This window comes from Hydra vulgaris, chromosome 01, assembly GCF_038396675.1.
Source record: "Hydra vulgaris chromosome 01, alternate assembly HydraT2T_AEP".
NCBI lineage: Eukaryota > Metazoa > Cnidaria > Hydrozoa > Anthoathecata > Hydridae > Hydra > Hydra vulgaris.
Genome location: NC_088920.1, coordinates 58,735,001 through 58,794,661, shown reverse-complemented (window position 1 = coordinate 58,794,661; position 59,661 = coordinate 58,735,001). Strand labels below are relative to the sequence as shown.

Below are 59,661 nucleotides of genomic sequence, written 5' to 3'. Positions count from 1 at the left end.
CTGGATGCTTCTGAATGTTTCTGGATATTTCTGGATGCTTCCAGATGCTTCCAGATGCTTCTCTTATGGAAACTTCTGGAAGCTTCTGCATGCTTCTGGAAACTTCTGGATACTTCCTTTAATTATTAAAAAACTTCCGTGACGTTGACACGGACCAGACTCAAGAAAATGAAACAAACCAAAAAAGTTGCACTTGTTTTGTCCGCTGCAAAATGGCACTTGTCAACGAAATTCTGCCTGTGTGCTGTCACCTGTCAGCTGATTGCTCATGTCATTCCTGAACTGTTTGCTGTGGTTGTATAGTTCGTTTCGTTTTTAAGACATGTAAAATTAGGAACACTTTTTAGCATTGTTCGATGTTGGTTGCAAATGTTTTGTCCAATACTGTATATATAAATCGCATTATAATTAAAAATAGTTAGAAATTCGGACTAAACTTTCTTATGGTTCGTGATAAACTTTCTTATGGTTCGTGATAAACTTTCTTATGGTTCGTGATAAACTTTCTTATGGTTCGGATAGTCATGAAAATGGATAAATTTGCAGAAGACTAAAGGTCTTATCATCAAGAAACCGCTTTTTCGTACCATATGATATTTTTTTGTACAATTTCTTTGTAATATCTTTATATTTATAAGCCACGTCATGTCCACAGTCTGTTCTCTGTTTCGGTAACAAAATAAAAGAATACTAAAAAGCAGATAATTTTAAATTCTCTCAACAATATAAGTATTAAATTTAATTATTTTATTCAATATATTTTGTTTATTTTAAATTTTCTTCAATACATTTTATATATTTTCGATTTTAACAGTATGCATAATGTTGAAACTTTTGTTTTGCAAACAAACTGATTCAGCAGATTTCAAATATTTCAAATATCATTTTTATATGATTTTTATGCACAAAGTAATAACAAATATTCTTGGAGAAAAAAAGTTTATAAAAATTGAAATGCGCATGCATTTTTGTTATTTATTCTTAAATGACGGAGGCGCGGGTGGTAAATGGGATCTGTGCATTCCATATTAAATTTTATTCTCTTATAGATAAGTGATCGTGATTTGTGAGAGATTCTAATAAAAAAGAAATCCTTGCTATATGTTTTTTCATTGGTTTTTTCTAAGTAATAACGGAATTATGTCTTTATAAGCAAGGTATCATATAGACGCTGTAATATATAAAAATTACTTTAACTACGCCGAATGGTGCCGTCACTCGCACTTTATGCGAGTGACAAATACAGTATGCGTATATATATACATATATATATATATATATATATATATATATATATATATATATATATATATATATATATATATATATATATATGTATGTATAACAATATATATGTATACTAAGTTATAATATATATATATATATATATATATATATATATATATATATATATATATATATATATATATATATATATATATATATATATATATATACCTATATATATACATATATATATATATATAGATATATAGATATATATATTAAGTTATAATATATATATATATATATATATATATATATATATATATATATATATATATATATATATATATATTAAGTTATAATATATATATATATATGTTGCATATATAAATATATATATATATATATATATATATATATATATAACAATATATATATTATATATATATAACATATATATTATACTGTTATATATATATATATATATATATATATATATATATATATATATATATAATAACATAATATATATACATTGTATATATATATATATATATATATATATATATATATATATATATATATATATATATATATATATATATTATATATATATATATATATATATATATTTAACAAATATCAAGGCTAAATAATTAAGCAATATTTTTTTCATGAAAGTGTTTTGTTTTAGAGAAGAAACAAAGTTAATAAAACAATTCTTTTTGTGTTACATAACTCTTTCCCCTCCCGTGGCTACGCGCCAGAAAATGAGGATTTAGTAGTTTATAAGTATTAACTTTTATTTTTAACGGTTCCATATATAAAATAGTCTTTTTTTTTTTTTTTTTTTGTAACTTATTTTGTCACTATATAAACATTTTACATACAATTAACTTTAATACATTTATAAATACAAATATATATGTATACATTTAGGCTAACATTGGAATATTGTTTTCATTTTATCGTTTTTTGATTCCAGTCCCTGCTTTTTAATCTCACTAAAAAAAAAAATGATTGCAAAACAGAAGATCGTTTAAAAAGAGCTATCGTTTTTCTTATCTTTAATAATATGCTGGATGAAAAAATAAATAACTGATCAACAGTTTCATCGGTTGACGCCTCCTCCTCGCTACATTCTTCATCATCTGAGCTAACGTCTTCTTTGTCATAAGTGCATGCAATTTCTTCTTGATCGTCAGATGAAATATTTCCATTAGATTCGATATCGCTTTCATTATAATTATTGTAATATGTAAGATCTATATCTACATCTGCTGTGCTATCAAATAATTTATGTGATGGTTTAGTCCACAATTTGATTCCATGATTCAAAAAAAGATTTAAATTATGACAAATGCATGAAAGTCGTAAAGCAATAGATCCCGTCGCCTTTTTAATATCTTCAGCGTTATCAGTTGTAATTGAAATAATTTTAGATTCAATTTCAAGTTTATTAATTTCTTTTTGTACAAATGCTGTAAGTCTATTACTTAATTGCCTTCTGTAAAACCTACGAAAGCAAACTATTTTTGATTTATATTTAAACTTTTTTGTTAAGTAATGCGCTGTTATGCAAAGCCAATACGATCCAACTCAATTTTTCCACAAATCTGTTGCTAGTGCTATGAAGGTAACTGATTTAAGCTTAGCTTTAAGATCATTCTTGTATTGATAGTACCGCTTTCTCAATCGATTAGCTATTGTCTTTCGATGAGGCAGGTTGTAATGCGGAGCAAGAGTGTTTAAAAGGAGTTGCATACCAGGTTTATGAAAATCGTTGAAAAGGCGGCTTGAATAATGCAATTTATTATGGCTTCATCTATTTCATTTCTATTCTGCGTTCCGAGGAATTGATCTTGAGCAATTTTTTTTTTTGACAATCGTAAAGGTACTCCGGTTTTTTATGAACATGAAATATATGTTTCCGCAGATTTGGCTCAGGCCCACATACAAGCTTTCCATTTTCTGGTCACATCAAACAAATATACTTATTAGCTTTGGAAACAAATGAAAATAGTGACTTAATGGGCAATGCCTTCATTTTATAGACTGGTTTTATAATTTGATCATCGTCAGTATCAAAGTTTGAACCTATAATATAAAAAAACTTTGTTAGAATATCTTTCACGTATCAACGCAAATTAAAGACCGATTTCAAACACATGACTGTACAAGAGTATTTTTACCGGTTGTAATTTTTTAATATTATTATTATTATTACGCTCTGTTTTCATTAGCTAGACATGTTTATATTTTATTATACAAAATATGTTTGTGAATATACCTGAATATGTAATACTGCCGCCAGATTGATCTCTAGATTCTACAGTTTCTATGTTTCTTTGAGATAAAGACAAACGTTTTTGACGATGTATGCTGATAAAGGCTTGCGTTCCAAATAAAGATCTTTTAGATAATCTTCCGTCTTTATTTTTCTTTCCAACTATATCTGCCAAAAAAAAATTAAGCGGTACTGGTGCTTTAATCTCGTTTATATTATTTATACAAATTCAATAATGAAATGAAAATAGAAAAAATAAATATATCAACCACATATTTTCACTAGAATAATAAATTTATATATAAATGGAAATAGGCAAAACATTAAAATTTACAACAAAAAAGTATGAAAAAGTGGCGGCGATCTGATTTCTGATATTTAACAGTAGTTAGTCGAATTGGAATTCCAATTTTTTGAGCTTTTTTAACAGTTCTGCTAACAAAAAAAAGAGTTACTTAATGCTGCTCTTTTTTTTTTATTTATTTGGTTTCCTGTTTTATTTTTTTGTAACTAACAATGTAATTTATTGCTAGAAAAAGACTCTCAATATCATATTTTTACTTTAAGTTATTAAGAGCATTGTTGTGTATTCCGCTGAGAAATTCTTGTATCTATTCAGGATTTTTATTTTTATGCTATTTATTTGATGGTATGTCAGAACATAATTTCTGTATCTCTGAAAGTTCAAATTCTTTCCCAAAAAAATATAGCTTGACACTTTAGATAAAACCAAAATATTTGTTATGATTGTATTACTAAATATATATATTTTATTACTAAATATATATATATATATATATATATATATATTATATATATATATATATATATATATATATATATATATACATATATATATATATAAATATATTTATATATATATATATATATATATATATATACATATATTTATATATATATATATATATACATATATTTATATATATATATATACATATATATATATATATATATATATATTTATATATATATATATATATATATATTTATATACATATATATATATTTATATACATATATATATATGTATATATACATTTGTATATATATATATATATATATATATATATATATATATATATATATATATATATATATATATATATATGTATATATATATATGTATATATATTATATTCATAAATACACATATATCCCGCGTTCTTTATTAATATAATATTCAATACTCTACAGTATTATTTTATATATTTTTTGTATAACACAATATTGTGAGTTTTTATCATTTTATTATTCTCTGTAAACAGTTTAAATTATATATAACGAAGTTGCAATGATTAAAGAACAAAAAATTATAAGAAAAAAAAAAAAAAATTAGTGAAAATGAGTCAATAACATCAGTAGAAACCAGGTAAAGAAACCAGCTCATGAACGCTTGAATAGGCCGGGTGAATAAAAAAAATCAATTGCTTTTACTCAGTAATTGCTCAGTAATTTTACGTAAATAAAAACTTTAGCAGTTTACCACAAATTTTTATTCACGTAAAGTTAAAAACTTAACTTAGTAATAACTCAGCTTTACGTGAATAAAAACTTTAGCAAAGTTACTAAAATTTTTATTCACGTAAAGATGACCAATTACTAAGTAAAAACAGTTCCTTTTTTTTATTCACCTGGCCTAATGACGTTCTTTTTTTTTTTTGTAAGATTAGTTTTGAGCAAACTTAAATAAATAAAACTAATAGAGTTTCCAAGTAACTTTTTACATTAAACTCGAATTACTGTAATTTATTTTAGTGAGTCGATTAGAATACGTTTTAACATTATTTATTCATACGAGGTTTTGATTTTTTTCTTTTTTGTATTATCACTGTTTTTAAAAAACTTTACTCGAAATTACATTAAAAACGTCTGACAAATGTAAATAAATGTTTTAAAAACTATGTAGTAACTTTTCTTAAGTCAAACAAATGCCCTTAAAAAAATTATTTAACTTAAAAATTTAAAATAAAAAAAAACAAAAATTTTATCCAATTTTAAAGCTATTCTGCCCCACTGTGCAGAATAGCTTTAAAATTCCAACAAACTTTTGCACAATGATTTGATCACTTTTGCACAATGATTTGATCACAATGATTTGACCAATTTGCACAATGATTTGACCACTTTGCACAATGATATGATCACAGCCTTTCGAACGAATCTCTGAATTTACTTGTCTTCCTTAAATTTTACTATAATAAAAAATAATGCTAAAAATCAAACTATTTTGTTGTAAACTCCATGAAAAACAGAAAGTTTCTGTTTTGTAGAACTACCTGTTTTTGAGAAACTCTACTTCTGATATAATAACAAAGAAAAACTAGAATTGGCAGAAATTTTTCATGTTCCTTATAGTTTTTGAGGTAAATTTTTTTTAAAAATCAGAAAGTTCACTCCGTTTATGAAATCCGATTATGGAAAAACAAAGTTAATGATTTTCAGAGAAAAAATAATAGACATTATATATACATATATATATATATATATATATATATATATATATATATATATATATATATATATATATATATATATATATATATATATATATATATATATATATATATATATAGACACAATGTCGTAGCAAGCTAAAATAGCGCCAAGGGTATGAGAACATTTGGCGCCTACCCACTAAAAATGGTACTGCCACCCCCCTCATAAAATAACCTACCCTTTAAAATGACTTCCTTCTCCAAAAAACTAATTTAGTAACATCTAATCACGTTTACAGACAATGGTTTGAACCTTTGAGAGGTAGTAACAAAAAAAATTGAAAATGGCCCCAATAAAATATTCTTTAGCACTTAAAAATTTATTAACAATAACAAATAAGTTTAATATACATCAAGTGAAATTGACGCTTTTATGCATGCAAAATCATCTATAACTTGGTCATAGTTTACCTTTTTTGCTATTTCATTCTCAATTGAAATAATAGCCAAACTCGATAAGCATTCTTGTCCCATGGTTGATCGTAAGAAATTTTTGATTAAATTAAGTTTGCTAAAACTTCTTTCACATGTCAAACTGTCACTGGAAGAGTAAGAAAAATTCTGAGTGAAACTCAGTCAATGTTCGGATATGCGTCTGTTGAAGAGTACAAGCGTATGAATTGCAATATTTCAATTGGATTAGCACATTCCGAATTTTCCATCATAGCTTTTGCCTGAAGCGTGAAACTCTCAACCTCAGCTGCAGTTCTAAAGAATCCAAATCATTTTTGTACTTCTGGGCTAGGCTAAACGCTTTTTGCTTAAGTTCTTTAACAGAATTAAGGGAGATTTGTTTTCCAGTGAGAAATAGAAAGTTAGATGATACTTTGGACATTGCCTCAAATCGCCATTGCATTTGTGTGATAATGCTGTCAAACACACAGTTGCATTGAATAAAAGTCTTGTTCTGGTTTGATTAAAATGCCATCATCATCAGCCTCATCAAACATCATACGCTTGACTTTTCTTTTTCGTTTAATTGGAAAGTCTGTGTCAATTTCAATTGTTATCGCTGTTTGTTTGGCAAATTCTATGATGTCTTTCACTCCTCTTTCTCTGAGATACTGGATGGTCAAGACAAGCCCATTCATTTTTTTTTAATTGAATGTCAATTTAAATTTTTTTGGCTTGCATTGCATGATTTTCTCTGTCAATTAATGTAAGAATTTTAGTCCACAGGTTCAACAAACAAAGAAATTTAAGATTGAACAATTTGAGTAGTTCTTTTTCACCAACAACAGTTTCATGGTTTAAAGTTGGTTTTGTACTCATGTTTTGTAAAACACTATAAACTTTCACAAGTTGATTGTTTAGGGAAGCAACTGCTTCTTTCTTTGATGACCATCTTGTTTCACAGTGACCCTTTAATGAAATTGGGAGTTCTTTCATCAGAGTTTCCCATCTTGATGTAGAATTGAAGAAAAATGTGAATATTTTTTGAATAGATCCAAAGAATGTAACCATAAGAGGTGAGATTTCAGCAGCATGAACGCCAACCAAATTAAGAGTATGGGCTGCACATAATACAAATGATGGTAGTCCATTGATATTAATGATTTGTGCTTGAACTCTTTTGTATTTTCCAGCCATATATGCTCCATTGTCATAGCCCCGGCCTCTGCAATCTGCAATATTTAATCTATAGATTTTCAGTTTTCCTAAGATTTCTTCTGCAATGTCATTTCCAGTCTTTTGATGGCTCTCTATAAAATCCACGAAACTTTCTTCTATTGAACACATTCCATTTTTTATAAGAACATATCTTATCACTTCACTCAGCCGTTCTTTATGAGAAACATCAGGTGTACAGTCAAAAAGCAAGGAATAATATTTTGCATTTATAATAATCCGTGAGAGAATTTCTCCTTTAACTTTTTCTCCCACAAGTGTAATTATTTTATTTTGAATTGGTGGCGAAAAATATGAAACTGCAGCTTTTTTGGCTTTTATTGTTGCAATATGGTCTGCCAATAGAGGATTGTAATGACTAATCAACTCTAGGATACTTAAAAAGATTCCACTTTTTTGTTCCCCTATTGCATCATTATTGCCTCTTCGAACTAAATTATTATTTGCACAGAATAATATGACATCTACAATAATTCTTAAAATATCTCTCCATTTGTTTGCTAATTGTTCTCTGAAGGTCATTGTCTAAAGGTTGGCCTTGTTTAAATTTTTTTTCCATTTCCTTCCAAATTGCATAGCATTTTCTATGCTCAGGACTATTCTCATGTTCAGGAATTTTGAGATTAAGCTTTTTCCAGTCACTAAATCCTTTAGAAATATCAGACAACTTATTAGTCTTTGTTGTGGAAAATAGTACACAACAAAATTAGAATGTTGCATCTTTTAAATTGCTATATACCAAACATTGCCTTTTCACCAGTTCGCCATTGGCAAGCATCTTTCTGTACCACTTTGAACTGAAATGTCTTATTTTTGTATCAAAAGAAGAAATTGATGGAAAGGTTTCTCTGGTTTCCTGCTCAGGTCATTTTCAATTAAAAAGCACCTCACTCGATCAGTTATTTTTGGCCATGTGGCAGGATCCTTTCGCTCAAAATTTGTGTTTGGAATATCTTTTTTTCCTACTTCTTTGGGATTTGATAGTTGAAAGTTTTTTTTTTTATCACTTACAAAAAAAGTCCTCAACAAGTGCTTTGTCTATATCAGATGAAATTTGGAAAATCTTAGTTTTGTTTAGATCTTGATTTCATAACGGCGAGGAAGACTGAATTTCATTAATATCTTGATTGGATGAATACATAAAAGCCTGCGTTTGACATGGATTTATTTCAGTTGAATCTTCTTTTTCAGTTAAAGTTCATTTTGGGATGCACTAACAAAACTATCAGCGTCTTTCACAAATCATTTAAAAAAAAGTTTTTCTGGCTTCTTTTCACTTTCTTCTCTTTGTCTTTTTTATAATATGCTCCTGATGGTTTTTTGGAGGTGCCATTTTTAAATTTTAAATAATTTTATGTTGCGCAAAATATCTTTTTTTACGGCATTTTTACAAAATTTAATTATCAAATAAATGAGATTTTTTAATTTAAGTTACGAATCGTGCAAGACATTGAGGAAAGAAACTTGCGAGTTTAATTATTATATTTTTGTGGTGGCAATTTTCAATTATTAATAATTGCCATCTTTACAATAAACTAACTTAAAATATTGAAAGTAAAATTGTCCAATTTTCCGCCCTTACCGAAATGACGCTCGGTGCCTAGGCCCCCCTTTCTCGCTACGGCACTGTATAGACATTTTTCATATCACAAAAAAAATTTTAAAAACTTGCCCCACAAGCAATGTTTTTGAAATTTTGTGTAGTTTTAAGGGCATTTTTCATTTTGAGTAGTTTTAAGGGTATTTACTGTTAATTAAAGATAATACAACAATAAAATATTCGAAAATCCCAAACTTCGAACGTTCAAAAGCTAAATAAACTTTTATGCATCTAATATAATAAATAAGACATTTTCACTTCAATTCGGTGAAGCTTCAATTAAATTATATTAAGACAAGATAGAGAAGGATTAAGCTATAAGATAATTCAGATAGTGAAGATATAAGACAAAATAAATAAGAGTGAAGACTAGACACTCTTGTTAATTTTATAATTACTCAGAGTGGATTAACTGGAAAGTTAGTTTCAAAGCTGTTTGAGAAAGAGCTGCTCGTGTCCTTGAAACAAACATTAATTTTGGACACTTTCCGTATGTATTAAGTGCCACAAAATACTTCACATTAGACTCTCAAATGGGACATTCTTAAGTCGGATAATAAATATATTCCCTTTTAGAATCCAAGTTAACGGGATTTTAGTTTAAGTTCTTTTTGTATATAAATTCTATTTGCTGTCACTGGCACCTCGTCAAAAATAACCGATGTTTCTATGTGTACCAATGTTTAAAGTGCATACTTAAAGAACTCCAAAGAAATTAGTCATTGATTTAAAAATAATTTTTTTTATTTTGCATTATATATCAGTTAAGTTTCATCAAAAGATTTTAGAAAAATAACGTCATCAGCAAAAAAAATGTTTTTTAGCGCATGTCAATGTTTTGCTCAATAAACAAGACAATGCTTAGGCCATAAACACTGGCATTATAATTATTTAAAGTCCATCTAAACTTCTATAATTTTTTTATCGTCTATAATTCGTGCGTCTTTATTTCCGCTCACCACCTCTCCAATAATCCAAGAATCATACCCATCAAGGGCCTTTAATTCGTCGCAGTATGCGTGTGCATTTTCTTTCGGTAAACAAACAAACAGGCCACCTATAAATAAAAATTGAATATAAAAAAATATATAGCTATATATAATATATATACACGGCTTTTTTTAATAATATGCACGGCTTTTTTAAAAAAAGAAGATAAAAAAGCATAATGAATGAAAAGATTATTGCCCCATGCCAAACTCTCAGTCGATGTAGCAGCACTCCACTGCGAGTCAGGCTATTTGTCAGTCGATGTATGTACTGAAGCCCCCGGCAGCAAGCTATTTCAGTATGACATCACACTGCTCACCTAAATCAGCAGTATAAGATATATACATACATATATCAGTGAAAAACCTAGAGTTTATTTGGGATACCGTTTTTTCCCCGGCAACATCAGGGAGGGGAGGGGGGAGAAGGAAAGTCGGATAATAAATATATCCCCCCCCCCCCCATCTTCTTCCCTAGTTAAAATCGGTGCCGCGACAACGATTTTAAATCATCATTTTTTCAATTTTAGTTTTATCCATAGATAAGGAGTTGATTTAAAGATATTTTTTGAATATATGAATTTACCGGTGGACAAATGTTACTTTAGTTGCAATAAGAAAACTTTATTACACTTTAATAAACGCTTTTGTTGCAAATAACACGCTATTAGTAAATAATTATTGAAAGTTATTCAAAGTATTTTAAACATTTATTAATTATATTTTAGTAAATTCAATTTTAGTAATTATTAATGTTCTAAATAAATAGTAACTAAATGTTTAAATACTTTAAACAATTTTTAATCAATATTTACATTACATAATATATTTACATATATACATACATATACATATATCAAATCGCGCAATATTTGTAAAATTAACAAAGCAGTTTTACGTCTTGTATTTGAATAATTATTTGAATAAAAAACGCATTTAATAAACGTATTTACTATTATTCTAGTTTTAAAATTTTGATAAAAATATTAAAAAAATCACATTTAAGGTGGCTCAACCCTATTAAAAATGTAAAAAAAAAATAATTTTTTTTTACTTTTTTATCTAGTTTAAACATTTAAAGATTCCAAAAATATATCATTTGAGATGAATTATACGTTCTATTATAAATAAATTTACGTTTTTATGGTATTATGGGTGAATAATGTTATCCATAGCAACACCTTAGCAACCGTGTCAGCTTTTGTTTATAGAGCTATTAAATATGGGTAATAAAAATAAAGTAAGTATAAGCTTTTGTTTATAGAGCTATTAAATATGGGTAATAAAAATAAAGTAAAAATAAAGATTAAACAGAAAAAGACAGTTTACATCTAACAGATATGCATGTACTGCAAAAAATTAAAATTGATAAACAACAAGCAAAAAAAGCTGTTTCGTCATCAAAAATCAGTTTAGATAAATCCCTTCTAACTGTTGACGAAGGAGATTCTAACTTCTTTATAATAGTTCACTTTGGAATACTGCATAGTTGTCTTCAACTTTTAAGTAGATTACTTAGATTATGGTGACAAGGTCACTGTCAGCCTTGACCGGATAAAAAAGTCGGGACTCTCGCATAACTTTAAACTAGAATATATCTTGTGATTGGAGTTATAATTTTTACTTATCTCGTGAGATAAACATTCAAGAAGTCAATGTATGTGCTGTAATTGGTTTTGCCTTTGAACAACAAAGAGCCAATGTAAATGGTAAAGAGATAAACTTGAAGGTACAAGTACAAGATAAAATTGAAGGTACAACCTACAAAGCATCTTTAAAGATCTTGGCTCTGAAAATCTTCTATAAAAATGTTTACATGGGTTTACCCAAAATCCAAATGAAGCTTAAAACCAATTAGTTTGGAATAAGTGATCTAAGTCTCATTTTGTGTCACGAACTGTTTTAGAGAAGTATATTCTGCTATCATTAAATATAATGGGTAATTACGAAGGCGTTATTGAACTTAATAATGTATTTAAACTGTTAAATTTGACTGCTGGGAAATACTTTAGCTTTATGCAACAAAAAAGGACAATACTTGTATCAAGCAAATTAATAGTAAAACGAGCAAAGAAAAAAGAAAAACACAGAGGAAAATTAAAAGTGCAGTTAAAAAGGATTCTTTGAAAAAAAAAAAAAAAAGACAGAGGGTGAAACTTATAGTTCTGGGGCACACTAGTTTCATATTTGTATACTATTTATATAATTTTTCTCAGAAATAAGTTTTTGTTACGTTCACTTGGATTCAAACGACAACTATTAGTACTTTTATTCAACCGATTGACTTGAAATTTTCACCGAGTTTTCTTCAATATTGGAACTAGGTTCTGAACTAAAAACAACTATTTAGAACAAGCAGAACTTGTTTAATCGCACTTTATTTTTCTAAAATAAATTGATTTCTTAATGCTTAAAAAGAATTGTCAGCCATTTTGGATTGGTACATTTTGAATTTTGATTTTAGTTCAGAACCTTCTTAACTACTTTACCTATATGCTGTCAAAATTTGGTTCAAATACTACTTATAGATTGAAACTAATGAGAAACTAATGTTTGAAATTTGATACTTTTTTGATAATTTTCGCTGACACAGCTTTTTAATTTTACATTTAAAAAAAATTTTTGTCAATTTTTTTTTAATCAAATATATTAACTGTAAACTTAGTCTAGAGACATTTTTATTGATTTTTGAAGAATTTAGTAAAAAAGAGGTAGAGCCACTTTAACTTTTAATAAAGGTTAATAATTTTTAAAGTGATTTTAAAGCGCTTTTTAAATTAAAGATATTTAAAGAAGAGATAATTACGGTAAACATAAGTTTTTTAATCATTAAGTATATTTAAGTATAATTAAAAAAATTACTTTAATAAATAAGTTACACTTATTATGGTTTATTTTTAACAGATCATAATAAAACTTTTATTAAGTTATTTTAATGTTATTTGTATTATTTTAAAAGTCAAAAAGAATATGGAAAAGAAACAAAACTTTCTGAAAAAGTTTACGTTTCGTTTTTTCGTTTTCATCGCATAACTAAAATAGCAAGCTAAAGATCTTAAGTTCATTCATTTAAAAAATAAATTTGCGTGATGGTTATTAAGACTGAAAATTTTACTTTTGTTCATTAACAGTAGCAGTTTACTCTTATTTGCCAAAAACTTAACTCTGAATGGATATTTTAAAATCGTTCTATCTTTTGAAAAAGCAAATTTTTTATACATTCCATCATCATAAAATTTTGCAACAAGTTTTTAAAATTAAGTTTCGTCAAGACATCCATTTTTTTTAAACTAATGTTCAGTTAGTAACCGAAGGACAGTTGCGTCATTACGTAAAAAAGCAATTTCTTTTTAATTCATTTTATTGACCTGAAGAATAAGTGAGGTAGCTAAAATAGATTGAAAATTATTTATATACTACTACATTTAAAACTGATATTGTTTTTTTCTATTTTTAATAAAAAGGCAAAAGAAAAATTAAAAGAAATTTTTTTTGGGCGCCCATACCGCTCCAGCGGCACTAAAACTGGTCTGGGTTCATCCCTGTATATAATGCTACTCATTTTTCACCATCACGTCAAGTTGTAAAGATATTTGGGTTCAAATTTTTAGTATTTGAGGTAAAATCCCTAATATTGTCAAAAAAAAAAAAAAATTATTTAAAAGTATGTCAACCTGGGTATCAAAAGAAGCGTATTTTCATAGAGATTTTAAAAAACATAAAATTTTCCTTAAAATTTATTGACAAAAAAATTATGTGAAAAAATGCTAAAGAATCTTGAAAAAAATATTAACAATGTTTTTTAGTAATAGTACAAAAAGTATTAATTTTTATTACAAAAGAGCTTTCAAAATTATTATTTTTGAAAGCTCTATGAAAACACGCTTCTTTTGAGACCCAGGTTGACATACTTTTAGGGTCATTCCATATGAAATCATTCAGACCATGACACCTTTACGTCTCAGAATATGTTCATTTTTTCCACACTTGCAGTCCATATTAAAAAAATAATAACTGCAAAACTTTAACTAAAAATACTTTTTTTAAGGCTCCAGAGATATCATCAGTTGAAACAATGTTGACTCAGCATTTCAGTAATTATCTGAAGCGACTACAAAGCAACTTTGACATATAGTATCTTCATAATGGCTAGAGGAAATTTCCTAAAATCTGATACCACAATAGATTTTTACTTGAGGAATCCAAAAATAGCATCTTAAAGACTCGATTGTCTCAGGAAATGCCTTGTTTACCCAATTTTGGTCAAAATTATCGAATTGTAAACTCATGCTTTGGAGGTAAAAGGAAGGCTGTGGCCCAAAATCTTGAGTAAAAAGTTTAACTGTATATCAATATTTTATCTTAGGTCTACTGGAAAAAATTAGATTCATCAATTTTCTCTCTAATACTTGATCAAGATTTGCGTTTAAAAATAGTGTTAAAAAACTTTTAAAAAAAATTTAAATTTTGTAACGAAAGCAATTTAAATGTTTTTTTAAAACATTTTGAATAAAACATCAAATTATTTATTGACTAATTTAGACCAACTCCGCCCACCCCCTACTCTCCCTTGAATTTTTTCTTTTCATTTTTTTTAATACATAAAATGAGTTAATAGTAAAAAATTATTCAATTCAATTTAAAAACATAATTATTTTCTTTAGTTTAAGTTTCAGAAACAATTTATTTTCATTATTTCAAATCGATAAATACTTACCTCTTATTTCAAAGTAAGCACTCTTTTCACGATTTTAAAAATCATAAATTTTAAAACCAAAGATATTGAAATATTTTTTAAAACATTTTAACAATCAATATCTTTATGGTATTATTTAGAAGTTTAAAACTAATATAGTAATTGACATAATAAGGATTTATTTACACCTCCTCCTTCCCAGCTTTCCCTCCAAGGATTTGAAAAAAATAAAGACAAATTCTAAATGCTAAATAGGTAAATAAAATTACAACAAATAATTTTAAATGTACTTTTTTTTTTTTTGTAACCAACTGCTTATATTCTCCAAATCTAAATCAGATATGTTGTAATACGACCTGATATTATTGTGGGTATAGAAATCAGGCATATAACTTCAGAAATGAGCCCCCAACACTCATCATTTCTCATTGGCCAAAAAGAAGTTTTTACCTGGTCCATGTGGATGTATGAATCCGACTTTTATATCAAGCTCACTTACATCTTCAGCAATCCCTACCCACCAAAATCCGTGATAAAAACATGCGATATAACCTATTTTTTTAATGCTTAATGAAATCTTTATTATGTTTTTTTGGTATGATATCAAATATTTCAATACTTTTTGGAATGATATCAAATATTTTAATAAATGTATCAATACTTGTTTTTTTACAACTTATAGTGTTTGAAGCAAATGGAATAAAATGATGATACATCCTTGTGCCAGGAACTGTTCTTCCACCTAAATATCTTTTTTCTAATTGTGCTCGTGTTTGGTCGATTTTATCTTTAGAAAATAATTTAAAACAAACTCCATTTATCTTAGTTTTACAAAAGGAATACATTAAATTCACATCAAAAATATGCCCAGTAGTTATTTGTTTTAGACTTTCTTGACATACTACTCTTTTAACAGTCCCACCAATACCATCACAGGGGGATTTACCATGACTGGTAGTAAAAAAATAACCATTCAACATTTAAATCAAAGAGAATAAAGTCTTTATTGTGATGATAAAGATTGATAAAGTTATTAAAAATTTTAAATTGTGCTTTATTTAAGGTGGTTGTGCACAACCACCTTAAATAAAGTCTTGTAAATGTATCCTGTGTCATGATCAACATCTTCTGAAAGGTAACAAAGAGATTTATGTTTGAGAACTTTTTTCTCTATAAAATAAAGTACAATTGTAAAAAGTGAACATTGACTTTGCTCCAGTGATAACTTTGAACCTCATCTTGAACAACATTTCGATAATTTTCTGCAAAATCTCATAAAATTAGGCATTCATTTTGGTTAAGATTTTCTTAACAGTTTTTAAAGTACCTACTTTGTGTTTTTGCAATATATGAATGAGCGGTAAGGTTGTCAATGCTGTCACTTAATAAATCATTAAATTCATCTAGTGGCAATGATTGTAATAGTATTGTTGTACTACTTGTAATAATCTTTTTTGAACATGTTGGTTTTTCTTAACACTTACAAAATCTTTTTTTCCTGACATCTTCTTGAAAATTCATGACTTTGATAAGAGTTAATCACTAAATTAATTGTTTCTGGTGAAAGTGGGTTTCCAGTTTTTTTTTTAGGCAATGATAGAATTCCTCATGCTCATTTTTAACTTTTGCATTTCAAACAAGATACTCAGACAATAATGGCAATAATAATCAGTCTCTGAATTTTTTATTTATTTTATACATTAAAATTTCTAGATCATGGTCATTCTTAATGTTGTTGTTTGAAATGGGGCTTTTTATTTCTGTTGTTAAAGAAGCTTCTTTAATGTTATATGCTAATGAGACCATTTTTGCAACTCTGTCAATTCCAAGCAATTTTATAGTGGTATCTAACTTAATTTTTTTCTCACTTTTTGATTCCCATTCCTCCTGTAAATTTAAATCTTCATTAGTTTCTACTGCTTTTTGTAACATTTACTGCAGAATTTCCAACCTGGGGTTATATAAATATTATTTTCTTGCTAAAATTTTCCCAAGTCAAGGGAAATCTTTATATTACCTAAGAAACAAATTTAGGTTTAAGTTTTTAAAATAACTGAAAATATAAATTTTTTTATAAACAATAAATAGTTTTTCTTTTAATTCCCATATCAATCCTGTTGTAATTAATGTTAGATTACCTTTTATAGCAATTTTTTAAATTTTCCTTGAGTGTTCCAAAAGGATTGCAACACTTTGCAATTTTTCTCTCAAAATATTTTCTTATGGAACAATACTTTTCCTTTAAATTTGCTTGCCATATTAATTCTTCTTGTTTTCACAAGGAAGATCTTTGAATTGACAAAACCTTGTTTTCTAGAAAATCCAGTTTTGTGGCAATGAATGTTAAGACTTTTCCAATGTCACATTTCTCCATATTAAATATGTTTATTATTTATATTACCTGCCAAAAAAATACAGAAGCAATAAAATTCACAGTCATTCTTTAAGAAAATACAAACAAGTAAAGTACAACCTTTAAAAAGAACAAAACAAAACTTTTGCTTGTTTTTGATATAATAAGAGGAAAACTGATTTGAATTGAAATAATGAAAATAAATTGTTTCTCAAATATAAACTAAAAAAAAAATTATGTTTTTAAATTGAATTCTAATAATTATTTATTATTAATTCATTTTATGTATTAAAAAAAAAATTTCAGGGAGATTGAGGGAGGGAGGGGGGTATGGGTAAAACGCAAAGTTAATCAGAGGTCCCCTGGCCCTCTCTTGTCCCATAACTATAAAAATTTTAAACTAGTCAAAAAACAAATTTGATGTTTTATTCAAACAAATGTTTTAGAAAACATTTAAACTGCTTTCATTATAAAATTTAAATTTTTCTAAAAAGACACTATTTTTAAACGCAAATCTTGATCAAGTATTAGAGAGACAATTAATGAATCTAATTTTTTCCAGTAGACCTAAGATAAAATATTGATATACAATTAAACTTTTTACTCGGGATTTTAGGCCACAGCCTTCCTTTTACCTCCAACAATCATGAATTTACAAGTCAATAATTTTGAACAAAATTGGGTAAACGAGACATTTCCTAAGACAATCTAGTCTTTGAGGTGCTATTTTTGGATTCCTCAAGTAAAAATCTATTAGGGTTCCAAATTTTAGGAAATTTCCTTAAGCCATTATGAAGATACTGTATGTCAAAGTTTCAGTCGCTTCAGATAATCACTGAAATGCTGAGTCAGCATTGTTTCAACTGACGATATCTCTGGAACCCTAAAAAAAGTATTTTTAATTAAAGTTTTGCAATTGTTATTTTTTTAATATAGACTGAAGTATGACAAAAATGAACATATTCTGAGACATAAGGGTGTCAAAAATGTTTTTTTTTGGATGATTTCATATGAAATTTCCCTTTGAATAATTTTTTTTCCTGACAATATTAGAGATTTTACCCCAAAAGCTAAAGATTTGAAACCAAATATCTTTACAACTTGACGCGATGTGAAAAATGTGAAACTTGACATGATGGTGAAAAATTTGAAATCAAAATGAGAAATGCTATACAAAAAACAAATTGTTTGCTTGGCACCAAAAAAAAATTTTTTTTGTTGACCTGTGATATTATTTATAAGTTTTATTAGTTTATTTATAAATAATAAATGCCTAAAGTTTTTTTTTATATATTTAATTTGTTATTTTTAAAGTAGCATAATTTTATCTTTTATTTAAGCTTTTTATTAAGTACATAAAAAATCATACTGCATTTTAAAAACAAACATACACACACATACGCACACACACATACATATATTTAACTATACACTCAGGCCATCATTTTAAAAGCAAAAAATAAAGTACAATGTCAAAGAAAAACCTGATGTTTCTGGAGAGTAGCCATCAGTCAATTTAAAATTTACTCCACTTGCTAAGAAAATCTTAAACATATTTTTAATGATTGGTAAAGTATGAATTAGAAAATCAACATTTAATTTCTGACTTTTTGCTAAATTCTTTGCATGACCTAAGATACCAAAACCAGTAATATCAGTGGCCGCATGGGCATTATACTTGTGCATTAAAATTGCAGCATTTCTATTAAGTCTAGCCATGTTAGCCATTGCTTTCTGATAAGCGACTTCAACCTCTTCTTCAGAAGTAACTTGTTCTATTTTTACCCACCTTTCAGGCTGAAAAAAAATCATGTAAAATTACAAAACAAAATATGTTTTACATATATATATATATATATATATATATATATATATATATATATATATATATATATATATATATATATATATATATATATATATATATATATATATATATATATATATATGTATATATATATATGTATGTATATATATATATGTATGTCTATATATATATAGGGCTCGAAATAAGCGCCAGACATCGCACATAGTCCGGCACTTGTCTAGTAAAAAATGACATCTTTTGATCATTTTGAAATGCCTAGAGTAAAATATTTATTAGCATTATTAAAATTATTTATGTAGTATTTATTCAAACCATTCTTTTTGCTGTTTTTATTTTAATGAAAAATGATTTTTTTTCAGGCAAACTTAAAAATGACCATTGGAACAGCACTTTTTTGTGCGCTGGCATTAAATTTGAAATGGAGAAGACTGATATATATATATATATATATATATATATATATATATATATATATATATATATATATATATATATATATATATATATATATATGTATATATATATATATATATATATATATATATATATATATATATATATATATATATATATATATATATATATATATATATATATAGACACACACACATATTTTTTATATGATGCAAATATTCAAAACATTAAAAAACTTATTACTTTGTGTAACCATTGGTGTGCATTAACTGCAACCTGTGTACCAATTGGCTTTGTCAAAACAATCAGATCATTCACCACTGCTCCATTGGGTCTTGAAAAAATATTAAAATTAAAATAAATTCTTAGTAAAAAAGTTTAATTGTTAAAACATAAACATATTGTATTTAAGAAAAATGTTAACTTAAATGTGTCAAGTAACTCTTTCATAAGTAGATTCTCACAAAACCTTAAAACCAAACCTGTTACTACCAAAAAAATACTCATTTGCCTTTTTCTAATCAGCATTTTAAAAATTAAAACTATTAAAATCTTAATTTTTCATTTTAAAAATTAATGTATGTAATATAAAAAAGCAGACAGTATCTATGTATAAAAATGAGTAGCACAGTGTTTAGACTTTGGCTAGACCAAGATTTGATGCTGTTGTTAGCCAGATAAGTGATATTGATATGGAAGGAGGCATTAACTTCCTAGTTAAATGCTCTTCCGCAGTGCTCTATGATGCAACCATAAGGTCTTTTTAGAGCACGTTAATAACTAATAATAACAAAAAATGATCTTTATTACAGCAAAAAAAAAGTTTTCTGTTCTATCCTTGTATCCACACTTGTTTCATTGTCATACATCTTAATTCTTCAAATACATGTGGTGTATGCATGTTTTTTAAATTACTTAAACATAAACTTTATAAGTTTATCAAATTTATGTTTTATAAGTTACTTAAATGTTTATTTTATGAGTTAATTAAATTTATATTTTTTAAGTTACTTTATCTTGTATTTAGAAAAGTAAATTATAACTCTAACTTTTTTATTGCACATTATGCATGGTTTGTCTTTAGTAATATTGATCACAAACATTTATGTTTTAGTCAACATTATTATTAGACAATGACACCATCTTTCAATTATTTCTTTCTTTCGATGGTGAGCATTGTTAAATTTCTGGAATAACTAATAATATTAATTTATTTTTACTTTTGAAATAAGTAATTAGATTAATAATAGTTTTCAAATAATTTTAAAAAGCTTACAAAATTATCTCATTTAAATTTGATATACTTGTTGCAACACCTCCAATAATAAACCAGGGATTTAAAACAGTCTGTCCACCATTAATCGTTGTACCAGCTTCTTTTGCAAGATCTTTGAAACCTTGAATAACAAGCTTTGTAACAACCTCACGCTCTAAAGCTGATAGATCAGTACTGACACCCAGCAACATTAACATATTATCGCAGTTTGAAATACCTAAATTTAAGATATTAAAATTGGTGTGAAAAAACAAACTTTATAGTTAGAATGACTCATATAATAACCATCGTCATATTTGTAGAAAGAAAAAAAAAGACATATCCTTATGATGATCAGTCTTTAAATGGTTTTTTAATGATGCTCTAATTCATTTAGAAATAATAGTTAGAAGTGCTAATTAAATAAGTTAACACTATTAAGTAAGTTATAGACCGTTATTAAATAAGTTAGAAATAGAGTAAAGTGGGGTAAAGTGAACTATATTTTTAAATTTATCTGTTTTATTTTAATAATAATTAATTAAACTTAATTTTAAAATTAACTATTTTAAAATTATCACATTTAAAAAACTTTTTGTTTAGTAATTTAGCATTATTTTTACTTAATGCAACATTTTGAAATTTTTCAAAAAAAAACTGAATTTGAAATATAGCATTTACTTTGATGTAAAAGCTGTTTTAAAAAACGAGTTTAGTGAAAGTTTTAAAATTACATTATCAAACTTTGCAATAGGTTTTACTAAATTTAAGATTTGTTGTTATTAATGTGAATATCAGTTATATTATTTATATACATTTTGAATAATATAATGCTGCTTTACAAAAATTGTAGTTTTTATAATTATATAAAACAGTTAAGTTTTTAGTTTGTAAACCAATTTAGTTCACTTTACCCCTCATTTTTCTATCTAATGGGGGTAAAGTGAACTAATCTTTTTGTTATGTTTTTTCATCAAATACTTTTAGCAGACCTGTATATATACATCGTAATTACTTAACTAAATTGTTTACTCTTATAATAAATATTTGTTTTAGAAATTTGCTTAATATTTATTTTAGAAATATAATATATTGAAATAATGCCAAGAAACTGCATTAGGAAAAAATAATCTTGAAGGAAAACATATGCACCTAATTTGGTATCACATATCTAATACTCAGTAAGTAAACCTTCAACCATATGCACCTAATTGACTAATTGCTTATCTTTGATGGTCATATGAGTCATATTTCTATAGAAACTGTTAAAAAAGCAATTGAAAATCATAAACTATTTTGTGTTTGCCAGCACACTGTTTGCATCTGTTACAGCCACTTGATGTGGGAGTCTTTTGCCGAGTTAAATATATGGCTCGGCTGAAGGTGATTGGGAAATCTCTTTTTCCATCTTTATCAAAAAAAAAGAAAAAGAAATGAAACCTCTTTTAAGCCAGCTCATTTAGTAAAATCATTTGCTAAAATTGAAATTTTCCCTCTTCCATCCGCTATAGCATCTGACAAGTTAACTCCTTCCGAAATCTCTGAACACCCTTTTTCTCAGAAAATAAATAGTTTTGATAACAACATCCCTAAAAACATCACTTTTAACACCAATGTCAATGATCAGAACAACATTTAAGAAATTTTTTTTATTGAGAAGTCAACAAACATATACAATTCACTAAAAACTATAATATCTGTAGACAAAGATATGAATAATGAAAAAATAAATCCACTATTAATATCAGATGTAGATTATTTTACTGGAAATAAAATCATAAGAGAAATAGCTAAAGAACAGTTGGCACAAATGGTGATGCTTGTTCATACAACAAGCAACCTACAAAAAAAATAAAAAGGCACTATGAAGGTGAGTGTCTTACATCAGAAGATGCGCTTAATAGATTAAACAATGAAGAAAATGAAGGCTTTAAAAGAAAGATCATGCAGCAAGGCAAAATACAAAATAAAACAAATAAATTATCAGAAATAACAAGCACAGAAGAGTTAAAGATGAAATACTTCAATTTACCCCAATGTGGAGATAAAGTGAACTATTGAAAATGTTTTTTTTGAATGTATATTTAGTATTGTAATAATAATTTTTAATCTTAGCATTTTGTTTGTTGTACCTAATACTTTTAATGGTATAAATTTTGAAAACTGCAAGATTTTAGGCTTTTTTTTTTGAATAATTTTCCTTTAAATATTGAAAACAGTTCACTTTACCCCAGTTTACCCTAAGCTGCAAATAAGTTAGCTAATAAAATAACAAAATAAGTTACAAATAAAAATAGGTAAAAGTGGTTTATAAGTCCAGTTTTAACTTTTTAAATTTATTTTAATTATTTAAATTTTAATTACTTAAATTATTTTTTTAATTATTATTTCTAAAATTTCTAACGAAAATCACGATGTATGTAAAGTAAACGCTTTTTTAATACCTCAATACTAGGTATAAAGATCAAAGTTTTAGACTATCTCTACTACTTGTTTGAATCTTATTTTTTTGTCTCCCCATTTAGTCTTAAGTTTGTTTATAAATTTATTTATAAATATGGATATGGAAAATATATGGAATGAAACAGCTTAAATGTTCTGTTAAAAGTCGTCACCCACAACCATGCATAACTATTTTTTTTATTCAAAGTTTTTTTACATGATTTAAACCCAGTCTTTCCATTTTAGCCAGGATATTTACCTTACTTAAGTGCAATAAAAGTATGTGCATTCAAATTTTTAATTTTTTAAACTAATTATATTGCATTTATAAAAATGAAAAATAAAAATAACAAGTAAAAGAATATTATACATAAACTTTTTTTTAAAGCAATTCATGTACTGCATTACATAATAGAATGTTGTTTTTGCCATTTTTATTTTATTTTGTTTAGAATTCAAATAAAAAGTTCCTTTATCCACTTTAATTTTAAATATTTTATAGAAAATTTAAATTACACATTCATTTTTCTGTTTTTATTTTATTTAGAAATCAAATAAAACATTTGTTTTGCTATTTTTAGTTTAATCACCACTATTGCAAGCTAGTCTAAAAATGCTCGTAATGCTGTAAATTCAAAATGGAAAGACGTTTGCCAATAAATATTGAGATGAAAAAAAAAAAAAAGAATCTGTAGAGCAGAATCTGTTCAGAAGCTCCGAAAACGTAAAAATTTTTAGGTTATAGAAACTATCAATTTTGAGCCTGGGATTTTAATTTATAATGGCAAAAAGGACTCAAGGACTAAAAATCAATAGGTTCTATGTCATTGAATTTTAGGAATTTTTATTCTTATTGCAGGTCATGATGTATAAATATAGTGTTGTAACATCAGTTATGATGTATAAAGACAGTTTTGTAATGCCAGTTGCAGAGTTGGGGTCAAATATGTTTGATCAAATACATATACAAATATGTTAATTCTAGATTTACAGATATGAATTCAAAAACAAATATATGCTATTGGCATTTTTCAAATACAATCATTTGTAATTAAGGTTAAGAAAAATAAAAAGATTTTTTCAAGACAAGACTGATAAAATAGTCTACTCACTAATTGACCTAGTTTAAGGAACTGCAATACATTTCAATAAAATACAAATATTTAAGAAATGTTATTTATCAAATACAATACGAATACAAATACACCAAAATTAGCCCATTTATCAAATATATATACAAATACGTATTTGACCCCAACCCTGGCCAGTTGTAATCACCTGCATCATCTCATACTCTCTCAAAATTATAGTTTGAAATGGTTTGAAACAAAAATATTCATTTGGTACTGTTTTTACAAATTAAAGACATTGCTGCTGATATAAATAGTACACACTTTGTTTGTACAATACACAACTCTTTGACTCAATTTTTTCACAAACTTTTATTTTTAGAATTAATTGTTTTAAAGCATTACGTGTAGAGCGATTTACGTACGCCTTAAGCGATTTTATGTAAGCAGTAAGATTTTCAGTTAAGCAACTTTTTATAATTTTTTAACTTTTAAATTATTCTATAAGTGTAAGATAAAACAAGTAATTAATTTAAAAAAAAGTCATATTAACTTTTAATGACGTTTATGTAAAAATAAATTGTTACAAAAGTTTGAATGTTCGATATTAGCACTATTTACTAATGAAAAAAACTCAATAAAATTAAAAGTTTATTTTTATTTTGTTTTTTTTTAATTGTAATGATTGATTTTTTAAACTTGAAGCAAAAATCATAAAAACATTTAATTCTGATAAAAAATATATGATTTAATTTAAAACTAATAAAAATATATCATTTTATTCTTATATAAAAAAAAAAACTTAATTTTGATTTTAGAAATTTATAACTTAATTTTAATTTGAAAAATTTATTTAAGTTTATTAAAATTAAAGTTAATGCTTGGAGGTTTAACTGTCAAATTTATTTAAAAATATTACTAAATATTATTCAATATTGAAATTTTATTTGTTCTAAAAAAAAATTAACTCATTTTTATCAATTGTTTTTTCGGTTTTCCTTCCTAAACATTTTTTTTTAATTCAAAATTAAATTTTAAAAAACAGCTGCATCAAAAGTTTGCACAAAACTAAGTTAAGCTTTTTTTTTTTAAATAAAGCAAGTTAAATCGCAGCGATTATTTTTTAATAAACAATATATACAGCGAAATAATTTTAATGATAAAATAATAAACTAATAAACTTTTAATAAATAAAGTAAATAAATTAATGTAATTTTTTTATTTGTTACTCTCTAATTTTTTTAAAATAAAAAATCATTTGTAGTTGCAAAGCCGCAATTAGAAATTTTAAGAAATTATCATTTTAAAAATTCAAAAATTTAACATCTTTTAATTCATTTATGCAAATGTTGAATAAAGAAAGAAATGTGTTAACATCAAAAAATTTTTAAATTGCAGTATTCAATTTAATTATTTAATGTTAAAAAAAAAAAAATAAAAGTAAATAAACATTCTCTTTTAGTAATAATAAAAAAGCCGTTAAATAACATTTAACTCACTTTGCATTAATTAATATTGTTGCAGTAATTTAAAAAAAGTAAATGTCTTTTAAAAATAAAAAAATAAAGAGACATTTATGGCGTCAAATATCGCATTAAGCTGATGCATTAAGCATTTTTTATTTAAAACAAGGCCTGTAGGTGTATTAACTTTTTAATATGATTTTTAATGTTATCATTAAAAGAACAAAAATAAAAAAAAACTTATACAAACATTTACTTAAAATTATAAGCATCAAATATAAAACACCATTCAGGACAGTGGGCTATTTTATGACAGATGTAACTGTGGACTATGTCAGTCTTAGTTAAAAATTGTTAGTTTGATGCATAAGTTTAAGATTAGAAAGTCCTTTAAATTTTAGATCAATTACTAATATAGTTTTTGAGATATGACTTGCAAATAATGTAAATAATGAAAAATTAAATTGTAGTTTATTCACATTTTTGTGGTTTTTAGGTTTGATATCTTTTGAATAAGTTGTTTACACACCTCCTTACTTTAAAAATAGCTAGTACTCTATGGAAACTTCATATTAAAAAAATTTTAACATGACTGAACTTTGAAGTTTTTCAATAATAGTTGACTAAAGTTTTGTTTTTACTTTTTGAGTTTCAAATTTAAGATTTTTATTGAGTTTAAAGACACAGTTTTATAAAAACCATTATAAAAAATAGACATTGGATTATGGACCTTTAGAATCAGAGACCTAACTCTTTTATGCACTAGATAAGTGTGTTAAAAAAAACATGTTTAAAGTATATTCTGCCATTTTTGGAAACACTAGCTAAGTGTGTTCTGCATCCTTTTCAAAGCTATTAACCCTAAAAACTACAAAATGATTATTTTAAGAGGGAAATTTTATACAAAATAACTCATTATTGAAATAGGTGGTTTTTAAGAGCATTTAAGATGTTCATCCGAAAAATTTCAGGACATAATCATATATATAAACCAAAGTCCTTAAGTTTTTTAAAAAAAATTTGGTCCATTTAACATGGAATGAGCTAAACATAATTTAGAAATAGCGAACCTGTAGCATATAAATCGCTTAGAACATTAGCACAAGCAATTTTTCCTTGCATGTAAGGGTCATCAACAAGAGGGTAAAAAAAATCTGTTGTTTGAACAAGTTTTATGTCTTTATGACGCGTTGGGATTATACAAGAATCTAAACCAATACCAAGAAAACCATACGAATCATCTTCAGATGTCATGTCATTGTTAGATGAACTGCTGTCATTTTTTAGTACCTCTAACAGTTTGAGCAATTCCTAAAACAAATTAAAATTTAAAATTTAGAATGAAACATTTCGCTATTTAACATTCTTTAATTATTATATCTAGTTATTCATTTAATTATTATATTATTATAACTATAATATTATAATTATCAATTATTATATCTAGTTATTCATTTAGCTTCAAGGATCACTATGCTAAAATTTCAACTATTTTGCATCACCACTCTAGAAAGTCAACCTTATCAAAAAAATAGTTTAGGTCACTAAACTATTTCAAGATAAGGCATTTCTCTAAATATTTGTAACTATAAAATTGACCAAAAAAATTTAAACTATTTGCGCATCCAAAACATTAAAACCTGATTTTTGTAAACATGCGTAAATGTTTAATGCCATAAAAACAATTTTTTCTACAACTTTCCATTGAAATTTGAAAAAAAGATTTAAAAACTGAACAAAACTTCATTAGCCTAGTTAAACTGGTAATTCTATTGCTAGAGGAAAACTTTTGAGAATTATTTATAAAGATTTAAATGTTTGTAACTAAACATTATTTGATAGTAAAAATGATAATAAAAAGATTTTAAACTATGTTATTAGTTAGTTTTATTTTAAAATAACTATATGTACTATAAGTTAGTTTTTAAAGTTTTTGGAACACCTCCATCTTTAACTTTATATAAATATCTGCACTAGAGAGTTGCAAGCATTTAATTGACAGTCTTATTGATGTAGAGTTTTACTTGACAGTCTTATTGATGTAGAGTTTTACTAAGATGTAATTGAATAGATATATTTGGACTGTTTGTATATTAATTGAATAATGTGTTGTATTTAATTGTTGTGTTTGTTGTATTTATTGTATAATAATGTTGTATATATTTTATTACAATGCATTGTATTTAAATGTTGTATTAAATTAATTGTTGTAATTGAATAAATTTATTTGTACTATTTGTATATTAATTGAATAAATTTATTTGTATTGCAACTTGCAATCGCCTCATTTACCCTCTTCTTATGCATCTATATATATTTTCTTTTTTATTATTACATTGTACTGTATGGTTTGTCTTTCTAGTTTTATCGGATAATTATTTAAATGAATTAAACTATTATAGTTTAATTTTTAATAATATTAATAGTGTTTTGTAGATTTAATAATATTAACAGTGTTTTGTAGATTTAATAACATTAATAATGTTTTGTAGATTTAATATCACAATTTCAAGATCAATGCATAAATATTTTTTATTGAATAATAATTATTGAATTTCATGATAAAAGCAGATTTTACAATTTTTATAAAACTAAAAACTTGAAGGTTAGCAAAAAATACTGACCTAAAAGTGCTTTAGGTCAGCATCAGGTTGGCACAAAATTTAAAAATTTCTACAAATCAATCGAAAATTAGTCTTTTAGGTTTTGTTAAATTATTCCTTTTAGAATTAATAATTCTAATTAATAATTAATTGCTATTTTTTTCATTTTATCGAAAATTTAAATAAAAGCTTTTGTTTTTCTTTCATTTTTATTTTAACAAATTTAATTAAAATTTAAATAAAACATTTGCATTTCTGTTTTAATGTATTTAAAATAGCAAATAAAATTAAGTTTTTAAAATTCTGAGGTTGGCAAATAATTGCTACAGCGCAGAGGTATGTAAACTAGTTGGCATTTTCATTTTGTTTCAGTTTTTGCAATTTTATAAAAAAAACGATTTTGGTCTAAATCGATGGTTTGAATATTTTCAAATATTATCAATAAAAGTAGACAACAATAAAAAAATCTAAAAACTATATTGTAACAATTCATAACTGACCAATTCCATGTGAAAACATCCAAGGCATACAACCTTAAGTCTCATATTTTGCTGAACTTACACCACTTAAAAATTTTAATAAGTTATAATGTTTTAATGAACAAAATTTCACCAACTAATTCTAAATGGTTTCTGTTCCCACCATGAGCTTATTAAGACCTACTCAATCTATTTATTATATTTTACTTATGAACAAAAAAAAATGTATAGCAAATCTAAAAAAGAAAATTTCAGTTATTATTTTCTACTTTTGGCAACTGGTTTAGGTCTTAAAAACTAGAAAATATAAACTCACAAAAATTCCCACTCACCTGTTTGTTAAGACTCCCTTTTCCCCCCACCCCTTCTTCCTTTACAATCTCCACCCATTTATTAAATCTGGATAAAAATTCCCATCCATCCTTTTCTTCCCACCCCAAATTGTGTTAAGCACCAGAGAGTAACTTGACTCTCAATGAAACAGAAACAGTTTTGACTATATCAAATTGATCCTTTATTGTTGCTGACTTGCTTTATCTGTTTTCGTGGTAATTTTATAAAATCCGATCCTAAATTTCAAAAATTTATTAAAGTTTTACCAGGGTGAGTTAATTTATAAATATGCAGACATATACGCTTTTTTTTTTTAAAAAAAGTTGTCTTAAATAATTTAGTTGGAGTTATTATAATGAATTGGATTGTGGTCTTTCCTAAAACAGAAATAAAAAACATTGTCGAATGTACACCATTAGTAGATAAATTTAATGAGGAAATTTATGTTTGTAAATACTTTATTAAATTTTGATTACTATATAATAGTTGTTTTTTTATTGACCAGTGGCCAACAATTGGTAAATTTTTTGAGACAATTACTGGTTAAAAACATCAAAGTTGTTTACCATAATTTTCTGCATTTCATTATTTATCACTTTTTACATTATATGTGCAACAACATGTTTTATATGATGTTTTATATGATATTTTGCTTATTTGGCATTTAATAGTTAATAAAATTGAACCTAAAAAGTAATTCATACTCAGAATGTAATAACAAAACAAGCTTGGCCAGGAAAACGTGCAATTTCACGTCATAGTATGAACCATAAATACTATTTGACTGTTAATATATTTTGAAAATTTGTATACATTTTACCTTAACTATGAAGAAACTTTAAAAAAACTTATCGTAAAAGGAGCAAATAAATCTTAGCAAGTAAAAAAAATAACGAAAAATAAAATAACTTAACTAAAACTAAAATAGAATAACTAAAACTTAACTCAAATAAATAATAAACAATAAGATTAAATTACATTTGTAATAAATAACTTCAAATCATTTATCCTTACTAATGATTTTATAATATAATATTATGTGAAATCCTTTTTAAATAAATTAACAACTTACATGTAACAATCGCTTAATAAATGTGCACATTTAAAAGTTAAAAAAAAAGATTCTTAACAATTCTTTGTAGTTACGTAAACAAAAGAAAAAATAATTAAATAATTCTAATTAAAACCATTTTGTTAATATAAAACGGTTAGTAAAGATAAATGTGCTGATAAATAATAATTAAAAATATATATATTTTTTAATTTTGAGATACAGTTTTTTTGTTCATAACAAGTAAAAACAATACTATTTTTTCCTGGTGCCCAGAAGCTCTAAACATGTTGCTTGACTTGATCTGCAAAAAGAAAAAAATTTATAAGTTTCGATGACTTGGAACTTATTGTTTTTAAGCTCAGTGTCTTGGAGTCCTTGCCACAATTATATCAATGGAGGTTCAAAAACTAAAAGTTTTAATTTTTTTCCATTTATTAGTACATAAGCTTTTTTATATTTTTAGAGTTCCTGGATACCAAAAACTAAGAAGAAATAATCTTTTTATGACTTTTAAACCGAAGTCCCTTTTTGGGACTCCACATCCCTGAGTAACATTTAATAAACGGGTAATTCCACATCAAATCACCTAAAATTTAGGAAATTTTAAACAATGGGTCCTCAAATTTTTTAAAAACTTCTTTGGCTGTTGCATGTTAAAAAGAAAAGTTAACACATAAAATTTCAGCTTAAAATGTTGAGCGGTTGACAAGATACTGCAACTTTAATATTGACCTGGTTTCCCTAAATGACCCGGTTTACATAATATTCTGAAAAAACATTTTTCTTTAAAAAATAAGAAATGAAAATGGCAAAAATATGAAAAAAAACATATAAAATGCTTTTTTGATGCTGAATTCAATAAATATACTTAAAATGCTGAAATATTAAAGACACATGCTTAAAAGTTAATAAAAGAACTAGTTTCTATTAACTAACTTTGGGGCCCAATATCTCAAAATACACCTGTCAAATTTTATTTTTTTTTTTGCTGTTAATATTTTCAGCTGCTTATAATCATACTAGGCACAAAAAATCTAACTGGATAAAAAACTGAAACATATAGAACTTTAGTTTCAAAGACATTTCAAGAAATTCCTGAAAAATATTTGTAAATAAAATGAAAATAAGTTAATTGTAATTTAAAAGGTTTCTTAAATATACAAGATTTTTAAAGGTATCCGGTTTAAAGGTTTCTGTATGGTTGTTTTAAACTTTCTTGCGCTGTTAACCTTTTTACAGTACCACCGATCCCATCGCATGGTGACTTTCCGTGGGACATGGCAAAAAAGTTCCATTCAACTTTAAGGGCAAATTCGATCTTTAGTTCGCATAGATTGTAAAAGCTTTTACAACTTTTGTACTGCGCAACCATCAGTGAGTAAATGTAATTTGGACAGATTGGAAAATTTTGTTTTTAATATTGGTATGATTAGTTGGAATATTTTGTACACATAAGTTACATCTTGTATAATGATGTCTGATATAAAACAGAAAGAATTATGTTTCAGTACACATAATCTTTATAGTTTATCACTATTGGATGTAATGAACATTATTGGGTGTTTCAATGATAGCTTTGTATTTCATCTTGGACTACAAAAGCATAATTTTCAGCAAAGTTGCTAATAATGATAATGTTTGATTGATCCATATTTTTTTTAGTTGGTTAAGGTACTGTGATTGAGAGTGAGTAATAAAAAAAATAAGCTTGTAGCTTCTCAAAGCAAGATATTAATAGTTCAACAAACATTGGAACATCTGCTGTTAAACTCAATAGTGTTGCACGATCAGTAGTTTGCCATTGCTTCTAGTATCTCAAAATCATCTTCGTATTCTCCAGTGTTAGAAGTTGAACAATAGTCCTTTTGTCAGAACATAGAATTTTTTCTTTTATCAAGCGCATAATTTCATCAGTTTTCAGCCCTCTTTTTCATGTTATTTGTTTCATAACACAGTTTTGAGGGAACATTGACTTGACTTTCAGTTTTTCTTGTAACGTTACTTACCACTTAGTTGATGTGCGCAACTTTTTGCTTTCCTCCTAAGAGTATATGTTTTGATGACTTTGAATGAGATTTTAGAGGAGATATATTAAAATTTTTAAGTTCTTCATTGATCTCCTGTCTTTTTAATTTGAATGTTGATATTAGAAATCCTCATCTTGTTCACCCTGACTTTGCTTCTCTTCTTTAAGATCTTCTTTTCTGGCAATCTTTTGCTTACAAAGTTTGCAAAGTTTCTTCCCAGGAGCAATATTCAAACTACTTCTGATCATGACTTGTGACTTATCATAACTACTCTAAGATTTTCTAAAAGTAATTGGGTTGTATAAAGCTTATTTGCACAATTGTTTAAAACTTTGTTTATGTTTTGGAAAATACTAATTAAAAAAGTATATATAATAAAATATTTAAATTCTACATCTACTTACTTGTGATTTTCTTTGTATGTTTAATGAATGGATCTCAACATACTTTCTGTCATATAGGATACATTTTTAAATATTTTGTAGTATGTCTAGTATGTTGTTAAGTTTAATAGTTCAATATGACAGCATAATGATATAATTATTTTTTCTTCATTGCTTAAAGTTTCAATAACATCATATTGGTCTTTGCATGATTCTAATATCATTAAGCCAATAGAACACATCTTAAGATAAATTATTTAGTACAATGTATTTCATAAAAAAAGAGAATTCTTATTTCAACTTAATTTTCAGTTAAAAAAAAAAAGTTTTTAATATAGAAATAATTCAAACCTTTTCAGAATCCTTCTGTTATATAATATTTTACACTGGTAGATATTGTTCATTTTCTTTATAGATATATTTATATATATTCAATCTATATATATATATATCAAATTGTTAATTTGTTTAAATTTAAAAACAAATGCACTTAAATATCACACTTAATCAGTTTTTATATAAAAACAAAACAGGATGTATTTTTTAGCTGTTAAGATCAAATAACTAAGTTATCATATAATTAAGACTTCCTTTAATATAACAAAATTGTTTTTTATTTCTTCTAAGGAGTCTATAAACTATATTTTAAAGAATTTTATTTTCAAGTTTTTTAAATAATTTATTGAAAATTTGATATCTTTAAAAATAAAGTTCAATATGTTTCAGTTGTTTTTCCAACCAGGTCAATATTAAAATTGCATTTATCTTGTCAACCGCTCAACATTTTTAGCTAAAATTTTCCATGCAATATTTTTTTATAATTAGGAATGTGTCAAAATATAACACAAAAAGAAGACACATGGTTCAATGGACTGGGTAATGGTGATGTGGAGGTACCCAAACAAGGGGAGGGGTTTTTAATAAGCTTAGGGTGGGAAAAATTTGTCCAACCTCATATCTATAGATTACAATCTAAAAATCATAAATTATCTTGATGTAACCTTAAATCTTTTTGACAATTTATTCCAATTTTACACTAAACTGTATGATACCCTTAATTACATGTATGCTGATTCCAACCATCCAACTAACATTATTAAAAGTCTGCTAGAATATATAGAATAAGACTATCTGCAACATCTTTTGCAGACAGTCTTAAGAATTCCATTCTGGCTTATGATGATGCATTATAAAAAGCCTAGAAACAATTGAAACTCAGGAACCAAACAACATAAAACTAATCCAAATAAAAAAAGGGCAAGCGCAATATCATATGGTAAAATTCACTATTTATCAAAAATGTCACTACATAAATTGGTAAACACTTTCTAACCCAAGTCGAGCATCATTTCTCCGCCAATAAAATATTTAATATTTAAATATTATTTTGCAATATTTAACAAAAACTCAATTAAGATCAGTTATTCTTGTATACTAAGCATCAAAACTATAATTGGCTATTACAACAGAATTTTTTTATATAATTATAATAATATAGATGAGCAACAAATGACATCTAATAACATTGTATACCTAGCTAATGTATGTTGTTTCAAAAAAAATGTTTCTTTATTTTAATATACTTATATTTCCTATTTATTTCTTAAAATTTCTTAAAAATAACATAATTCTTCTTATATTTCTCATGTCAACACGTCTATTGTCTAATTATCAATAATTTGTTAAAGTCAAAATGTTAAAAATTTTTAACATTTTGACTTTAACAAAATCTTTGCAAACTACTCATAAACTAGTTAATCATTTCTAATCATCCTACGATCAATCTAAAAAATTAATGAAAATGAAAAAACTTTTGTTAAAAAGCTATTTCAAAACAAAAATCATCTTTTCATAAATTTGTTATATAAAATTTACTAAAAAAATTCCCTAAAATAATTTTGCCAATAAGCTTGATTATGGTTTTTCCGGCAATGTATTTATAACAATTATAAGCATTAGGCACTTTTGTAACGGAGTCAAAAAAAAATGTTGATTTGAAGCTATAAATAAATAAACAAAATTTTGCATGTTAAAAGAACATTAAAAAAAAAAAAACTTGAATTAAATTTGATAAAAAGAATTTTCTTTTCTTTAACATAGTTAGGAAATTTTAAAAGCAAAAAAAATTGTAAAAGTTTTAAATTTTTTAAAAATATAAATATAATAAAATAAACTTAAATTGAAAATTTTTTATAAACAGATATTATGGTGAAATTGTTTTTTACAACAATTACTAACTGGTTAATGTTATTTGCATAATCTACTTTAAAAGACTGTTTAAATATTCCAATTGAAAAGGTTTTGGCATAACGCAAATGGTGTCAAGCATAGTTAAAATTCCCATTTGGTACATAAAATGCAAACAGCGTAACATTTCTTAACAAAGCCTGTATAGGTGTTGTTTAAAGCAAGACACTAAGTTTGTTAATATATATATTTAATAGCAGAAGACAGTGCACATCCTTGTGCATCAGTGTAGTTTTGTTTACACCTGATAAGTTTTGCAATGTTGAGTAAAAAGCCTGAAAATTGAAAGAAAAAAATTTGAAACTACATATAGAAAATCTACTGCGTTCATACTCAATAACTTCAAAAGCTTGTAAAGTTTCAAAATCAATACAAGATAGTCAATGTATATACTAAAGCCCCTAGCAGCAGGCTATTTCAGTGTGACGTCAGAGATGTTATTTAAACATCTAAAGAGTCAGCATCTTTTCAATTACTTTGCTTACTATATTTCATAACATTTTTTTTAGAAAAAGAAGAAACTTGAATAAAACTGATTTTTTATTCAAGTTGAAATTGTTAAATTAATATTTGTGAAATTTAATGAGGCTTTAAATATTACTATTTTTATAATTTAAAAAAACTTTGCATCCCCATACATGATTATTTTCTATTGATCAGAAAATAAAAAAATTAAAACAAAAATAATACCTGTTGAGGTACCTTGCACCCTCATCCTTTTAACAAAGTGTAATCTGTTAGTCTAAATGACTCTTTTAAGCCGTGCTCCTCAGGAGAAAATGTTTTCAGCAACATATTTTTTTGTTCCATTTTAACTAAAAATATAAAAAAATACAAATACTTTTGTTTTATAACAAGAATTAAAAAATAGTCAAAATTATCTTTCATGATAATATCATGACAGTCATGATAATATGATTATAATATCATTGATATTAAAGTACTTTAAAATCCAGTTTATATGTAAGAATAACAATTTTGACACAATTGGTAGGTAAGGTCATCAATATATTAACTTGAATAAAAAACATATATAATATATAAACTTTTTATTAAACACTGAAAATTCTACAATACTTGACTTCAACTGTTAGGCCTTAGTCTAAGTAGTTTTGTTGTCTTTGTTAGCAAATTCTTTTGGCTCGTGCTAATTCGCACTTGCGCCAGTTCGCACTTGAGAAATTTGCACTTATTCCCCTTTCCGGTGTTTTTACTCTCCTCTTTTAAGCCGTGCTCCTCTCTGAGAAGCACGGTTTAAAAGAGTCATTTAGACTAACAGATTACACTTTGTTAAAAGGATGAGGGTGCAAGGTACCTCAACAGGTATTATTTTTGTTTTAATTTTTTTATTTTCTTTATTATAAAGTAGGAGTTGGGGGAGGGGGAATAAAAAGGTGGGTGGGATTTTTAGTCTAGATCTAACAAACGAGGGGGGTTAATAAAAGGAAGGGGAACATTTTTTCTTTCATGCACAATTAAATATCAAAATACTAAAACTGACGAAAAGAATTCGATTATGACAAAAAATATTGAACACAAAAGACCATAAAACACAACCGCAATCTAACGCAATATTACAATATAAGTATTTTTTATAAAAAATTTCAATTTATAAATCCAAACCAATATTTTTTTAAACGACTCATTAACGATAAAAACTTTCTCTTATTTAAAGAGCAACTATCTTTGATAAATTGGAGCCTTATTAGTACTTCTGAACCAAAGAAAATGTACAACTCATTTTTTTAAATATTTTATGAAATTTACGATGTAAATTTTCAAAAATGTGAGATTTGTAAAACAAATAAAACTATAAAATCACTATGGATTACAAAAGATTTAAGAAAATCCTCGAAAAAACAAAAACTGTATATCAAATACCTAAAATTAAAAACAATTGAAAATAAAACACTCTATAAAACTTATGCAAAACAATTTGAAAAACAAAGAAAAAACCTTTAAAAAAGTACTACACCAATTTATTTGAAAAATACAAAAATGATTCTAAAAAAGCTTGGAAATATATAAATAAAACCATCAGTAATCATAAAATAAAAATGTGCTCTCGCCCAAAGTTATTGAAATAAATAGCGATCTCTTAAATGATCCTATTAGAATAGCAAGCAAATATAAATAATTATTTCGTATCAGTTGGACCCAACTTAACTAAAAATATCCTTATTGTCACTAATTTAGCAAGTGACACTCCCTCTTCATTAAACTCTTTTCTAAATATTTTTGAAACAACATTTAAAGAATTTGAATTGGCCTACAAAATGATTAAACTTAATAAAGCGGTTGGACCAGATGATATCAATGGAAATATTGTTATTGGTTCTTATGACATCATTAAAATATTCTTTTTAAAATTTTTAGTTACTCAATTAAACAAGCAATATTTCCAGATGCTCTCAAAATAACTAGAGTTACTCCAATCTTTAAAGGATGTGAACTAACTAAATTCAATAACTATCGCCAATTTCAGTTCTCTTTATTTTTTCAAAAATTTTGGAAAGAATTTTGTATAATAGAATATATAACTATCTAACTATAAATACAATATTATACAACAATCAGTATGGATTCAAAAAAATAATTCTTCTAAATATGCAATACTTCAACTTACTACAAGTATTGCAAGTTCATTTGAAAAATCACAGTATACTCTAGACACCTTCATAGATTTATCAAAAGCTTTTGATGCTATTGATCTCGAAGTTCTTTTTAAAAAATTACAACTCGATGGAATCAGAGGGAATGTATTATTATTATTAAAAAACTATTTAAAAAATTGGAAACAATTTGTTAAAATAGATTCATCTGCATCATCAAATTTGTTTAATATATCATGCGGAGTTCCACAAGGATTCATACTAGGACCTTTGCTATTTTTAATTTATGTTAATGATCTCTATAAAGCATCAAATTTAACATTAATTGTGTTTGCCGATGCACAAATCTTTTTTTAACTGACAATAACTTATCAACATTATTCAACAAAATAAATAGTGAAATCATTAAAACTTCTAACTGGTTTAAGTCAAACAAACTATCAATAAACATTAAAAAAACTAAATGGATTCTCTTTTACTTTCTACTTCGAATATACCTTCCTTGTATATTGATAATACTGAAATAAAGAAAGCTAAAGTTACTTTTTTAAGTAAATATAATTTTTTGGGTGTTTACATTGATGAAAACCTCACGTGGAAAAATCATGTTAATAATCTAAATAATAAAATTGCTAGAAGTATAGGAATGCTATACAAATCAAAAACTTTTTTAAGTAAATATACTTTAATTTAATTATATTACTCATGTATTCATTGCAATATTAATTATGCCAATACTGAATGGGGTGGTGTAAAAAAGTATACTAGAACTTCTTTATCGTCAACAGAAGCATATTACACGTCTTATAAATTTTAAAGATCGTTTTATTCATTCCATGCCTCTTTTACTTAAAATGAATATTCTTAATGTATATCAACTTAATGTCTATAATGTTCTTTGCTTTATGTGTAAATGTAAAACTAACACTTCCTCTTATCCTTTTTTTAATTTATAAAAAACAAACAATACTTCTTCTAAATCTTCGGAATGAAAACTTTATCAAACTAACTCTTTTGCATACAAATTTTGGTAGATCTTGTATCTCTTGTTGAGGAGCTTTTTTATGGAACAAAATAGATTTGAAACATTTTGATTTTACTCAAGAGTGGAATTACAACACATGAAAAGAAAACTTAAACAGATAACTTTATCTATCGATAACATAACTCTTATATTTTTAATTTTTAAGTAAAATTTTTAAAACTCAATTCTTAGTATTTACATATATGAATGTTATATATCTTTTACGTTTATTTATTTTTACTTTCGACGAGAATATACATATTTAGCACAATAAATGTAAGACGTAGTTAAAAATCAAAGCGGTTCTTGACGACAAGAACATAAGGCTACGAGATTCCGCGTTCTTTCTCTTACAAACTTAATTAATCTTGTAATCATTCTATTATATTATAGAAATAATTATAATTGTAAAACAACTAATATTGTAAAACATTTAAAGAAAGAACAAAAAATAAAAAATAAAATAAAAAAAGCGCTATTTATAACAGCTATTTTATCATAACTTTTATAGGGTCTAATATGTTCATATAAGTTTTATACCTTGGTGAGAAATAAATCAAAAGCTCATTTTCGACAAATATACTAGGTCGATGATTTTTCAAGCTTTTTTACACTGGAAATTTTTTTTTTATCGGTGACTGAAATGATTATTTTCTAATGTTGATTTTTTAAAGTTTTTTTAATTTTGAGATGTAAATAACTTTTTTGATAAAAGGTAAAAATTAATAAACATGATTGGGGCGGGGGGGGGGAGGGTCTTAATATGTCTAGGGTGGATAGGAAAATTTTCCAAAAATTGATAAACATCTCTTCTGCATCCCCTCCCCCGCCTTCTTCTTGTATTAAGAACTCGAGAGTGAACTCATTATGAACAAATTCACTTGCTTGTTGTGAGTAAACTCCAAGCTTATCATAACCCAGTGAAAAATAAAACCGCGTCCCACATGGGTTCCGCGTGGGTTCCGTGTGGGATTTATGGGATTTATGTGGGACGGATTTTCCCATGTGGTATCCGTATGGAAATTTGTCACCTTAAACCCATGTGGGTAATCCCACATGGGTTACATGTGGGAACCATATGGTATTTACACACATGGGAAATCCCACGTGGGATTTGCATGGGAATTAATTTAAAAGCTGGAAACTAAAAAAAAACTAAAAAAAAATTTTTTAAATCGACATTGCATTGCGTTACGTTTATTTTGTGAGAAATTATTTTATATTAATAAAGAGAATGGCAAGCAAGTATGTAAGTACCGCGAATAATTTTTATCTTTCCTTATAGAAATAAGATTAAGATTTGTGCAAATAGACGTATTATTAGGATAATATTATAGTTATTTGAATATAGATCTTGAGTAAATTATTTGCAAACAATTAACTGATGCAAGTTGAAATGTTGTCAAAAACCAATCTTGCATGCATGGGACACTGCAGTGTCCCACAAAGAAATGCAGGTTTGAAAGTCAAAGAATTCCTAATTTTCTCTATTAAAAAAGAAAAAAATAGGATGGGTTTCTGTAACTTTTTTTATGCTCCAAAACTTTTAACTTTAGATATAATAAGGTCCTTAAGACTTAAGAGACTTACGAACTACATTGAGAAACAAAAACAGGATGTTTACAGAAACTTTTCAATTTTTAATCTGGAGTACCACAGTGTTATTGATAATAAAGCTTCTGGATCCAGTTTTCAAAGTAATATGATCTAAGTAATGTTTAAATAAAATAATATGCTTTAAAATGCATATAGTTATACATATAACTCCTGATAGTTAATTATATGTATAACTATTTATACATATAATTTGTTATAAAAACTTATTTTTTAAGGTTATGCTTGAATAAATTAGTACCAATTAATTCAAATTCAAGATTTAGTTAAAGTTCAAGTTAATGTTTTTATTTATTCATTGTTTTTGTTAATTTTATATTTATTTGTTCAAATTTATCAGTTAGTACTATATTTTACTACAGTAAGAATGTTTATCATTGTTGAACGTGATTTTATGTTGTTATTGATGTTAAATTTATTACGTTTCAATAACTCAGATCGAATCTTAACTGAATTATTGAAAGCTTTGTATATATATATATATATATATATATATATATGTATATATATATATATATATATATATATATATATATATATATATATATATATATATATATATATATATATATATATAAATATAACATTAAAACAATAAAATTGATACAAAATTTCACTTTAAAACGAATACCATTAACATTATGATGATAATAGCATTAGGAAACTAGTATTTATGTATTATTATTATACTATAAATAAATAGTTTTTTAATTCATTTTATAAAATGGAGACTGACAACTGATAATTAATGGAAATAAATACAAATTATAAAAATCATGTATTATTACTAAATACTATATTAATGCTAGTCTACAAAGTTAAAATCAATTTAGAGCATTGTTATTAGTTCTTTTGTGATTCGCACTTCCACTTCTGTCTCTCAAATTTGTAAAATAGGTGGTCAAAGCTTGCTCAATAGGTAGGTTCTCAGCATAACAATGCTTTTTTCTTACACTTTCTAAAGAGAAATATGGCAAATTGATTACTTATTTTACTTAAATTGTAGGGTCATCTATGCATAATGATGTCAGATGATGACCCGGTTTGTTGAACAACTTCACCCTTTATCAAACTCAGTCAATTTTTTGCCATTTCCCATTGAAAATGATGTCAGTTTTTGTTATCGTATTATGATGGTATATCTGAATTTTTAATATAATATAAAAAATGCATATACCATCAATTTTTTTCTGGTTCAGTTATACATTTATTCTCAACAGTATGAAAAGTAAAAAAAATGCGTAAATTGTTCTTTCAGATAAGCAAGCTAATTTCTGAATTTAAATTGTTTTTCCTATGATCCTCTACAGTTTTAAGCAACAAAAGCAAGAAGTTTTTAGACCACATTGTTGGTGTAAATACCTCTAAAACACTCTCTATAGCTAGCATAAATTGTTTTACTTTTTTTTAAAATAAAATATTTTACTTTTTTTTTTAATTCAATTTTTTAATTGACATTATTTTGGTCTCAACATCTCCTCCCCATTGTCAATTATTGTTAAACTCACACTGCCCCTCTATCTACTGGCATCATTTATGGATGATCCCATAGCCTAAATACTATATATATATATATATATATATATATATATATATATATATATATATATATATATATATATATATATATATATATATATATATATTATTTTTACTTTATTTACAACACCATTTGAGATACAACAAACCCTTACAAAGCTTACAATAATTCAGTTAAAATTCAATCTGAGTTATTGAAAAATCAATAAATTTAACATCAATAGAAAAGTAAAGCTGTCATCATTTAAAATGCAAAGGGTGTTGTCAAAATATGTTGATAGTAAAATTAAGTTACTAATAAAATCACGTTCAACAATGATAAATATTCTTACTGTAGTAAGAATTAGTACTAGTTAAAATATTTGAACAAATAAATATAAAATAGTGAAAAAACAATGAACAAATAACTTGAACTTGAACTAAATCTTGAATTTGAATTAATTGGTTCTAATTTGTTCAAGCATAACCTTAAAAAATAAGTTTATATAATAAATTTTATGTATAACTAGTTATACATATAGTTAACTATCAGGAGTTATATGTATAACTGCATGCATTTTAAAGCATTTTATTTAATTTATATATTACTTTAGATCATATTACTTTGAATACTGGACCCAAAGACTTTATTCCCAATTACACTGTGGTACTCCAGATTAAAAATTTAAAAGTTTCAGTAAATATCCTGTTTTTGTTCCTCAATGTACTTCGTTAGTCCCTTAAGTTTTATGAACCTTATTATATATAAAGTTAAAAGTTTTGGAGCCTAAAAAAAGTTACAGAAACCTCCTTATCTCCTCCCTGATTTTTTTTTTAATAAAGAAAATTTGACTTTCAAACCTGCATTTCTTTGTGGGACACTGCAGTGTCCCATGCATGCATGCTTGATTTTTGACAACATTAGAACTTGCATCAGTCAATTGTTTGCAGATAATATACTCAAGAACTATATTCAAATATCATATGAACATGTTAGAGAATGTTCATATGATATTTGAACATCACAAATTTAATAATATTGTTGTGATATGTTATATAAATAATTCCATAATAGATTATGATATGAAAATAAGATAGGATATGAAGGCAATGATCAAAGAATAAATTTACTTATAGAAATTTAGATGTTTGTTTATTAGTTTCAGAATATTATATTATGTGTGACCGCGGCCTTCTATAATAACAGGCCTTGACATCGTGCAACAAAGTTGTTAAACTGAAGGCCAATTCCTAATACTGTGTTAACATTTTCATCTTTTAACATTAGATGAAAGTTTGTGTTCGCGCTTTTTTAATAAATCTTTAAAATGTGATTGGTTTATAAATTAGATAGCCCAACATCAAGACAATAACGTTGTTATTGTCTTGATGTTGATGTAAGGTTCAAGGCGTTAACTTTGTAAGGTAATAATATTGTCAAACTAACGATAAGTTTTTTTAATAATTAAAATGCCTTAAAAATGCCTTTAAAATGCTGTGTATCTCTTTGCAAGTCGAACTATCTCAACTACAACAAAAATATCAATTTATACAACTACAATATCAATTACAACTACAACAAAAATATCAATACTCAACTACGACAAAAATATTAGTTTATAAATTCCCGAAGAATCTAGAGGAGAGAAAAAGATGTAGTGAAGCTATCCCAAGAACTGGTTTTATTGTTACAGCATTATGTCAACTGCATTGGCCAAATGAAGCACCTTTTGAAAGCAAATATGGGAAGCAACGACCTTTAAACCCACCATCTATTTTTAAAATATTCCGCCTAGTTGTTTAGCCACACCAGCAAGTAAAGTTAGAAAAAATGTAACTTCAAGCGGTTTTCGAAGCATTTTACCAGATGAGTTAAATGATTTTCTAAAAAAGGATGAAATTATATTTGACGATATTCAATCTTTGTTAAGTGATAATAACGATGTTATTGTTTTCCAGCTTAATAAAAAAAGTTTACACATACAATCAAAAATGTACAAACTTGGTGTTTCATTATTTATTTTAGTAATTTTCAATGATTATTCATTTGTAGCTAACCATAATGGCACAATTTGTAATATTTCATATTTAGCTGTAAACAAATTAAAGTTAATAAAAACAAAATCAGCTTTATTTGAAGCAGTTAGATTTTTAAAAAATAAAGAAAGTTCGCTTCAATCAAATATTCTATTCGAACACCTTAATGCTATGAGAAAAGTTAATGTTGGTGAAGTTTTATATACTTCAGATATTATATGTAGAGCATATGTGAGTATTTTGCTATGCGACGAAGTTTATATGATTGTATGTGTATTGACTACAAGTTGCCAAGTATAAGGACTTTAACCCTGTTGAGATATATTGATAAAACTTTTTTTTTGCTTGAATCAACTTTTATTGGTGTTTTTTATTGTTGGTGATTTTTATTGTTACCATTTTTAGCAAAAAAAATTAAAAATACAGTTATCTTTCTAATATATAGATATATACTTTGTTATGGTTCTGCTTGTTATTGATACTATTTAATATTACATAAATATTCTTAATGAAATTTGAAATACGAAAAATATGATTATCTTTTAACAATTTTTTGGTTTTCTTTTTATATTTCCGTTTTTACTAGAGATTATTATTAGAAAACATAGGCTGCCATTACACCCTACCTAATATAAAAATATATCAATATAAGTAAAAGTGAAAGTTTAATCGGCCTTCAGTTTTTACGGCATTTTGCGCGATGTCAAGGCCTGTTATTATAGAAGTCTACATCATTGAAAAAGTAGGTTTTTACATTTTTGTTTTCGTTTTTTTGTTTAACTACTTTTCCTTATTGATCACTTTTTTTCAGGATTCTCCTCATGGGTTCAAGATCATTACGCAAACTGGCTAATAATTAAAATTGCTCGACTAATAAGGTTCCTTATTAAAATTGCTCTCTCTCTCTCTCTCTCTCTCTCTCTCTCTCTCTCTCTCTCTCTCTCTCTCTCTCTCTCTCTCTCTCTCTCTCTCTCTCTCTCTCTCTCTCTCTCTCTCTCTCTCTCTCTCTCTCTCTCACTCTCTCTCTCTCTCTCTCTCTCTCTCTCTCTCTCTCTCTCTCTCTCTCTCTCTCTCTCTCTCTCTCTCTCTCTCTCTCTCTCTCTCTCTCTCTCTCTCTCTCTCTCTCTCTCTCTCTCTCTCTCTCTCTCTCTATATATATATATATATATATATATATATATATTTATATTTATATTTATATTTATATTTATATATATTTGTATATTTATTTATTTTTTTTTATTTGTATTTTTATTTATTTTTTTTTTAGAAAATGTTTGAAGAAAGTTAGAAGATACTAAAAACCGATATATATAAGCCGAAGCGATTTAATTAATTCAATTGACAAAAAACGGCGTGTAAATCGCAAAAGAAAAAATATTTTTAATATTCGTTTTGGATGTATTGATTAATAGCATTTATTTTTAAATAAATTCATTTTGCAACACGTTTTTTAATTTTATAAAATTTCGTCATAATAGTTTAAGGTAAATCCCACATAGGTTATAGGTGGAAAACATCACATGTAAAAGATCAAAAATGCTACACGTTTTGAATACCGAATGGGATAAAGTAGCAAATACCAGATTAAGTTAAGCCTCTCTGAAAGCTTCGATGATTAATTTTAAATTACTATTTAAGTAATTTTTAAATTAAAAGAATTTTTAAAATTATCATAGAAGCATTCGGACTTTCATTTGTCTAGTATTGACTACTTTTATACCATTTGGATTAAAATATGTGGCATTTAAGATCTATAACATGTCGTATTTTCCACCTATATCCCATTTAGGATTTACCACATAAAACCCATGTGGGATTTACCATATGAAACCCACATGGGACAAAATAATAATCCCCATATGGGTTACATGTGGTAAAAACCCACGCGTATCCCATATGGGATTTACCATATGGAATCCATGTGGGATTTACCATATGAAACCCACATGGGACAAAATAATAATCCCCACATGGGTTACATGTGGAAAAAATCCACGCGTATCCCATGTGCGCTTTTTCACTGGGAAGTATTAGTAATTTTTAGAAATGGAACAATATGGTTAACTCCAATATAATCTCTCCAGGGTAAATTTAAAAAATCATTTTTGAAGATGTCTTGAATTGCATAGCAGCAAATTTAACATCAGTATTTATTTTTTTGTTTATTTTTTCTCCAAAAGCTTCTTACTTTATTGCTTTTTAAACTTTCTTAAACATTTTAATATATTCAATTTATTTAATTATTTTAATATATTCAATTATTGGAAAAAAATCAAGTTTTTCTGAATTAACAATATCACAAACAAAAACATTTAAATTATATGAGGAAAACTAATTTACTAAAATTTCCATCTTTCCACCTTGACCAGAATCCATAGCAACCTTTACAATTATGGAAAAAGGAAAAATGTTACTTTATATAAGCCATTTGTATATTTACTATTTTAATATCCTTTATGTAAACTTTTTATTAATTTACTATAGTGGTTGTCCATTAATTACGTCATTAAAATAGGGGGAAGGGAGTGTCTGAAAACTTTTGACAGTTATTGGAAAAGAAGAGAGGGAGGAAGATCAAGAGCACACGGCGAGCACCAAAAGTTTTACATTTTTAAGAAACCAAGCAGCCTAAAAACTTCTATTGTGCAGATTAAGAAAAAATTATTATTTTTAATGTTTTGAAAGAAAAAAAATTTTCTTTCGAAAATATGTTCAAAACTTTACAAAAATAAATAATTTTTTTAAATTATTTTTTCTTAATCATTTATTGTAAATATTTGTCACTTTAATGGTTAACCATTAAAATCTGCTGCGTCACTTTAATGATTAACCATTAAAATCTTTTGCTGCACCACATTTACCGGTTAAAGTGATGCAGCAAAAGATTTGTACAAAAATATATATGAAAAAGTCAAACTTTAATACTACAATAAAAATAAAAACTTTCTTTTAAGATGCAAAATGACTAAAGCTTAATTTAACTTAAATGAATTTCTGAATTAAGTTAATTAACTTAATTGAATTAAACTGAATTAACTTAGCTTAATTAACTTAATTAAACTAAACTAAATAAACTCTTCAGTTTAAAATAAACTCTTCAGTTTAACGTTAAATGACTTCTGTCTCTAATTTTATAATTCAGCTGTTCAATGAGAGTTTGCTTTTTTTTTTTTAAATGTTTGTTTCCATTTAAATAAGGCATTAAAGACTTGTAAAGGGTTATTTAAAGGCAATTGAATTTGCTGAACTCTTCCTTATTTACTGTTACAACAGATCTCTAGCAGAATCTGCTGTTTGGGCGGATATCAACTTTGATTTATACAACTTATCAATTCGCTGACTAAAATGAGCAAATTCAAAAAACTTTTTTGTTAAACATATTATTTGGGAAAAAATATGCTGCATTTCGCACAACCATGCACTTCAAAAAACTTTTGTTTTTTAAAGTGCATGGTTGCGAAATGCACAGTTTTTCAACAATTTTGACCAGCATAGTAATGAATTTTTTTTTAAATTTGTGTTTAGCACCAAATACTCTTTCAAACGCCGTGCAATATTCCTGAAAAATTCCAACTTTACTTGAGGTGGTCCATATAACGACTTACAAGTTTATCATACTATTTACATTTCAGCTATTTGCTTTTGCTAAGTCTTTTCCAGTGTAAAAGGACATTAGTTTTATTTTAAGAAGCAATTTTTTGCGATTTTTCATTTTAAGATTACAATTATTTTAAAAATACTCTAAGTCAATATTAAATTCTAAAAAAAAGTCAACAAAAGCCTATAATACCAAACTGGCAAAATGCGAAGTTTAAAAATCGTGGAACATAATTTTTGTAATTTTTATTAGTTTAATTTTACTAAAATGTCTTTTTTTTTGTGTTGTTTTTTTGGAAAATTTCTTTCTTTTTTTAATTATTACTAGTTTATATAGTTAGGTAGGTCGAATCCCGCGTTTATAGTCGAATCCCGCGTTTTATAAAACGCGGGATTCGACTTTATTTTTTCAAATTTATGAATGTTTATTGAGAGTTTTTTTTACAAAACTAATAAAAAACTATTAATAAAAAAGTTTATTGAACTTAGTAGTAAATATAATTTTTCGTTCGTCTTATTTACTAACCCGAGTCTCAGGTAAGTAAATTTCATGTTACTAAGACACTTTCCAACAATTTACATGTAATGTATTTAGCGTAAAATTTTATGTAATTTTAGGAAATGTACTTATTTAAATTCTTTGAACAAATGGTTTTTATGTAAAATGCAATTTTTTTTTTGGTGTTAGCCTTTTGGTGTTTTTTTGTATTTACGATCTGTATCTGTCTACCTACTCACCTGTCTTGCTTTTGTTTTTTGATGAATTCCAATATAACTAACCCAGTCTTCATATTTCTCCTAGTTACCATTTACCCTCCCCTGCCTTACTCCCATCAGTTAATTTGTAATTTCTGTTTAAAATTTTTTTTTTCTTTGTAGTGTGCCATCATTGGTGAGTATATAGTTCAAGACAATATACACAAAGGGTTCAGTTTTGATATAAATGCGTTTCCCACTGGGCTTTGTTGCCAATGCAAATATACTCTCTTTGCCAAAAATGTTACTTGTTTTTTATAAATATTTTATTAATTTATTAAATTTTATTTAAAACATTTTACTAAAAATACAAATAATCTTGTTCACAGAAAGGAAAACCTATGAAAATGATTGATAAGGTTTGGAAAAGAGAGTTACTTATAAAGATTTGAAGACTTACTTCAACGATAAATTTCTTATGTCCTATATGTTGTATGACATCAGACAAACGCAGCCACAAGTTTTTAATTTAAGATATTATATCATTGAGTCAAATGAAAGTTTCTGCATTAAAAGATTAAACTCATTCTACACATATTGTTTTCAACTAGATGAAAAGAGCATTAAGCAACCATGCACGAGAACATATGCTGTTCAAAATGTCAAGAATCTTATTCTTTCCAACAATAAAAAGATGTCAGATCAAAAAATGTTTTAAAGTTATCCACTAGTAGATTTTTATTTATTGGTTTATTTATTTATAATGACTTGCTGCAATACTCTTTTCTAATTTTAGGAGGATCACTGCTACCTGTAGAACCCAAACTAAGCTCAAAACAAGTAAAGTTTATTGATACAATGTTTGATATAAAAAAAATCATGATATGCCTGAAAAAATTGTTCGTGATATTCTTAGATATTTATAAAAGCATCTCGGTTGTCTAGGTGTTTAAATATTTTATAATATATATTAAACGACGGTATATTAGTTTATTTATTTTCAAAAAATTTATAATAGTCAATACAACTCACGCTGTTTACAATATGGTATTTCAAAACTATGTGTTGAAAAGAATTCAATTGCTACGGTTATGAAGCGTTCTCATGCTCTATAATAGTTTTACAGATACAAAAGAATTGCTTTCTTTAATGGAAAGGAAGATAAACTTGAAAACTCAGTGTTAAAAGATGTTGATACATTGAAGATCTCACCAGACTTGCTCAAGAAACATGCTCTCTACGTGTATTAGATCCTATAAAAGCCTCTTTCCTTTGGCAAGTAATGTCAAGGAAAATAACGATAATCTTGGAATGGATATTAAATTAGTAAAGCTAAATCAGCTCAAATTTTTTGTCGCTTCTGACCTAAAGCTCATAAACGTACTTCTTGGCATATCATATACAGTTTACTGTACTGTGTGTGTGTGTGTGTGTGTGTGTGTGTGTGTGTGTGTGTGTGTGTGTGTGTGTGTGTGTGTGTGTGTGTGTGTGTGTGTGTGTGTGTGTGTGTGTATATATATATATATATATATATATATATGTATATTCTAACTATATACAAAAAATGTTTCAGTTGCAAAAAGTTGTTTTGGCATGCTTCTAAAATCTATATACATTAAAAATATCTTGCAGTTTATTGAATCTGCTGAATATTTAGAATACTATTGTAAAGATGTGTTTGACAAAACATTATCACCTGGATAGAAGTTCCATATTATCAAATACCACCTTGTAGGTTTTCTTAAGAGAAATCAGAAACCTCTTGAACTTTTTTCAGAGCAAACAATCAAAGCTATACATGAAGATTTAACAAAAAAATTGGAACGCTATGACGTTGCATAGGGCTACTACTGAAAAATTTTTATCTTGTTGCAAATATAGTTCTCGACAACAGTAAAGGGTTTCAAAGAATAAACACTGCTATGATTGAGGCTATGCGCATGGCGAGGCATGTATGAAGCTTGAGGATTTTTCTCAAGAATAAAAACCTACTCTCCTTTATATACACTGGACAGGTTAGCCCCGTTATCACAGCCCTGGCTTCAACAGTTTTTTAACTCAATTTAGCTTTGATCCGAAACGTCCACTATCAGCTTTGCAATGTCAGCACTCTTCTTTTTTTCCAGATTTTTTACCTTTTCAAAAACGCTCCTTAACTATTCATTAGTTTTCAGAGCTAAGGCTGATGAATCAAAGAACAAAGGTGATTTGTTCTGTATGAGACACGTCCGGAATGTGCCATTTTTTTCCCCATTATTGTTGAATTCATCAACAATAATGTAAAAATAAATGACGGTGTGGACTTTTTTTGATAGTTCCAGTGAATTAATTTAAAACCCAAAATTAAAACTTTGAGTTCTCTAACTAAAACAATGGGCTTGCATCCTTGTACCTTGTTTTTGGTGCTGAGAAACCGCTTTCAGGTGGAACTGGAGTGTCTTGTAGTGCTTCCCTAAAAGGTATCAAAACTGGCTAAAAAATTGCCATTATCAACCTCGGCCAGTATTTTTGAATCTACACAAATATAAACCTAAAATATGTTATACCAAGATTTATAGTCCAAGCTACCGTAAAATTTTTTATGAATATAGACTGTAAACGCATATTGGAAACCGATATTTCTCGAAGCTAAATGAAGAAGACGGACGCAGCATAGAATTTCATACAAATTAGATGCCTTAGTTCATATTGACTTTTCAAATTTTAAATTTATCCTGGTCCGCATAATTAATGCTTCCTAAGCTGATTTCCAGATGATGCAGTAATTTTTGTGTTGAACATGGTGATTTTTAATCTTGTCTCCTAGTTTTCGTTATTCCCTTTCTTCAGAGACCGTTGAGTGATTTGAAGGAAATGATGGCTTTCTTCGACTCAGTGTTAATGAACAGCAGTGTTTATTAACACTGTTGGTACCATAAACCTTCTAAAAAAAGAATCGTTGTAACCGTTTTGGAGTGAAATCTACAATCATGAAGAAAAAGAAAAAAAAAGTTTTTAAGCTATATCTGAACTACTTGATTTGAAGAAAACAATGGCTCCTTTAGACTTAAGGGTTTGTCAGCACTGATCCAGTTTACTCGTTATTCATAATAACAAATTTTTTTATTTAGAACTTCATGTGCCCCGTGACCGTGTGCCTTGGTAAAATGTACTCAGTGGCCCCCCTCAGGGCGTCCATATATATATATATATATATATATATATATATATATATATATATATATATATATATATATATATATATATACATATATATATATATATATATATATATATATATATATATATATATATATATATATATATAAATATATATATATATATATATATAGTCCACAGTTAATTTCAATTGGAGATTACAACAAAGTTTGACAAGGTCAGGTTTTTCCGAAATCTGTTTTATATTGTACAAAAAAGACCATAGTTCTGAATACTTACTGAACTGATCAAATCTTTCATTGACTGAAGTTAATGTTAGAGTCCAAAAGTCAGTTAAAAAATTCAACTTCAAATTTTTTTTCTGTGGAAGTTATAGGCACATTGCAGACAGTTTCTCCGGCTTGACGCTTAACACATCAAACTCTTTATGTGGCTTTAAACACAGGCTCGATTTCTAGTTCTCCGGCCAATTCCTTTGCCGTTAAAATGGCGGATTTGAATCCTGTATTTCTATATTCCTCCTAAAAAGTGCAGCATTTTTTCAACATTTCTGTGCATTTACCAAAATCCATGTCTGATGATTGTAAAGATTTACAAACAACATTAACTTGAAAAAGTATGTCATACCAAACAACCAACAAAACTATGAAGCTGAAATCTTTTAACTGTTTAACTAGAGTAGAAGCCTCATGAGAGACTTGAACATCAGTTTTTTGATTTGCAATAGCTAAAGTAATTTAAGCATCATGTAATTAAAGCACTAATTTAATAACGGACTGCTTTAATACTGCTTATTCTTGTTTCCCAACGTCACAGAAGCTGAAAACAATGTAAACAATGTCTGAAGTACCCCAAATAAAGTGACTGATTTCACAGAAGACTTAGTGCCATCACATAGTACGAGATTGTAGCTATTATAGACACACGGTACATAAACAGCTAAGGGATTTTTTTCCAAAATTCTCCTTTGAACCCCAATATTTTTTCCTTTCATGTTCGCCCAGTTGTCATAACCCTAACCCCTACAATTGTTCAATTCCAGTCCGTATTTATTTAAAAAATCTATAATAACTTTAGTGAGTCTTTCACCAGTCGACTCATTGATAGACAAAAATTCTATGAGATGTTCTTTCACTGATATTTTATCGTCATTCGATGATAAATCAACAAATCGTATTGTCAGTGAAAGTTGCTCTAAATGAGTAATGTTCTGATTACAGTCAGCTATAATGGAATAATATTTCGATTTCTTTGCGCGCGATATAATTTCTGACTTCACTTTTGTACCTATCAGCTCTATTAATTCATTTTGTATATCTTTTCCGCAGTAGTGGGGCTTAGCTCAACTTTTAGCCAAATTTGATCCATAACTGGATCAAATTTGGCTAAAAGTTGTACTAAGCCCAAGAACTTTCCATTATTAGGCGTATATAGTTTGTTGGATGTACCTCTAAACGCCATATTGTTTTCAGCTAAATAAAGTGTTGTTTTCAAAATAGTGTTGTTTTCAAAATATTGTTTTCAGCTAAATAAAGTTTTAATGAAATTGAAATTGACTCTTGTTACTTTAATGTTGAGGAAGTATCTTGTTATTTTAACTCAACGCAACCATTATTTTCGACATTAACCCTAAACATTAGTCTTAAAAAAAACTTTGAAAATCTTAAAGCTATGTTACGAAACATAAACTATGAGTTCAAGGTTATATGTCTTTTAGAAACTTGGTGTCAAATTGAAGATTCCGTTAACTCGAATCGTCGATTACCAATACAAATCAATTCATCAAACCCGAGTTTGAGGCAGAGGAGGCGGAATATGTTTTTTAATTCATAAATCAATTTATTTTCAAAAATCAGAAAATCTTAGTAATTGTAATGCGGAATGTGAGTCGTTAACTATAGAACTACTGATCCATAACAAAAAAAGTGTTTATTTAACAGCAATGTATCGACCACCTAGCGGAAATATAACAACGTTTGAAAACTATTTAGAACAGTATTTAGTAAGCGTTAGAAATAAACAAATATACTTAATGGGGGATTTTAATATAAACCTTTTAAACCTAAAAAATGATATTAAAGTCGAACGCTTTCTAAATCTCCTCTATCAGCACAATGTTTTACCATTAATTAATAAACCAACTCGCATAACTCGTCAAACTGAAACTCTCATAGACATTATTTTTACTAATAACTTCTCGAAATATCTCACTCAAAGCGGAATCATAAGAACTGATATAAGTGATCATTTCCCAATATTTTTCACATCAAATTCAATATACAATGAAAAATCAATCAAGGAATCAAACAAATTAATAAGCGTTACAAAAAGAAAGATAGATAAAAATACATTGAAACCTTTCGTAACTATCTATCACTGGTAGATTGGGATCAGCTCATCAACTACAAAGACTCAAATAACGCTTATGAATATTTTAACTTAGAGTTCAGTGATGCGTATGAAAAAGCGTTTCCAAAGCAAGAAAAACTAATTAAACTTAAAAGCATACAAAGTCCATGGATTTCCAAAGGTCTTATTAAATCTTCCAAAAAAAACAAAGACTCTATGAAAAATACTTAAAAAAAAAACTTACAAAAATGAAAACAAATACAAAAATTATAAAAACCTCTTTGAAAATATAAAAAAACAAGCAAAAAAAAATTATTATTCTAATTTATTGCAAAACAATATCGGAAATAACAAAAAAACATGGGATGTTATATAAGAAATAATAGGAAAAAAAAAGATTGACTCTGGTAATACACTGCCTAAACGCTTAAATACTGATGATAAAAACATATTTATCAGTGATAAAAAAGAAATTGCTGAAAGCTTTAACAATTATTTTATAAACATTGGAAAGACGTTAGCAAATAACTCAAAGTAAAAAACTATTTTTTTTTTTTCTTTCTGTTATTCACCTCCTCAAGGCCGAGAAGGCCATTACAGATGAGGAGGCTACTTGATAGTGGTTTATAACCCTCTCCCAACTCTATAACTCCGAAACACGAACCTTGACGAACAAGGCCGCTGCGCGGAGAAACAAGTTGATTTAAATCACACTTAAAAAAAATAGACTTTACAATGGATGAGTATGACTTATCTCCTGATGAGCTTTGGAATGCTTTTGAAACCATACAGTCCAGAAAAAGTTCTGGTCTTGATGACATAGACTCTAAAGTTGTTAAAAACGTTTATGACGTTATTGAGTATCCCCTAATGTATATCTTTAATCTCTCATTAAAAAATGGAGTTTTTCCTGACCGCCTAAAATTAGCATGCGTGGTTCCAGTATTTAAAAGCGGAGATGACTCGACTTTATCTAACTACAGACCCATCTCCATACTCCCATGCTTCTCAAAAATACTGGAGCGCATAATAGACTCTTTACATACCTTCAAAGTCATAACATCCTCTACAATAACCAATACGGATTTAAAAAAGGCCACTCAACTGAACATGCTGTAATAAAAATAGTTAACGAAATTTTAAGTGGCTTCGACAAAAACAAACACACCCTTGGAGTATTTATCGACCTTTCAAAGGCTTTCGATACAGTGGACCATCTATACAAACTTTATAATTATGGTATAAAAAATAAAAATTTTAAATGGTTCAGTTGCGATCTAAAAAACCGTAAACAAGCCTTATTTTACAATAAAACATACACTCCCCTTGAAATCGATACATGTGGTGTTCCCCAGGGGTCTATTCTAGGACCTCTGCTTTTCCTAATCTATATAAATGACATATTTTTATCTTCCAGTATATTGAAATTCATTCTTTTCGCAGATGACACTCAAGCTTTCTATACTCACTCTAACATTACTACACTTTTTAATACAGTAAATCAGGAGCTTGAAGAGTTGAGCGATTGGTTTAAAGCAAACAAACTTTCTGTCAACATTGAGAAAAGTAATTATATCTTTTTCACAAAAATATAAAATTCAGACAAATTACCATTAAAACTTCCAGATATTCTATTAGACAAAGTTAGACTAAATCGAGCGTTCTCAGTTAAATTTCTCGGGGTATTCTTAGATGAACATATTAGCTGGAAAGACCACATTAATATATTAAAAAACAAAATATCTAAAAACATTGGAATTATGCATAAAACCAGATATATTTTAAATAATGCATGCCTTAAAAGTTTTTATTTTGCATATATACATAGCTACCAATCAAAACAAGATTTAATATATAAAAAACAGAAACAAGCATGCCGTATATTAACAAACGCAAATAGAAATGCCAATTCTAAACATTTAATAAAGGAACTGAGAGTTCTTAATATCTATGAACAAAATATCTATTGCATTCTTCAGTTCATGTTTAAACTCAAAAATGATCTGGTCCCTGAAGTCTTCCATAACTTTTTTCGCCTTATCAATCACAAATATCAAACAAAATACTCTATCAAGAACTACTATATTCCGAAAACCTCTTTAAGACAATCTAAATTCTCAATATCCAGCAGAGGACCCCAATTGTGGAACTCATTTCTAACAAACAAAATAAAAACGATAAACTCATTCTAACATTTTAAATGCGTTGTAAAACAACAGCTACAAGACCTCAACATTAATGAAACAATCTCTTACTTTTAAAATTTTTCTTATTTTTCCTTTTTCATTTTAAATCTTCACGTTTTCTTGAAATTCTATTATATTACTTACTTGGTTATTTGATGATGTTCATTGTAAAAAAAAAAAAAAAAAAAAAAAAAGTTATGTGTATTATAAATATTTTATTATATTTGTATTTGGTTTATATTTTTGTTATATTTTGTCAACGACAAAAATGGGGCAAGATGATAAGACTATTGTCTTCTACTGCTCCAGTCATATATTTCACGGGAAAGTGTTGTACAAACTTATATTAATAATGACGAATATATACATAAAAAAAAAATAATAATAAAAAAAAAAGAAAAAAGAAAAAAAAAAATTTAATATGCATCAATCTAAACAAAACATTATTCCATCTTGTTGTTTCTTTTCTAATCAAATGTTGCTCTTGGCAATCTATTGTTTTCCCTGTTTTTAATTGTAGTTCACTGTCGATCCATGAGAGGTAAAACTTCTTATGAGAAGTGTTATTCTCATGAATTTTTAACATTTCTGACAAGTATTTCCAGTTTTTATATCCTTCAGATACTAAACGCGAGGTTTATTTACTATCAAATAGCCGGCAACAAAAACAATAAACTCGATCCTTAGGGACGGAATATATTAACCAACGACGCTGAATTATTTCTTTGTTTGCAAGTTTTTTTGTGAAATGACAATTAGAGAAATGCGGGTCTGTATCATTCTTTGTATAACTATCAATGTGAGTTTGTACTTGGCAGTTAGATATTATATGATCAATAACTTTGCTATTTCGAATGAGTGACCATATGGCTGGATCCGATATATTCATGAAAACAGTGCTTAAGTCATCTGGAATTTGTATCCACATCGCCAACGGAGTTTGTTGCACATCGCCATTGCAAGTAGATATTGTAGTTTAAACACAACTTATCTAATCACTTCGAGAAACTTCGTCTACAATATCTTCAATAACTATCTGATTACTGATGCATTCGTTGCTATTCCAGATGTAGATGTCACATTCAGGTCTCGATTTTTCGTTGTGATATACTTTTTTGTTTTTTGAAATTTTTTTTCTTTTTCTGCCTTCCGCTTTCTATATTCTGACCCAAATGGTTTTCTTTGATAAGATCCACGTATTCAGACATTTTGCAATAAATCAAGTATATCTCTGTAAATCCAAATATATTTAAACATAAATTACCATAATAAAACTTCGTTTTAACACTATTTGAGCAAGAGAATTTTTTAATAGCGTAATTGCAGCTCAACACTTATTGGTTAATGACCCCTATTAGTGTTAAAAACTCAACACCGATTAGTTAATTACTAATTTAATGTTTTTTAGTTTAACTCGTAAAACTTATTTACGTCTTGGTCGAGTTTTCTTGACGTTTTTTTTTTATATGGTTTATTTTTAACAAGTATAAATAAGTACTTTTCGTTCGTAGACAATAATAAGTTTTTAAGTAAAATAATAGTACTTTTAAATAACTAAAATGAGATCCAATCTCGACCAATATAATGATTTTGCGCTAAATTTCGCCCCTTTATATTCGGCGCCCTAAGCCATCGCCCAACCAGGCCCTACCCTAACGCCACCACTGTATATATCTACATCTATATCTATATATTTATATATACATATATATACATATGTATATATATATATATATATATATATATATATATATATAGATATATATATATATATATATATATATATATATATATATATATATATATATATATATATATATATATATATATATATATATATATATATATATATATATATATAATATATATATATATATATATATATATATATATATATATATATATATATATATATATATATATATATATATATATATACATATGTTTAATATATGAAAATCAATAAATACGAATTCTTTCAATATTAATTTTTTTTATTTTTTTAAGAAATTTTCGCTAGATTATTGATACTAGCATCTTCAGCTTTAATTACAAATTACTAATTAATTAAATTTCAATCAAACGGTATCGTCTCTTTTTAATGGCTTCTTTTAATTTTCGCTTTAATTGGGCTTCTTTAACATTACGTAGGTATAAAAAATATGGCGTCTAGAAATTTTTTTTTTTAGGTTATCTAGGTGCTCCTAGAAGTCCTTGCGGCCTTATCACGAAGCACCGCGGGAGAGCATTTAACTAGATGTTCACGCTTCCTTCTTTACCAATGTCGCTTTTGGCTAGAGTCGGCGTCGAACCTCGGACCTCTGGGTTCTGAGCCAGAACTCTAACCACTGCGCCACGGCTGCTCAGAATTGCGTCTTTACATATTGACCATGATCTAAATTTATACCTCCATTTTTAGGTCCGCATTTGCTGAACTGAATTTCGATTGCCTCTCGAACTTTTCTTGCAAATTTTTTGGATTCTACTTTTAACGTCTTTACTTGATCCCATTTTATACTACATGAACATTTAAATTTATGATGCCCAATTGCAGATTGTTCTTATTTTTCTTCAAAAACATTTTTTTGGTGTTGTTTTGTTCATGTTGCTATTTTCATTTTTGCTTCGCCGATGTATTTTTGTTCACACTCGCATTCTATTAGGTATACTCCGGGATGGCTATTTGATGGTAGTTTTGTTTTGTTGCGTGAAGTTAGCAAAGATTTAAGATTTGCACTAGATTTAAGACTTCCCTGTAACCTGCTTTCCTAAAGATTTTTCGAAGTTTTGGTGATAATATTGGGATCCACGGTAGTGATATAGTTGGCATGGTTGCTTCGTTGTTAGATAAAATTATTTCATTATTTGAGTGTCGTTTCTTTATAACAATATTTTCTACTTTTGGCGTATATATATATATATATATATATATATATATATATATATATATATATATATATATATATATATATATATATATATATAATATATATATACAGTATTGGACAAAACATTTGCAACCAACATCAAACAATGCTAAAAAGTGTTCCTATTTTTACATGTCTTAAAAACGAAACGAACTATACTACCACAGTAAACAGTTCAGGAGTCTGGAGTCATAGCATGCCATGACATGAGCAATCAGCTGCCAGGTGACAGCACACAGGCAGAGTTTCGTTAACAAGTGCCATTTTGCAGCGGACAAAACAAGTGCAACTTTTTTGGTTTGTTTCATTTTCTTAAGTCTGGTTCGTGTCAACGTCACGGAAGTCTGTTAATAAACAAAGGAAGTATTCAGAAGTTTCCAGAAGCATTCAGAAGCTTCCAGAAGTTTCCAGAAGAAGCATCTGGAAGAATCCAGTAGCATCCAGAAATATCCAGAAACATTCAGAAGCATCCAGACGCATTCAGAAGTTTGCAGTAGCATCGAAAAGAAGCATCTAGAATCTTCCAGAACAGGTTCACACAGGTTCATTTTACTATATAAGAGACATGTAAATCGACATGTAATTCAGTCAGTATATGGAAGTCAATCAGTCAGCATTATCAAGATATTTTATCGAAGTGAGTTTTATCAAAGTGTTCTATCGAAGAACATCAATACAAGAAGTGAAATACAACAAGTGTTTCATTACATCAATACAGCCCACATCCTACCAAGACGTTGTGTTCCACAGAGCATTATTGTATTATCACAAGGCAAATGTAACACGGTAAGCCTTGAGAAGCGTGATTATTTATTTTTATTATTTTTATGACTTCAAGTCCAAAAATGGCTCCCGACAGTCTTGGATTGGAACTAAGAAAGAAAATTGTTGGCGATTACGTAAGTGGAATGTCACAAAAAAGTATTTGTGATATATATCGCGTGAAAAAATGGACCGTGTCAAGACTATATTCCAAATATCTACGGGGAAGTTGGCAGCAGATAACAAAGGTGGAATACCGCGTTCCACCACTTCTAGAGAGGA

General features: G+C 26.9%; 1 protein-coding gene and 1 long non-coding RNA gene across 4 annotated transcripts; one reads left to right on the top strand and one right to left on the bottom strand.

The window, feature by feature from the left end:
* Positions 1 to 9,985: 9,985 nt before the first annotated feature.
* LOC100197714 (inactive selenide, water dikinase-like protein) lies at positions 9,986 to 36,137 on the bottom strand. Of its 2 annotated transcripts, none has more exons than XM_065788796.1 (7): positions 35,973 to 36,137; positions 35,586 to 35,710; positions 26,840 to 27,080; positions 20,816 to 21,032; positions 19,783 to 19,873; positions 18,782 to 19,094; positions 9,986 to 10,316 (listed from the first exon to the last, which is right to left on the bottom strand). In XM_065788796.1, the coding sequence occupies exons 2-7, from the start codon at positions 35,703 to 35,705 to the stop codon at positions 10,162 to 10,164; spliced, it is 1,137 nt and encodes a 378-aa protein (XP_065644868.1). In that variant the 5' UTR covers positions 35,706 to 35,710; positions 35,973 to 36,137; the 3' UTR covers positions 9,986 to 10,161. The 2 variants fall into 2 exon arrangements, with proteins under 2 accessions (XP_065644868.1, XP_065644869.1); XM_065788797.1 differs by having other exon boundaries at positions 35,840 to 36,084.
* Positions 36,138 to 39,455: 3,318 nt separating this feature from the next.
* LOC136075477 (uncharacterized) lies at positions 39,456 to 45,142 on the top strand. Of its 2 annotated transcripts, XR_010635973.1 has the most exons (3): positions 39,456 to 39,780; positions 44,512 to 44,578; positions 44,971 to 45,142. It is a non-coding gene; the product is annotated as an uncharacterized LOC136075477 (long non-coding RNA). The 2 variants fall into 2 exon arrangements; XR_010635972.1 differs by lacking the exon at positions 39,456 to 39,780 and having other exon boundaries at positions 42,517 to 44,578.
* Positions 45,143 to 59,661: the final 14,519 nt, after the last annotated feature.